At 52.8% G+C, this 69,668-nt stretch overlaps 1 protein-coding gene, 2 long non-coding RNA genes and 1 pseudogene across 6 annotated transcripts; 2 read left to right on the top strand and 2 right to left on the bottom strand.

Annotated features, from left to right (window-relative positions):
• Positions 1-3,587: 3,587 nt before the first annotated feature.
• LOC103344974 (small ribosomal subunit protein eS4-like) lies at positions 3,588-5,440 on the bottom strand (annotated as a pseudogene).
• Positions 5,441-14,153: 8,713 nt separating this feature from the next.
• Positions 14,154-19,032, top strand: LOC127487565 (uncharacterized). The gene is made up of 2 exons (XR_007914504.2): positions 14,154-14,715; positions 18,421-19,032. It is a non-coding gene; the product is annotated as an uncharacterized lncRNA (long non-coding RNA).
• Positions 19,033-21,763: 2,731 nt separating this feature from the next.
• On the bottom strand, positions 21,764-22,545 carry LOC100340350 (uncharacterized). Its single transcript, XR_519865.4, has 2 exons — positions 22,413-22,545; positions 21,764-22,062 (listed from the first exon to the last, which is right to left on the bottom strand). It is a non-coding gene; the product is annotated as an uncharacterized lncRNA (long non-coding RNA).
• Positions 22,541-42,680, top strand: TEX36 (testis expressed 36). Of its 4 annotated transcripts, XM_051833538.2 has the most exons (6): positions 22,559-22,732; positions 27,963-28,212; positions 29,447-29,578; positions 30,128-30,208; positions 33,844-34,092; positions 42,435-42,680. In XM_051833538.2, the coding sequence occupies exons 3-6, from the start codon at positions 29,465-29,467 to the stop codon at positions 42,582-42,584; spliced, it is 594 nt and encodes a 197-aa protein (XP_051689498.2). In that variant the 5' UTR covers positions 22,559-22,732; positions 27,963-28,212; positions 29,447-29,464; the 3' UTR covers positions 42,585-42,680. The 4 variants fall into 4 exon arrangements, with proteins under 4 accessions (XP_008273046.2, XP_008273047.2, XP_002721284.2 ...); XM_008274824.4 differs by lacking the exon at positions 27,963-28,212 and having other exon boundaries at positions 22,541-22,732; XM_008274825.4 differs by lacking the exons at positions 27,963-28,212; positions 30,128-30,208 and having other exon boundaries at positions 22,541-22,732.
• The last annotated feature ends 26,988 nt before the right edge of the window (positions 42,681-69,668 follow it).

Below are 69,668 nucleotides of genomic sequence, written 5' to 3' on the forward strand. Positions count from 1 at the left end.
CGCCGGCCCCTGCTTTTTCACTCCAGCACGCATGTGGACGAGAGGCAGCAAAGTGGGGATGAAGCAGGGCGGGAGGTGGGGGGCAGGCTGCCTGGGCCGGAGCCCTCCCAGCACCTGCGTCTCCTCTTCCTATCGTGAGGAACACAGATGTGACAGGCGTCTTCCTCGTGGTGTTGGCAGGATTCAGGGAGCGCGTGGGCGCTGTATCTAAAGCGTGGCTGGCGCACGGTAAGCACGCTAGAAATGCTAACACCACACTTTTAAATTTTTAAATTAATTAATTGTTTTTTAAGAGACAGAAGGACAGGGGGCAGAGGGGAGAGGTAGCAAGAGGGAGCACTTTCACCTGCTGGGGACGGGTTGGGGCCAAGGCCAGGAGCCAGACGTGTCGAGTTTTCTCCGGAGGGGACAAGAACCCAAATACTCGAGCCGTCACAGCTGCCTGGCAGCATCTGCTGGAGCCAGAAGCCAGAGCTGGGAGTTGAACCCGGGCACTCAGCTATGGGATGGGCATTTTATTTTACTTTTTAAAAAGATGTATTTATTTATTTGAAAGGCAGAATTGCACAGAGAGAAGGAGAGACCAAGAGATCTTCCATCCGCTGATTCACTCCCCAAATGGCCACAACGGCCAGAGCTGGACCAGGCCGAAACCAGGAGCCAGGAGTCAGGAGCCAGGAACTCCATCTGCGTGGGTGCAGGGGCCCAAGCACTTGTGCCGTCCTCCTCTGCTTTCCCAGGCACATTGGCAGGGAACTGGAGTCAGTACCCCTGTGGGAGGCCGGCGCTGCGGGCCGCGACTCAACCCTCTGTGCCACAGCGCCGGCCCCTGGGATGGGCATCGTCACCTCTGGGCTAAAATGCCTGCCCCTCATGCTACACTTTTAAAGTAAAACAGCAGCAAAAAGGGTCTCTTGGAGCAACCACCCCTCTGGTGTCCGAGCACCGTGTGTGTGTGTGTGTGTGTGTGTGTGTGTGTGTGTGTGTGTGAACCACTCCACTCGTCTTGGCTGTTTCTTCCTCATAGTTACCACCATGAATGTAAATCTTGTTCCCCAGCTGTTTCACTGTGGGGAGCAACTAGGAGCAACTCGGACTAGACTAAGTTACTGGAATTAAGACTTATTCTATGCATCTGCTCTCCCACAATATGGCGCTGGGAGAGGAGGAAACAGCTTCTACCCAGCTGCCTCTCACCAACTTGACAAGCTGCAGGACCTGCTCCTGATTGCAGGAGAGCAGCGTACTCGGCGTGTGGGTAGCAGAGTTGGGATTGGTGGAAGAGGACTATAAAGGAGGAGAGAGACAACATGCACCAGGAACATCTATCTGAAGGAACACCTGTGCAGCCCCCGAGAGAGCCGGCCGGCGGTGTGCCGCTCCCCCGTGGAAGTGGGGAAAGTGGCTAGGGGGAACCGCCCTTCCACGGAGGTGGAAGGGTCGGTAGCCAACCCGGGAAGAACCAGCAGCAAACCCAGGGAGGGCCGAGCAGACAGAAGAACAGCACAGGGTCCTGCGAAGACAGGGAGCGACATTTCCCCAGACATTTTAGCTATTTTTAAGTGCTCAGTTCAGGAACATAAGACATCCACGGTGTTATACGGTCATCGCCACGCTGCCCACTCCTGGACATGTTCCGTCTTCCCGGACAGAAACTCTGCTGCCTTAAACACCAGCTGTCCCCTCTTCCCCCAGACCCCGGCTACCACCCGGCTACTACTCCTGCCTCTACGGATTTGCCTACTGCAGGCACCTTCGGTCAGTGGGCTGGTTCAGCATGCGTCCTTTTGTGGCAGGCTGGCTCCTCTTAGCCTTGTGTTTTCAAGGCTTGTCCAAGCTGTTACGTTGTAACGTGCATCAGGAACTTCTCTCCTTTTCAACCTGGGTAATATTCCAAGGCTTGGCAGGCTTTGCAGGATTTACCACATTTTGTTGATTCATTTCTTTGCTAAGGATACTTGGGTTTCATCTGCCTTTGGCTATTTTTTTTTTTTAAGATTTCTTTATTTGCTTGAAAGGCAGAGTTACAGAGAGGCAGAGGCAGAGGAGAGAGAGAGAGAGAGGTTTTCCATCCGCTGGTTCACTCCCCAGATGGCTGCAAAGGCCAGAGCTGTGCTAATCCACAGGCAGGAAACAGGAGCTTCTTCCGGGTCTCCCATGTGGGTGCAGGGGCCCAAGCACTTGGGCCATCTTCCACTGCTTTCCCAGGCCATAGCAGAGAGCTAGATCAGAAGAGGAGCAGCCGGGACTAGAACTGGCTCCATATGGGATGCTGGCACCTCAGGCAGGGGCCCCACCTGCTATGCCACAGGCTGGCCCTTGCCTTTGGCTGTTGAGAACAACACTGCTGTAAGCAATGGGTGCACACACAGTTGACAAAGCCCATGCTGTCAATCCTTCTGGGCAGCTGCGTCTCTAGTTCTCCATTTCTTACAACATCTCCTCACTTCGGGATGTGGTGAATTAGATGAGAACTTCCAGCAGTCAATCTCCACCTTTCTGAATACACCCCCCCCCCAACAGAGCTTTGGTTTTTAAAAATAACACAGTGTTTTCTCTATGATAACTACAGATACAGCCACCTGCTCAGCCATACCCATGTCTTTTTTCTTGAACACTTGTCACTTTTTTTTTTTCTGGGGCTGATGTTCCCGGGGCTGGTGCTGTGCGTAGTGGGTGGGGCTGCTGCCTGCAGTGCTGGCATCCCAAATGGGCACTGGTTCAAGTCTCATCTGCTGTACTCCCAATCCAGCTCTCTGCTGTGGCCTGGAAAAGCAGATGATGGCTCAGGTCCTTGGGCCCCTGCACCCGCGTGGGAGACCCGGAGAAAGCTCCTGGCTCTTTGGGGCCGGCGCTGTGGCGCAGCAGGCATCCCTGAAGCGCCGGCATCCCATATGGATGCCGGTTCTAGTCCCGGCTGCTCCACTTCCGATCCAGCTCTCTGGAAAGCAGTGGAGGGTGGCCCAAGTCCTTGGGCCCCTGCTCTCAAGTGGGAGAACAGGAAGAAACTCCTGGCCCCTGGCTTCGGATTGGCGTAGCTCTGGCCGTTGCGTACATTTGGGGAGTGAACCAACGGAAGGAAGACCTTTCTCTCTCTCTCTCTCACTGTCTGTAAACTCTACCTGTCAAATAAATAAAAATTAAAAAAAAAAAGAAAAGAAAAGAAAGCTTGGCTCCTGGCTCCTGGCCCCTGGCTTTGGATCGGCTCAGCTCCAGCTGTTGCAGCCATCTGAGGGGTGAACCAGCGGATGGAAGACCTCTCTTTCTCACTCTCTACCTCTGCCTCTCTGTAACTCTGCCTTTGAAGTAAGTAAATAAATAAATCTTTAAATAAAAAAAGTTCCCTTTGACCAGACACATAAATCCGTCCTTATTTTGTCCTATTTGGCTCTCTTTCTCCAGAGGTCCAGGGTCCAGCTGCCCCCGTCTGGCTCGGGTGCCCCTGGTACATTGCCATGCTAAGGCCCCCTTTCCCATTCTTCCTCTTGTTTGCTGAAATCCAGCTTGTATTTTTTAACTTTATTTAATCATGCTGCATGTCTTTAATTAAGCGCGGAGACTGTCGCAGTGTGTCATCAGAGAGCATCTCACCCACCGCTCTGGGTAGCAGCCAGTCTCCTGTCTTTGGCAATGGTGAAGTGAGTTTCCTTTCCTCGAGGAGGAGAAAGCCATGGTTTGTTGCCTTTGCCAATAACAAAAATGTTGCAGCGCTGCGTGGCAAAGCTGTTGCCATTGGCGTCTTTTACATGAACCACATCCTAGGAGCCAGGATGTCGCTCTCAGTTGGTGGTCACATCAGTTCTTCCCAGCCTGGCACCTCCAGGCACCATGCACAGGTTACCAGTGTCAAATGATATGACATCGGTAATCTCGCTGATCTCCAAATCAATGTGGATGGTGTCACTCACCTTGCTGAGGGGGTCGGGGTGGCAAACAGGACGGGCATTGCGGGGCTCCAGAAGAGGGGTTCCTTTTGTGCCCACAAAGATCTTCCACACTTTGCACAACTTGTCCTTGGCCTCCTTGGGTGAAATGACAGATAGCAAAGGGACCTTTGGTGTCCCTGTCACAGCTCAATCCGACAGTCTCTCCAGCTCCGTGCAGGCTGATGACATCCATAGAAAGCTTCGGGTATTACGTATCAGTTCAGATTTTGCCATCAATCTTAATGAACTGCTGCATGCAATTTTCTTTACTTCACCTCCTGTCAAGGCATACAGAAGCCTGTTCCTTAGGAAAATAACGAGAGAAAGATGTTCTCGCAGCTTGCGGGGACCGGCGGATGGACATGGAGCAAACACACCGGTCAATTTATCCTGTATCCGGTGCTCTGGGGCTGCTACCGGCCTCAGAGGCTCCTGGGGACCATGGCAGCACTAGGAAAGGAAAGAGCACCATCTTGTTGTTGTTTTTTAAAGATTTTATTTACTTATTTGAGAGGTAGAGTTACAGACAGTGAGAGGGAGAGACAGAGAGAAAGGTATTCCACCCACTGGTTCACTCCCCAATTGGCCACAACAGCCAGAGCTGAGCTGATCTGAAGCCAGGAGACAGGAGCTTCTTCCTGGTCTCCCATGCAGGTGCAGGAGCCCAAGCACTTGGGCCATTTTCTACTGCTTTCCCAGGCCATAGCAGAGAGCTTGTTTGGAAGAGGAGCAGACGGGACTCGAACCAGCGCCCATATGGATACTGGTGCTGCAGTCGGAGGCTTAGCCCACTGTGCCACTGTGCCACAGTGTCAGCCCCTGAGCACGTCTTTCAACAGCATCCTGAGTGCACAGGACATAAATATTTGAGGTCTTGCACGTATTAAAAACATGGCTGTTCTACTTGCTCTGTTTTGGTAGATAGTAGAGCTGGGAATAGAATTCCAGTTTGAAAATGGTTTGTGTTCAGCACCCGACAAGGCGTTCTCATTCACGATTTCAGCTTTCAGTGTGGCTGTCGAGAACTTTTATGCTTCTGTGATTCTTTTCTTTTATTGTATTTTGCAAAAGTCAAACCTACATGAAAAGCTTAAAAAAGAATCACACTGAATAATACATGTTTGATTATTTTTCACATTTTGACACCTTGGCTTCCTCTGTGTGTTTCTTTGTTTCTATCTACCCACATATATATGAGGGTATAAATAAGTTCTCTTTTAATTTTGTTTCTATTTTCCATGAACTTTTCAAATATCATCATATGTATGTGTGCGTGTATATGCGTGTGTGTGTTTCATATAATTTCACTTTTAAAAGATTATTTATTTGAGAAGTAGAGAAATGAGAGAGAGAGAGAGAGAGAGAGAGAGAGAGAGAGAGAGACTGACTCCCATTCACTAGTTTATTCCTCCAAATGCCTGCCAGAGCTGGGGCTGGGCCAGGCTACAATCAGGAGCCTGGAACTCAATGTTCACTTCCCACATGAGGGGCAGGGACCCAAAGACTTGCGCCATCGCTGCTACCTCCGAGGGTCTGCACTGGCAGGAAGCTGGAGTCAGGAGCTGGGCTGGGTAAACTCACATCCCCTACTGGGCTGTGGGAGTCTTAACCACGAGGCTGAACACCCACACCTGCATCACATAATTTCTTGGGTGAACATTTGAAAGGTGTAGATAGCACCATGGTTCCATCTCAAGCACTTCAGCATGGTTTCTCTTCCTCTCTCTCTCTCTTTAAATTGTTTATTTATTTATGAGAGAGAGAGAGCAAGAGAGAGAGAGAAAGAGAGAGAGAGATCTTCCATCTTCTAGTTCACTCTCCAAATACCTGAAATAGCTAAGGCTGGGCCAGGCTGAAGCCAGGAGCCAGAAACCCAGAACCTGCCCATATGGGATTCCGGTATCGCGGGCAGTGGCTTAACCCATGACGCCACAATGCCAGTCCCTCTACTTGTCTGTTTCAACATGCACTCCCCCTGCTCCAGCCCGGCCCTCAGCTGCAGTCCCTAACTTTCAAGGTGTGGTTAGGAAATAAAGCTTGCCCAGGTGGTCTAACACAAGAGTTTTAAGGAAGGAGCTGTCCACAGAGGTGTGGCAGGGTGAAGAGACCAATGCATGGATGGTGAGGCTGTGTCACATGGCGGGGACTAGCATTCCTGAACCCCAAACTGGAAGCAGGGAGGGAGGAGGAGAGCAGAGAGTGCCGGGGAGGCAGCTCCCCTGCAGGGAGGAAGAGTTTCTCTCTCCTGTCTCAGCGACCCTGTCCGAGGGCCTCCCCGTGCCCAGCGGCCAGCCTTCTGGACAGGGCGTGAAAGACGGGTGGACAGAGGAAGCCCCCTGCACACATGGCCTCTGCATGGCCCGCCCCCACCGCCCGCTCCCCGCTGGTGCGCGCTGCCCCTGCTGCTGCTCGCGGTGCCCGCGTTCAGAATGAGCGTAGACGCTTCTCCCAAGGCCAAATGGAAATGGCTTTTGGATTACCCGCCATTTGGCTGGATTATCTGCGCCACTGCTTCTGTCCATTACTGAGGAGAGCCAGGAGGCGTCTGGACCGTCCTTGGAGTTCCGAATGACCTTGTGTGTGGGGGGAGAGAAGTGTTTGACTGTCAGTCTGTCCTTGCCTCTGACGTAGCGCAGCTTGCTCCTTGGCCTGTGGCTGGGCTGCTCCTGCAGAGGCTGTCATAGCGAGTACTGTGTCTTGGCGATTCTAAAGCAGACCGGAGCGAGGCTGCTCACTGGCAGAGCTATGAAGAATCCGTTTCTGCCTTTGAGTGTTCCGGGCTCCTGCTTGGTGTTCAGGACCACTTCTCCGTAGCGCCTCTCCCCACCCTCTATGTGCTGCCTGGCTGTACTCCCCCTGCCCCCACGCTGTAGCAGGAGACCTGGGGTCTGAGCAGGGCGGAGTGGAACCTGTCTGAGGTCAGGACCCGCAGGAGGAGGCAGAGACGCTGGTGACGGGAGCCAAGCTGTCTTCCTGGAGGGCTCCCCATGCCAGCATGGAGAGCGCCTGTCTCCCGCTGCACACTCTGTTGCCTCAAAGCCCTGATTCCAGGACAGACCACCAGGACCGCTCTGATGGCCCAGCCCCTAGCGCTGTCCTGTTTCTGGTTTCCTAGGGCCCTGCTCCTAGGTGCTGTAAGCACGTCCATTTTACAGAGGAGAACACTGAGGCAGGAAGAGGGTGAGCCCCCTGCCCAAGATCGCACGTCCAGCAGGGCAGTGCCAGGCGCAAGGCCAGCTCAGCCTCCAGCAGAGCTGCGCTGTCACCTCCCGGGACAGCCCTGGCCCCAGGGGCCTCCCCAGGGAGGGGACTTGAGGCCGAACCTGCCTCACGTCCAGCTAGAGGCAGGCATCAACCTCCAGCTGGCTTCCAAGTACGACTCCGAGAACAGGCCGCTGGCTACTCTGGATCTGCCTGTTGGGATCGTCTGACTCCACTGGAGATTGGGTTAGAACAGAGGTTGGCAACATTTTTTCGGGACGAAGAATTCAAGTGTATGAAAATTCTGAAAACATGGTCAGCAAAGACGCAGGATGAAAATGCGCACTTGTAACAAAAATTACATCTTTATGCTAATGACATTGATGTTAATAAAGGAATACACGGCATGTGAACCTCATCAACTCTGTTCAGGGAAGAGGGGTTGCTAGAGAGAGAGAGAGAGAGGGAGGGAGAGAGAGAGGGAGAGAGGTCTTCCATCTGCTGGTTGATTTTCCAGATGGCTGCAGGAGCCAAGAGCTTCTTCTGGGTCTCCCACTTGGGTAGCAGAGGCCCAAGTACTTGGGCTACCTCTGCTGCTTTTCCCAAGCCATTAGCAGGGAGCTGGATCAGAAGCAGAGCACCCGGGACTCAAACCGGCACCCATACGGGGTAGCAGTGTCGCAAGTGGCAGCTTTACCTGCTATGCCATGGCACCAGCCCCTAAAATTCTCTTGCCGGGTTTTTGGGAGACACTGGGCTCCAGGCTCACAGATGAGTGCATCTTGTTGATAAGAGGAAACCACAGCCGGGGTCCCCTCGATCCTGGAGGTGAGCGTCCGGGCTGTCTGTGTCACCTGGAGGTGAGCATCCGGGCTGTGTGTGTCATCTGGAGGGAAAGCTGAAATTACGGGATGGGCAATAGGGCTGTCCTGGAGGCCCCAAAAATCTTCCAGGGAGGAGCTGTTGGTGATTTGGGGTGAGGAGGCGGGAGTCAGAGTCAGGTACAGGGAGGCTCCCCAGGGACCAGAGAGCTGGAATTTCTCCCTCCCTCTCTCCAGCCTCCCCTGGGGTTTGGCTTTCTATAGGCATGCTGACCCTGCCTGGCAGAAGATAAGAGTGGCAGGGGACTGAGACCCGCCCAGCAAAGGCAGCCATGCAGGGTCCCGATCGGAGACATCGTGGGCTTGGGGAAGTGGTTCCAGCCTTGAAGGCTCCAGCCACAGCCCTGGTGGGGCTCTCCAACCCAAGAGGGAGCAGAGTGTGTCTTTCCTTCCTCCCACCAGAAATCCCACCTCTTTCTTTCTCCTGCCCTCCTCTTCCCTCCCCACCTCGCCCTCAACTCTTCCCCTTCCATGAGCAGGAAGGATGCTGCATGCCCACACGTGGCCAAGTCCAGGAGGGTCACCAGCCTTCCGCGCTGCTTCAGCCCATGGCACCAAGCCCCGAGTTCCCCGCTGCCCATGGCGGGTCTCCTCTGCGAGTGGGCTGTGCTCTCGAGGCGTGGGGGTGGGAAGGTGGCGCCAGAAATGCCAGCCGTGTGGTTCCAGATTCTGCCAGAGAAGATCAAGTTTATTCCCAGTAACGGGGTTTGATCTGCTCTGATTCAGGCCGTGTGCTCACGATGGGACAGTGTGGGAGCAAAGGGCAGAGCCGGCTCCACCTCGGCTGTCTGGCATGGCCACGTGGGCAGAAGGGAGAGGGCGTAGCTGGAAGGAGGCGCTGGCGTCTCCTGGAGGAGCAAGCACCCAGGCTGCAGGCACCACGTCCCCACGACTGTCCCTCTAAATCAGCACCTGGTTCCCGCGAGCGGAGCCTGGTCTTGATCACTGGGCTCTAACCCCTAGGGAAGAACCGGTCGGGGTCTTTTCCTGTACCAGCGAGCACTGCACACCAAAGAAATCATGCAGCCTTCCCGTTAATGGAGAGCAGATCCATATCCCAAATGGACTCCCCTCCCTCTTTCGGGATCTGAATCCCGAGGGTGGAAGATCTGAAAGTTTCCGGACTGTGTTTAGAGGAACCTATAAAGACATTTCAGCAGGGCCTGTGGTGTTGTAGCGCAGCAGGCTAAACTGTTACCTGTGATGCCCAGCATCCTATGTGACCCCCGGTTCGAGCCCCAGCACCTCCACTTCCAAGTCCAGCTCCCTGCCTGGGAAAACAACAGAAGATGGCCCAAGCGCTTGGGTCCTTGCCACCCACGTGCGGGGAACCAGATGGAGTTCCAGGCTCCTGGTTAAGATCTCTCAATCTCTCCCTTTCACTGTAACTCTACCTTTCAAGTATTTATTTATTCTGCAACACTGGCACCCCATATGGGTGCCGGCTCAAGTCGCGGATGCTCCACTTCTGATCCAGCTCCCTGCTAATATTCTCATATTGTAATAAAAAAATAAGAGTGATTCATAAAGTTCAAGGAGGGGTGTGGGCCTAGCAGTTAGGATGCCCATGTCCTACCTCAGAGGGCCTGAGTTTGATCCCTGACCCCAGCTTCCTGCTACTGCAGACCCTGGGAGGCAGTGTGATGGCTCCAGTGCCTGGTTTTTGGTCACTCACATGGAAGACCCGAACTGTGCTCCTGGCTCCCAGCTCTGATCCTGGCTCAGCCCCAGCCCTAGTTGCAAACATTCAAGGAATGAACCGGAGGGTGGAAGCCCCTGCTCTCTATCTAGGTATCTCTGTCTCTTTGTTTTTCTCTGTGTGTCTCTCAAACAAGTTTTTTAAAAATGTAAAATTGTAAGACATGGAATTAAAAGATTATTTTGGTGCAACATATTTTAAATTAACATATAGCTTTCCACAATATGTGTTTTGCATGAGCCGTTGGAATGTCCCATTACCTAGGCGTAATCTTTTGTGCCATGATTTGGGTATTTTCTGGGGTAACGACTTTGAAACACTAAATGGGGGTATTTTTCAAGCGTTTTGGGAGTTTACTCTTTGCTGGCAGTAGTAACTTCTTTTTATTATTATTATTTATTTATTTATTTATTTTGACAGGCAGAGTGGACAGTGAGAGAGAGAAACAGAGAGAAAGGTCTTCCTTTGCCCTTGGTTCACCCTCCAATGGCTGCCACGGCCAGCGCACCGCGCTGATCCGATGGCAGGAGCCAGGTGCTTCTCCTGGTCTCCCATGAGATGCAGGGCCCAAGTACTTGGGCCATCCTCCACTGCACTCCCGGGCCACAGCAGAGAGCTGGCCTGGAAGAGGGGAAACTGGGAAAGAATCCAGCGCCCCGACTGGGACTAGAACCCGGTGTGCCGGCGCCGCAAGACGGAGGATTAGCCTAGTGAGCCACGGCGCCGGCCAGTAGTAAATTCTTGATTCCTGGTCCCACGGCCTGTCCCGGCAGCAGCACTGGGCAGTGAGTGTCTCATGGGCTCTGCCACTCCGGGAGCATCTGTCGTCAGGAGCTGATCTCGCAGAAGGGACTTCGGCTACCACAGACTCTGTTCTGATGGACGAGCTCAGGTTTCAGGCTTCCTTCCTGCTGCCCTTGCTCTAACCTCTCCTAAAGGCAAGGTGAACGCCGTCTCCCACTTGACACCTGCTGAGTAGGGCTGTGTCCGCTGCAGCCTCTGTCTGCCCTCATTCAAGGAGCTTTCCCAAGAAGGACCTGTAGCAAGACCTGCCTAGTGGCCTGGGCGTTGGAAACGATTCGGAACTACCCGGACGATGGCCTGATCTCTGGGCTACAGGGAAGGGAGCCGGGGTGGTGGTTCAGCAAGGCAGTTTTAAAAGCTGACCAGTCTTCGTGGCCTTTTTCAATGCCAGTAGCAAGTCACCAAAGTGGGAGTTGCTGGCGGGATTGTCCCAGGGTCAGTCATGCAGAAGTGGCAGCGGCTCTGGCCAATGGGAAGGAGAGCTGACTTGCTGGAGGGGCCCTAATTGGCTGCTGGCGCAGCTGCGTGCCGCCCGTGTCAAGGCTGTGCTGGCAGCCCCAGCCCGGCAGGCTTTCGGGAGAATCTGGCAGCAAGGACCCTAGCACCTCTCTCTCGAAGGAGGCTCCCGGTCGATTCAGCTGCGGGCCCAAAGGACAGGTTCGTTTAGCGGAGCCAACATGTTTCAAAGAAAAGTATATTTTCATTAACTAGCCTCAAAGCCGTAATTATATGTTCAGAGAGCACAGTAAAAATTTATTTCTAAATATTTGGCAGGGAAAGGTTGAAGGCGGGGTGTGTGTGTGTCCAACATGTTGCATGTGTTTTAAATAAACCAGCATCTTCCCCTCTAAAAAGGAAGCAGGAAATACAATCGGAGACTTTGAAATTTAATTTTTAGCAACAGGATGTGTTTCTAAATACCGCTAACATATCAAAAGGGGAATGTGTAGTTAAAGGCTTTAAAATTGTTATCAAAGCAATTGCAAAGCAAATGAGGTGGCTTTTTTTTTTTTTTAATGGAGGGTGGTGTCTGAACACAGGAAACCAAATCCCCATCAAAGATCAAAAGCAACGGTGGCGTCTTTGTATGAGATTCAGCTGAACTTGGATGCTTCCCCCCACCCCCCATCTGATTCACAGTTTATAATCACAGTTATCACAGAACCATTAAAAGCCTATTAACTCGAATTCCCACAATTCCTTGAGGGCAAGGGCAGAGAGAGAGCAAAATAACTTTGGATGTAAATGGAATACAACATTCGACAGGAGAGAGTCTTTTAATTATGCCAGCGACGGAAGATGTCTCACGGATGTGTCTACCCTAGCAGATGGTTGAGGAAGTGTTAGGTGCTCGTGCTGCTCCGGGAAGGATTTCTCTGCGGAGAGGTGGGCGGAGGGTAGGGGGGCAGTGGGGAGGGTAGGGGGGCAGTGGGGAGGTGAGGGGGCGTCCAGACCCTTCTGGGTGGGGAAGGGCAGAGGACTTGTTAAAATGTAGCCGCTGGTTAGGCTGCCTGGATACACTCTGTGTCCTGGTGGATCGAATCAGCCCGGGCAGAACCCTCAGCCGCAGTCCGTGGAGGCAGAAGCCGGGCAGATACTTGGGCCATTGTCATGTGAGAAATGTGATGTCGTGTTTTTCCACCCTTCAGTGCCTCCGCTGACATCTCCCCTAACAACGCTATTATGTGCTCGAGCCGGGGGACAGTGCAGTCAATAAGCTGTCTTGTGGCTTCAGATAAAACAGAGGGTTCTTATCTTGCCGCAGAACAATTAGATGCATCCAATTACTTTTAAAAAATCATACAGCTGTGAGCTGTGTGCATTCCAAAGGCACAGCCTGTCCCCAAATCGCAGAGCCCAGCACCATGAGGCAAACACCCCTGCACTGGGACGTGGGCCCTCAGTGCACCCCCCGTTTCTCTCTCTCTCTCTCTCACGCGCGCACACACACACACACACACACACTCCTGCCGACTGTACCCAGACCTCACCTTGCTGTTGGTAAAACAATACCCGAGTCGCCTTAGGAGAAAAGCACTTTCTCCCTGTTGTCTGAAATAACTAATTCCAATCAATCCACCCTCACCGTAAGTGAGTTCTTCCTGCATGAATTACCCACATTCACTGCCCAGCATGATCTCATTCCCGCCGTGGATAAAGCAAATGACGGAGTCCGGAGGGAGTGGGTTATTGACTAAGTGCTTAATTAGGCGCACAGCCCTTATGCGGTCATTCTGGAGCAGTCAAGACAACTGGACTGTGGCGTGGCAAAGCCATGCATTGCGTCTGCGCTTATTTGCCTGAGCCACAGCGATCGGTGTTAAAGCTGGAGACAAGTACACTGTGCGCACTGATGTAGCTGCACAAAGCAGCAGCCGGTGCCGAGGCATCCGTTCCGGGGTAGCATTATCCACACCCGAGGGTGGGCGTGGCGCCGTCTAGAAACGTCCATGCTCCAGAGAGAAGCCCTTCTGCATCCCAGAGTGCAAACCCACTCACTCTCTGAGCCTGACTTCGGCTTATGCAGCCGTGAGCCCTGGCGGTACAGGGACCACTGTCCAATCAGAGGTCAGAGGTTAAGGCTTCTGCACTCATCGTGACCGGGTGGCGCCCTCCGTCCACTGCCCTTTCCTGAGAACGGAGGGCGTGGGGGGTGCAGGCAGCAAAGGTGTGCCTCAGGCATCTCGAACGCAGGCTCCTCAAACGCTCCTGCGCACACAGATCGCCCAGGAATGCGGCTGAAACGCCGATTTGGGTTGAGCAGGTCTGGAGAGAGTCCTAGGAGCCTGCATTTCTGGAAGGTGTGGCTGGACAAGGTGGAAGCAGTGAGGTCTTAGTGGGAGGGGGGCTCCCACCCTCACAGCCAACTCACATGGGGCTGGGACGGGACAAAAAAAAATGAGGCAGGTGACGTTCCGGTGACAAGATTCACTGGCAGCCGGAGAAGAGCCGGAGAGGAGGCGGAGAACAAGACAGTTGTCCCCTGAGCCAAGCGGCCTGTCTAGGCCGGCTTCCCTGCCGGGCCTGCTCTTCACTGGACCGAATAAGCAGGTGACCCGAGGGTGGAAGCCAACGCGGTCAGCCCTGACGCCCTGTGTGCTTCTTCCGCCTTTTCAAGACAAACCCCAGGGGCCAGAGTGCCCTGGAACGTGCAGAAAAAGCAAGGGCGAGGAAGGACAAAAGCGCGCTCAGCCACACGATTAACCGAGTCAATGAACCCCGGGTCCCCGCAGAGCTGGAGAAAGGGAGGCCCAGAGCCAGAGCCCGGCCCAAGTCTGTCTTTTACGACTTTGTCTTCTTATTATCTTGGTAACAGGGCTCTTTTATTAGCTTGCCGTCTCCTGCCAACTTGATGAAATCTCCATTATGTTTTATAGCTCAAAATAAGAGGATAAGAGAAGGTTTTAACCAGCAGACCGATCTCGTCTTCGTTTTGGGAGCCTGTCTCCCTGCCCCCTCTCTCTCCGTGCGGGGTGGAGATGGACTCTTTGGCGTGTCCCAGGTCACTGTGCATTTTCTCTTTGCCAGGAAGAGGGGCATTTATCTTGTGCTTCGCGATTCTGCATGCTGGGTCTCGCACGTGGGCACCCTCTGTTTGGAAGCCCACCCATGACTACTGCTGCCTTGTGCTGTGTTTTCCAGGGCTGTGCCAATGAAGCCGTGTGAGAGGCCAGGGGCAGTCGTGTCTCTGCAGATGAGAACAATCCCAGACACGCAGACAGTCACGTGCGGAGGACTCCAAGTATTTCCACCTGTCTTTGCAGAATTTAGAGAAAGAGCAAATAAGCATGACCCCCCTGGCTGCATTTTCGGACATCTTACTGCTAAGGAGCTGTTGGGCAAATGGCCGAAGCTCTCCACTGGTGACGTTTGCTGCTGTTGTCTGCTCCCATGTCTCTGCCGCCCCCTGACATTGACTGGCCGGTCAGGGTCGCAGAAGGAGGTCCGCAGCTGCCCGCACCGCCTGCGCCGCCCGCCTCCCTGCGCTCTCCCCCCAGCCCCTGCTCCAGCTGCACCCTCCTCTCTGGCATGGAAGCTCCCCCACCCCCAGCCTCCTTTGGGTTCTCCTCCCAACATCAGCCTCTGACAGGCGGTCCCCCTGCCGGGAATCTCTCTTCTTCATTTCTTCATCACTTTTCGGATCCATGTAGGCCTCCCTGCCACACGCAACTGGAGCACCCCAGGCCTCTCGTTTCCTAATGTGGTAAGGCTTGGCCCCCACGGACAGTGGGCTTCATGGGACAGTGGCCATCTGGCTGTGGCTGTTGCTGTATTCTGCCACTTTGCTGGGTCACGGCACTTTGAGCAGCCAATTCTCCAAATTATCAATTTATCCAAAGGTTTCCTAGAAATGAGTTGAAAAGTTAGTGGTAACTTGTGTTTCAGCAAAGACACAAACAATTCAGTCATTACAATGACAGTGTCTTAGGGAGTTTGAATCTGGGGTGTCATGTGGGTTGGCAGAGTCACCAGTGGCTTAGAGATGTCAGAGTGGGGGCTGGCGCTGTGGCGCAGAGGTTAAGCCTCTGCCTACAGTGCAGGCATCCCATATGGGTGCTGGTTCGAGTCCCGGCTGCTCCACTTCTGATCTAGCTCTCTGCTATGGCTTGGGAAACCAGTAGAAGATGGTCCAGGTGCTTGGGCCCCTGCACCTGCGTGGGAGACCTGGAAGAAGCTCCTGGCTCCTGGCTTTGGATTAGCACAGCTCCAGCCATTGCAGCCATTTGGGGGAGTGAACCAGTGGATGGAAGACTTTTCTCTCTGTCTTTCCCTCTCACTGTCTGTAACTCTATCTCTCAAATAAATAAGTAAAATCTATAAAAAAAAAAAAAAGAAATGTCAGAGTGGTTTGTAACTTGAGTTTGAACACATTTCTACTTGGTCAACTTGCCCTTCTTGTCTTTCTATTAGTCTTAATTGTCTTCATCCAGGGAGGTTTTTAAAAAAATTATTTTTATTTATTTGCGAGAGAGAGAGAGATCGATCTTCTATCCATTGGTTCAACCCCAAATGACCAAAATGGCCAGATCTTGGCCAGGCTGAACCCAGGACCTTGGAACTCCATCCTGGTCTCCCACATGGGTGCAGGGGCTCAAGCACTTGGGCCATCTTCCGCTGATTCCCCAGATGCATTAGCAGGGAGCAGGATTGGAAGTAGAGCAGCAGGGACTCGAACCTGTGCTTTGTTATGGGATGCTGGCATTGTGAGCGGCAGCTTAACCCACTGCACCCCAACACTGGCCCCGAATTATTGTTCTTGAGGATGAGAGAGAGAGAGAGAGAGAGAGAAGTTGATTTTCCAGATAGTTTGCAACACCGGGTCAAACAACAATGTGCATGACGTGACAGACACCTGAGTGCTGTTCACAATGGTACACAAACGTGCAGCTCACCCGCACAGCATCAGGCTTCCACGTGACTCACACGTTGCAATGAAAGAGAGCAGTGGAGTCACCTCGAGCTGCTGGCTATTTGCAGAAAGAATCCAGACTTGCCCTTGTCGGGCGAAATACAAACGTGCTTTGTGGTTCAGACGCCTGGGGATTTCTCAGAGGGTCAGTGTTTTACATGCAAGTGGATCGGCTTTTCCTAAGTGCATGTTTAGTTGTCCAGGATTTGAGGGCATGAACATGAGGGAACTTTCATTTGGTGGAAGGACTCAGGTCCTGCACTGGGAGCCTGAGGGTGCAGCACCCATGGGTGCACTGTCAGGGTGGAGGAGCGCAGACACTGGTGTAAACTTCCCTGTGTAGCACCTGCAGTTCTGCCACTCTCTCTCCTGCAAGGGACAGTGGATGAATTAAAACAAGGAGTGGCATCGTGTACTGGAAATGCGTGGAAGAGACGGGCACGTGTGCCTTCCACGAAGTCCTTAACACTTTGGAGTAAAATACCTAACATTCAAAGTACACAAAAGCTATTGTGTTAAAACGTATATTAGGTGAGACAACTTGTTAATATGTGTTGTAGATAGCTCAACGAAAATAATTTGTGGTCAAAGATTTGCGGTACTGGTCATTAGAAGTATTTCTAAATTCATGATTTCCTATTTAGAAAGCACTGATGTGGGCTGATTGCCTTAGCTTTGGCACCAGTGGTTGAGACGCCACGACGCCACGTGGGATGCCCGTGCCCCACACCAGAGTGCCTGGTTCCAGTCCCAGCTGCTCAGCTTCCCATCCAGCTCTCTGCTAATGGACACTCTATGAGATAGCAGGTGGTGGCTCAAGTATGTGGGTCCCTGCCTCCCACGTGGGAAACCCCTAACCTCAGCTGTTGTGGACATTTTGGAGAAGTGAACCAGAGGATGGAGTACCTCTCTCTGTCCTTGTCTCTGCCTTTCAAATAACAATTTTTAAAAAATAAAGCCAGCGCTGGCATGTGGCAGATGGGTGGCAGTGTTTGTTGAGTAAATGATTAAACTCTACTGTGAGGTCAGTATTGGCCTTGTACACCGCCCTCACAAGCTAATTTGTGCACTACATTCTGGGCAGGGACCAACAAGGGCAAAGGACCCAAACAAGACTGCGCGGCATCCTCGGGTGTCCTCAGTCCCAGAGGTGTGAGTCCACAGAGGTGTGAGTACCCTCAGAGGTGTGAGACCACAGAGGTGAGAGTCCACAGAGGTGTGAGTCCACAGAGGTGTGAGTCCACAGAGGTGTGAGTACCAGAGAGGTGAGAGTACCAGAGAGGTGAGAGTCCCCTCAGAGGTGTGAGTCCCCTCAGAGGTGAGAGTCCACAGAGGTGTGAGTCCACAGAGGTGTGAGTACCAGAGAGGTGAGAGTCCCCTCAGAGGTGTGAGTCCCCTCAGAGGTGAGAATCCACAGAGGTGAGAGTCCACAGAGGTGTGAGACCACAGAGGTGTGAGACCACAGAGGTGTGAGTCCCCTCAGAGGTGAGAGTCCACAGAGGTGAGAGTCCACAGAGGTGTGAGTCCACAGAGGTGTGAGTCCCCTCAGAGGTGTGAGTCCCCTCAGAGGTGTGAGACCACAGAGGTGTGAGTCCACAGAGGTGTGAGTCCCCTCAGAGGTGTGAGTCCCCTCAGAGGTGTGAGTCCACAGAGGTGTGAGTCCACAGAGGTGTGAGTCCCCTCAGAGGTGTGAGTCCCCTCAGAGGTGTGAGCCACAGAGGTGTGAGACCACAGAGGTGGGTGTCCCCTCAGAGGTGTGAGTCACCTCAGAGGTGTGAGTACCACAGAGGTGTGAGTCCACAGAGGTGTGAGACCACAGAGGTGTGAGTCCACAGAGGCGTGAGTCCCCGAGGGCTGCAGGACTTGTTTTCAAGATGGTGGAGAACAAACTGCAGTCCTGTAACTCAAACCCCAGCATCGTCAGCAATGAGCAGCCCTACCCCAGCCTGCTGCCAAGGCGTGCTAGCTGAATATCAGTGCCATTCCTCACGGCCAGGTTTTCTTTTTTCTTCCCTCCCTCCCTGCCTCCCTTCTTCCCTCCACTCCCCTTCCCTCCCTTTCCTTCTTTTTTTAATGATTTATTTATTTATTTATTTATTTGAAAGTCAGAGTTAGAGAGAGAGAGAGAGAGAGAGAGAGAGAGATCTTCCATTTCCTGGCTCACTCCCCAGATGCTCCTAACAGTTGGGGCTGGACCAGGCTGAAGCCAGGAGGCAGGGACTTCCTCCCTGTCTCCCACGTGGGTGCAGGGCCCCAACTAGTTGAGCCACCTGCTGCTGCTTTCCCAGGCCGTTAGCAGGGAGCTGGATCGGAAGCGGAGCAGCCGGAACTGGCACCACAGGGGATGTTGACGTTGCAGGTTGTGGCTTCACCGATTATACCACGATACCGGTCCCAGCTTTGATTTTCTTGGACAATTTTGGTAAGAGATTTTAACCATTATTCAAAGGGGAAGATTGGACCACGCCTTAATCCGTGTTCATAATCCTTGTTTTACAGAACCTGAGAGCACATGCGGAAGAGGTGCGAGTGTCTTTTTAAAAAGATTCCTTCATTCATCATCCATTTGAAAGGCAGAGCAACAGAGAGGGAGGGAGGGACAGAGATCTTCCATCCGTTGGTCCATTCCCCAAACGGCTGGCGACCCAGGCAGTGGCTTAACCGCTGTGCCAGAAGGCCAGACCCACAAAATGCCATTTAAGATGCGGCTTCAGTTCCGGTGGCGGTGACCAAGTGAATGCACACGACCAGCTGTGCTGGAGGCGGCGCTGAATTCAGGCTCCTAAATGCTAAGTCTTTGGCATCCTCTGTCCTTTCCAAGCCTGTCTCAGATGCAGAAGCAGCATCCTGCACCGGCCCGTCACTGACACCTGGCGGCGTGGTCCTGCTGCGCTCCCACGGGGAAGGCCACGGATCGGCATGGAATGACAGCCCCTGGTTCCCGGCCTACCAGGGCCCACCTTAGAGAAGAGGTGTGGCTAAGGCACTCACAGGCCCTGTTTGCTGCAGATCACAGAGAAAGCATGAAAAGAAACCCTCTTGTAAGAGCACTACCTGGCAGTGTCTCAAGGTTGGGGAGTGTAATAAAATGAACCATGTTTGATGCTGGCATTGAGCTTGGCCTGGGTACATCCGGGTTCCAGTGTGGGCTCTGCTGTTTGTGGATCTCATGTCTGTTTCCTCATCTGTAAGTGGAGATAACTGCTAACACGTGCTGCTGTGAACTGATGGCACACTCTGGAACAGTTTCCGGAAGGGTCCAGGATCTGCAGAGGGAGGGGCAGCTCCCGGGGGCCACAGGAGCAGGAAGCCTTGTCCATTATGGGCCGAGAGAGGGAACCGTCAGTGAGAGGCACGCTGCGGGGGAGGGGCTCCAGTAGGAGGTGGGGATGTTGGGGGTGGAACACGGCCCCTTCTAAACAATGGTCTCAGAGGGACAGAGCCTAGGAGAGCAGTGCTTTGACCCAGTGGTCGACTAGGGGAGCCTACGTGTGCGTCTCCGACCAGCTCCACGTCGGTGACGCCTGAAGCCCCTGTGTGCAGGTATTTTTACCGTGGGACCGATGAGCATCATGGATCAGGCTGTGTTTGTCCTGGAGAGCTGGCTGCTGACCGTCGGCCAGGGCACTGCTGCCTTGACCTGTGCCCTGTTCTTCCCCTTCCCACTGGTTAAGTCCAAGCAGAGGCACAGGGCAAGAGAAGAGGGGACGCGGTCTCACGGCTCAGACTGCAGGGTGCAGCACGGGGTGGGGGCAGAGTGGAGAAGGGTGGGGGGAGGGCAGACCCCCAGCACACGTCCATGGAGCCGTGGCATTCTGTGCAGCAGCGGTGCAAGGGCGCCCAGCAAGCACTGGTGTGCTTCCGCACGCGTTTGCTCGGGGTCTGTGCCGCCGCGGAGTGGGCGGAGCGCTCCGTTCTCGTCTGGTCCCCGGGCCACCGGAGTGAAGCGCGGCTCATCCCGGTCAGAGCCCAGCGAGGCTCTGGTGACAGATCCGAGAGCAGCCCTCAGGGCGGCAGGGGCTCTGTGCTGTGCGCGCCTGTCTCTCTCCCGGAGGAGGAACTTCCAGCTGGGACTTCCACAGTGACCTGGTTCGCAGCCGCCATTGCAGCAAGGCCTGGTCACGCGGCTTAAGCTGTGGCCCAGGAGAGGAGGCGCTGGGTGGCATCTGCTGTGCCAATGACAAGAGCGTGCCGGGATTGGTCCAGCAGAATGCATCAGGCCCCGCCCTTGCCCCGCCCCTGCTACCTGGACTGCAGGGCACCACGTCTGGGTACCCGGGGGCTGGCAGCATGTTGACATGTTGGGGGAGCCTCCTCTCTGAGGGTCCTGTACAGCAGAGACACCGGGGGAGCCTGCACCACCCCCACGGCACTTGCTTTCCACAGAAAGAATAGAGGACTACCAATCCTAGGCTTTAATTTTTTAAAAAAATTTATTCTAGTGGAAGAGAGACAGAGAGAGGGAGAGCAAGACAGAGGACTGTCTTGCCATCTGCTGGTTCACTCCCAAATGCCTGCAGCAGCGGCAGGTGCCAGGTGGAAATCGAGAGCCGGGACCCCCAGGTCTCCTGCATGGGTGGCAGGGACCCAACTACGTGGGCCATCGCGGATGCCACCCATGGTGCACACTAGCAGGAAGCCGGAATTTGGACTCCAGTGCAGGAGCTCAGATAACGATGTGGGCATCCCAAACTGTGAACCACTGCACCAAATGCCTGCCCCTTAACCCTGGTATTTGGGCTATCCCAGCCAAACTTGATCCCAGTTCATATACCAAATCTTGGCAAGACTGTGGCACAACAGGGCTCTTGGGAGGCTGGCAGGAGTACCCATCTGTGCTGCAGAATTGGAGAACAGACAGAAATACCTGGTAAAACTGAAGAGACACTGTGTCAGGTGCACTAAGTCTATCAGCAGGTAGAAGCCACCCTAGGAGGGTTTATTACTCACATAATAGATCGCTTGTTGAGAGCTGGCATAGTGGCTCCCCAGCGCCGAGATGGGCTGCTGCCATCCTCCCTCCTCCCTCATCACCATGTGGCTTAAAACAAAACAAGACAAACATCTACTTTATTTATTTGAAAAACTGCTGTTTCACTCCCTGGAACCAGGTTGAAGTCAGGAGTCAGCAGCTTCTTCTGGGTCTCCCATGTGGGTACAAGGGTCCAGGGACTTGGGCCATCCTCCACTGCTTTCCTAGGCATATTAGCAGGAAGTGGAGCAGCTAGGACTCGAACCAACACCCATGTGGGATGCTGGTGCTGCAGGTGGCAGCTTAACCCACTATGCCACAGTGTCGGCCCCACCATGTGGCTTTTTTTTTTTTTAAGATTTATTTATTTATTTGAAAGTCAGAGTTACACACACAGAGAGAAGGAGAGGCAGAGAGAGAGGTCTTCCATCTGATGGTCCACTCCCCAAATGGCTGCAAAGGCCGGAGCTGTGCTGATCCAAAGCCAGGAGCCAGGTGCTTCTTCCTGGTCTCCCATGCGGGTACAGGGGCCAAAGGACTTAGGCCATCCTCTACTGCTTTCCCAGGCCATAGCAGAGAGCTGGATCTGAAGTAGAGCAGCTGGATCTCGAACCAGTGCCCATATGGGATGCCAGCACTGCAGGCCAGGGCTTTAACCTACTGCGCCACAGCACCAGCCCCCTCTGTAGCTTTTGACATCACAGCTGCAAGAGGATGTACTTCTAGCATCACGTCCAGGAGCCTCTTTCTGGGGACCGGAGAAGGGCCATATGATTACCATAGCAACTCTGGCTAGAACATCCAAGGAGCTGAGTGGGAGATGATGGGGTTGAAGACACAATTTGTTAGCAAAAGAGAGTCAGACAGATCCTGTAGAAATGTGCTCTTATCTTTATAGGGAATCGCCAAGGGCATGGTTGAGCCAGTGCATTTAAAAGGAGGAGGAGGCAGAGAGTGCATTAGTGAGCAGAAGTGAGGCAGGACCGGCGTCCAGGCTCAGGGAGAGAGGCCAGATTCCAGGAGCAGCCTCGGGGAGGCCAGGTGGCCCTGGGAAAGACTCAGGAGTCTGGAGTTGTCCCACGACCTTGGCTTCAGTGCTGGTGCCCCACCCGTCGGCCGTGGGATCCTTGCTTCCTCGTTTGTCCTTGTTGCAGGTTGTCATGGAGAACCTGTAAGAGAAAAACACGTGGAAGTGCTCAGCACAGCACCTGCGCACAACGATGATTTCTGCATGTCTCTTCCTTGTGGCCTCTGTGCAGTACCAGGAAGAGGGAGCACCTGTGAGTCCCACAGTGGGGTCTGAGCTGGGACCGAGAAGCTGCCGCGTGAGGAGGTGGTAGGAGGTGTGGCTCCCGGACAAGATCAAGGTCATCCCCAGCCAGGGATGCAATTTACTTTTCTGAAAACAAAGGGGTTGGGACAGATGGTTGCCATGGGAACATCCACTCCAGTATTACTGGTTCAAGGGTTTAGAGGGTACAAAAAGGTTTGTCATTGCTCAACATAATCTTGTTCTCACCTGTCAGTCCTGATCCTGGGCTTGCTCGGCTGGGATGGAGGGGCCTCTGCCCCATGCCTTGGGACCATGCATGGACTCCCAGGAGGACTTGGAAGAGGCCCCACCCATTGTGATGTGCGCTCCCATTCCGTCAGCACAGTGGGCACTTGGCTTCCCCGCCTGGTGGGGGCTGAGACCTGGAGATCAGGGGCTCCCCAGGTGTGTAGAGCTTCTGACGCCTCGGAGAGGAGAGCGAGCCCACCCCAGCCCCCTGCGGCTTCCTGGAGACAATGGCCAAGGGGAGACGCTTCAACCCGCCCCTGGACGAGGACGGGAGATGGGTAAGAAAGATGGTGCCTGTTGGTGCTTTTCGGTCCACAGGCTTGAGGGCACAGAACTGAGTTCGGATGCTGCTGCCGGGCTTCTGCAGCGTGGCCTTGAGCAAACCCCTTCCAGGGCCTCCTCTGTGGGGCGGGACCCCCTGCATTCCTGGAGGACGGAAGGAAGCAGTGCTAGGGGCGTGTTCCGCGCACCGGAGCCATGTGGACGCTGGCCGGGGTGGTCGCTGCCTGCCCTCCTTTAGCTCTTGTTTCTCTGCCGACGCCTGGTGTTACTGGGGTGCTGTGGGCACCCCGTCTCCCCTGCTGGAGGGCTAGGCTCTTGGTCTTTTCTGTTCATGGGGGGATTCCCAGTGCCCGGAATTGGGTGGGGCACACAGGAGGCACTCCGTAAGTAGCTGTTGGAGGAATGAGTGCGTGAGGAACCCTAAACAGATCCCTGCTGCCTCACAATCTGACGTCCTCTGCCCAGCAGCCTGGGGAGGGCAGCGGCTGAGAAAGCTTCCCGCTCGTCTCCGTCTTTCAGGAACTTTCCCTTTCCAGCTCGAGGCTCTTCGCCACGCCTCTGTCTTTGGGTGTTGCCTTCCAAGCCCGGCAGGGTGTGTCCCGCGCGTGGCTGTGTGGCCAGGCACTTCCCTTTGCTTGCTCTCGTGCACATCCCACAGGCTGACAAGTCCTTTCCCTTCCTGAATTTCCACAGTTCATTCACACAAGGAAGGTCAAGGGGGACTCCCCCGGGGCAGACTGTAGCCTGCATCCTCCCTGACGCTCAGCGCGAGAGGCGAACGCAGACAGGCTGCCGGTGGCCTGTGCTGGGGCAGCAAGACGCAGAAAACTGCAACAATTTTTGTCTAGGGAGTGGACGTTTGGCCTACTGGTTAAGATGCTGATTAAGCCCTCAGGTCCCACCTGCGAATCTACCTGGGTTTGAGTCCCACTCCAGCTCCTAGCTTCGGCTTCCTGTTAACAGAGCTCCTGGGAGGCAGCGGCGATGGCTCAGGTCCTTGGTCCCTGCCACCCATGTGGGAGACCTGGGTTGAGTGCCCAGTTCCAGGCTTTAGCCCCGTCCAGTCCTGGCTGTTGCAAATATTTGGAGTGAGCCAGCAGATGGGATCTCTCTCTCTCTCTCTCTCTCCTTCTTCAAATAAGTAAATGAAAAATATTTTTTTTTTTCCACAGGCAGAGTGGACAGTGAGAGAGAGAGACAGAGAGAAAGGTCTTCCTTTGTCGTTGGTTCACCCTCCAATGGCCGCTGTGGCCGGCGCGCTGCGGCCAGCGCACCGCGCTGATCTGATGGCAGGAGCCAGGAGCCAGGTGCTTCTCCTGGTCTCCCATGGGGTGCAGGGCCCAAGCACTTGGGCCATTCTCCACTGCACTCCCTGGCCATAGCAGAGAGCTGGCCTGGAAGAGGGGCAACCAGGACAGAATCCGGCGCCCCGACTGGGACTAGAACCTGGTGTGCCGGTGCCGCAAGGCAGAGGATTAGCCTAGTGAGCCACGGTGCCGGCCAAAAAATATTTTTAAAATTGTGTAAAGCAAGCACAGAAAGACCTTAGAAAATTTGGATTTGAAGATTTTAAAAAACTGAATATATTCACTTTAACAAAACCTCAGCTAAATAGCTTAGCCTTTCTAAGTCTCAGTTTCTTTACCTGTAAAATGGGGACACGGGGTACCAAGTTTAGAGTACCAGGGTAGGGATTAAGGAGATCATTCATTCAAAAGTGCTCAGAGTAAAGCAAGAGCTCACAGGACCCGTGCAGTACTTACAAAGTAAAACATACGTACACAAAGATTTTTAGCATACAAAGGTTTTCATTACTCAAAGATTTAAAGTAGTAGGTGGGAAATTAAACTAAAATATAGACACTAAATAAATAACATGTCTACACTGAAGTAGACATAAAATAAGAATTTGTAGCCAGTTGAAATGTACTTTGGAATAAGCGGGTAAGACTGGGAAATGAAGAGCACAAACTTGTATGCCACAGTGGCCCACGTGGTAGATACAGGGGCATCAGAGTTGAGTCCGAGTTCCCCGGCAGCCAAAGTAAAATGGGAAACAGGGTCAGATACGCACTGGAAATCGTCTGCAAATAGAAAAACATAAGCTTCTCAGACCAAGTGGCTTCCTGTCTTTCTATCACCTGTGTGTCACAATTGCATTTGACTGAGCCCCTGCGCCTTTGTGGGAGACCCGGAGGAAGCTCCTGGCTCCTGGCTTCAGATTGGCTCAGCTCTGGCCGTTGCGGCCATTTGGGGAGTGAACAGCAGATGGAAGACCTCTCTCTCTGTTTCTTCCTCTCTCTGTCTGTATTGCTACCTCTCAAATAAATAAATAAAATGTATATTTTTTAAAGCTAGCTGTCGCATCTTAATCATCTTATTTCTAAGATAAGAAACCAAGAGACTGGCATGGCTGCTCATAGAAGGCATCGGGGGTCCAGCCTCAGTCCAGCCTTGTGTTCTGCTAAGCTTAGTGTAGAGCCATGCCCCCAGCCCAGGCTGGACCGTGAGAGGAGTGCTGCCTCCACCCTGAGGGTTCCCTGGAATAAGACCCCTGTCTGGTCCGTGTACCCCTTTTCATTGAGCAAACAAAGCTTCCCCAGGAGCCCAGCCCCATCTGCTTCCGTCTCATTGGGCCACACGGCCAATTCAGCTGCAAGGGAGTCGGGGGGGGGGTATATTTTAAGCACCCCCACTGCCACTCCAAATGAAGTCGGGGTTGTCCTGAGGGGAAGGACAATGAGCATTTCGCGATGCGGCCAGCACGGGGCTTAGGTGGAGAGGAAGAGTCCCCGAGACGGGATGCGAGCCTAGGGCTGCAGCCTCCTGCGTCACCTGGAAGCAGATAGGTGCTGCTGGTGAGGTTTCCTAGGGTAACTTGCGGAGGAGTTGGGGAATTAAAGAGATCGCTGGCTTTGGGTCAGGGGAGGCCGCGTGGGAGGACGCGGTAGACTGCCGGTCGTTACAACCTTTACCTGGTAGAAGTGCCCGTCGTTACACCCTTGCTGCTTGGGACCCGGCTGCGGCCAGATGGGAAAAAGGCTTTTCCCACACATCTTCACCTTCCTGTTTAATATTTCAGTCACTGAGTGATGGAGCGCAGCAAAAATTTCATCGCCAACTAGTTAAAAAGCTATATTTCACGGTTACAATATCTAACAGAAGGGTTTATTTCACAGCTATCATGTTATAGCCATTAAATATATATTTTAAAGGAGTGAAATTAAAATGCTAGAGCCATTTTTTTTTTACAGCAATCTAGCCCATAGACTGGCAGAATACAAATGAGCTCAAGCTGGTTGTCCCCGAGCCGGGGAGAGCACCTCTCCTGGGGTCAGAGCGCCTCCCCACCCCGGCCTGCCTCCTCCAGGGAGCCGGATTGACCCAACGGCGCTGGGAGAAGGGCAAAGGGAGAAGTGTAGAGCCTGGGGCCCTCTGTGTTGTTCACATTTACCTTCAAAACATGACTGTGTAGGGGCAAGTGCTTGGCTCAGAGGCTGTCGGACACCAGCCCCATCAGAGTCCTCTGCTTCCGATCCAGCTTCCTGCTCACGCGCACCCTGAGAGGCACCAGGGATGGCTCAGGCAGCCTGGTCTCTGCCGCCCGCATGGAACGAGTTTTGGTTCTTGCCTTTGGCCTGGTCCAGTCCTGGCTGTTGAGGGAAATTGCGGAGGGAACCGGGGGATTGGATGGAAGATCTCTCTCTCTCTCTCTCTCCCTCTCTCTCTCTCTCTGTCTTTCATATAAAATTAAAATTAATAAATAGAAAATCTAAAATGTGTTTAAAAACTTATTTTAAAGGTTTATTTTATTTTTTATTAGAGACAGAGATCCATTTTCCATCTGCCAGTTCACTCCCCAGCCGAAGCCAGGAGCCAGGAACTCCATCCTCGTCTCCCACATGGGTGCAGAGGCCAAAGCACCTGGACCATCTTCTGTTGCTTTGCCAAGAGCCTCAGCAGGGAGCTGGGGTCAGAAGTGCGGCAGCAGCTGGGGCTCCAACCGCAGCCCATATGGGATGCTGGTGTGACAGGTGGTGGTTTAATCTGCTGCACCACAATGCTGGCCCCTGTTTAAACACGTTTTAAAAATAGAATGCAGAGTGGCTTAGAAATATATAGGCAGACCTTGACAGCTTCCCAGGGTGTGTCATTAAGTGAGGAATGATCCAGTGCTGGTGATGTACTGGGAATGCCCTGAGGAGTCATGCAAATTGATCACAAGGGCTTGGTGGTTCACATTTTTTAAAAAGATCTATTTTATTTTATTTGAAAGTCAGAGTGAGAGGGAGAGACAGAAAGAGAGAGAGAGAGAGAGAGAGAGAGCGCTCTTCCATCCACTGGTTCACTCCCTAAATGGCTGCAACGGCAGGGGCTGGGCCAGGCCAAAAGCCAGGAGCCAGGAGCCTCATCTGGGCCTCCCACGTGGGTGGAGGGGCCCAAGGACTTAGGCCATCTTCCATTGCTTTCCCAGGCGCATTTGCAGGAAGCTGGATTGGAAGTGGAGCAGCCGGGACGTGAACCGGTGCCCAGTGGGATGCTGGCACTGCGGCACTCAGCCCGTTACACAACAACGTCGGCCCCAGTGGCTCACATTGTCAGCTGGGGTGGCAGTTGGGGGATAACAAGAAGGGGAGGGAGAAGACAACCAGAGTTACTATTAAATTTCTAGAAGTCAGTTCATAAAAATGATCTTATCCATGCACAATCACAGGGACGCAGCAGGGTGCACATTCGTGCAGCGAGGACGGCCACCCAGGGGTTAAGGAGAAAGAGGGCTGAGACTCTGGGGGAGTTTTACTTCCTTCCCCAAGTTTTCCTCTGTGGTTTGAGTTTTTAAAAGCGGGAATATGTATTACAGCTCTAACAAGAAACAAACACTTATTTTTTTTTATTGTGGAAGAAAAGACAACATGGCAAACACACTCCAAATGGCGCAAAGCCGCGGGGGATGGTCTTCCTCCGTCCAGGCCCCCTCCCTGGAGGCCGGGGCCGCTTCCTGCCGCCCTTGCAGGGTCCACGCCACAAAGCCTGGAGGTTTCCTTCCCCCAGCTCCGTTCCACCCTCCCCGTTCCCAGGCAGCCCTTCAAACGCCTTTAACGGGAGCGCCGCCACTTGAATGCGTGCCTGTAAATTATGTATTATTTTATGTGCATGGATTACTTATTTACATGAATACCACTGGGCTATAGATCTTACTCTCTTTCTTCCTCTTTTTCCCACTCAGCGCTGCACTGAAAAGATGCACCCGTGGCCATGTGGCTTCCAGCCCGCTGACTCTCCCGGCTACAGGGAATGCCTCCCCCAGCCCCCATGTGTATAGCATGAGCGCCTCACCTTGTCACAGGCATGGTAACTGGCTAGTGCCACTTAGGAGGACATTACTCAAAGGCCACCTGAGTATACAGCTCCACTGTGGCTGGAGGAGGAATGGAGAGAGAGAGGATTGAAACGCGGGCCAAGGTCAAAGACTCCAAGTGAGAAGGAAGGGGACCGGCCTGAGGCCTGGCCGTAGGTTTAGGGGTGAGGGAGGAGACGGCTGTGAACAGCAGCTTTGCACACTCTCTGGGGGCCTGCGGTTTCTCCTCGAATCAGGTCTTCCTCATCAGGGAGAGTTATCATTTCCCTTTTACAGCTAAAGAGACCGAGGTAGGCTTTCCAGATGAGGCTCACCCAGTGGGAGAGGAGGCTGGCGCTGGGCTCGGGAGCTCTGAATTGAAAGCTTGGATCCCAACCACTGTGTGATGCCTCTCTCCCTGTCCCCTTGTGGGAATGTTCTCCCAGGGACAGTCAGGCCTTGTCTTGCTTGTCTATGCCTGGAGATCCCTGTTTCCAAGGCCATTTTGTTGGGGTGTCTTTTGAGAGGTGCCATTCAATACAGTTGGGGTGAGCTGCGGAGGCCATGCAGGGCCAGCCATCGCTCCCTGCAGGAGGGGAGGGCTCAGGCCGGGCTGCTCGCTGTCCCCTGAGGGGACTCCTCGGTGAGCACAGCTGCTCCTCCAAGCCTCGCCTCTCTGGGGGAATCCCAGGTACCCATCCCATGACGAATCGGTTTGTGTGCACACAGCCGGCTCCCTCGCCCCAGCGCATGTCCAGAGCGCCTGTGGGGTGGGCTGAGGCCCTGGTCTGGACTACCTCGCTCTGCCCAGTCCTTTTTCCTTGTGTAGCGAGAACCCAGGGCACCCCCGAATAATCTCTCTTGGTCCCACTTTCCCCCTCCATACCTTTCTGCCCTCTCCTTCCCCCTCCTAGGCCTCTCCCTTTCCCCACCTTTCCTTTCCGGTGGGCCCCCCTCCTCCCCTGCCCCTGTGTACTCACAGTCTGACCCTGTGACCCGGGCTGGATCCTCGGCCTGGACCCCGAGGTCCCTGAGCAGAAGGAAGCCATCAGACGTCACCTCTGCCGTCTCCGTCTGTCCACGCACGCACTCTCCGATGGCCTTGTCTTCCTCCCCAGGCCTTGAACCGTTTCCAGCTCCAGGCTGCGGGGGTGGGCCCCGTAACTGGAAACAACCGGCCGTGGTGGCTCTGGGCCATGACGGGGGTTTCTGCCTTGGAAGGAATATTCGAAAATTACAAAAAATTATGCCATTTCCATTGCATGCCAGAAGCACCCAAATTGCATTTTAATCCCTTTATGGAGGAAGCCCTGATACTTGGCTTATAGACGCACGTGCGTCTGGTTTTAATCAAGGCCGGTGCTGTTTTCCAGTTCCCTCACGTCGGACTCATGCAGAAGACCCCGGAATCCATCACACGAGCTACGTTAAAGGAGCCCCTTTGTGCCCAGGCGGCTCGGCAGGTGGAGGGGAGGCTGCCGCCCATCTACAAGGTCCGGGAGAAGGTGAGTCCCGGGCTCTGCCCGAGTTCCCTGCCCCTCTGCACTCTGCAGGTGGCACTCTCAGCATTTCCAGCCAATTCTCCCCACCAGGACCTGTTCGTCTTCCAGCCCTGGACCCTGCAGGCCAGTGCTGTCCCCAGCTCAAGCCCCCAGCTCTGCACAGCGGAGCTGCTCCTGGTCAGACTCCTTTGTAAATGGCACCATGCGCAGCCCCCTCCCCGGCCCCTCCAGGGGTGTGCCAGGGAAACCGGCGTTGACCGCACACCTGCCAGGCTGAGCCTGCGGCCCTGGCCTTGGGCTTCTGGGGTCCTGTTGGTTGGATGAAGAAGCAGGCTGACCCGGCCCAGCAGTCCTCTCCAGCATCTGGGTTATGAGGCTGTTTACTGTTCCGTCCTCGCCTCCAAACGGGGCATTTTGAAAGGCGGCGCGGCTGACTTTCAGACAGTTGGCGTGGCCACCTGCGTGGTCACGTCCTGCGCTGTGTGCTCCAGCACTGGGCTGCATGTGGCGGCTTCCTCTGGGCTCCTGACGTAGCCTTTTCATCTCTTCCAGCAAGCAACAAACAACAGCTTCCCCTTCTCCATGCACGACAACCGGCACATTTTTGAGAATTCCGGAAACTACCTTGACTCCGTGAGTGTTTCTCTCTGAATAAAGTGGGGGTGGGGGAGCAGCATCAGGGCCTTGGCTTTCTGAGATGGGGTGAAGACAGAGGGCTGACCCCAAAACTGGATCAAGGTCAAAACAGAGCGAAGTCTGGGACAAGACTCCTAACAGTTTCCAGAGAAAGCACTCCAAGCTCCGGAAGTCCTGTGCAGCTCTCCAAGTCTGCCCAGCCTCCGTGTGGGTTTGCGTGGATGTCAGGGGCCTTTCTATGACTTTCTCTTCTGTGAGCTTTCTTGTGAAGACCTGTTGTGGAGGAAGGGTCTCTGGATGGCAGAGCCAGGACCTCGGAGGAAGGGCTAGGCTGGGGGGATTTTAGGTAGGACAGGAATTCTGAAAAACTGCCTTTGTCTGGAGGCGGCAAGTTCCCTGTCACTGGAGAATATCAACTCTGCTGGCTCTCGTTAGCATGCACAGCATTGTGCAGTAGGAACCTAATGCAAGCTGCAAAAGGGATTTAAAATGTTCTAGTGGCCACACTAAGTAAAACTAATCTAGCAATCAAATAGTCACCCAAATTATCAATTCAACAAGTAATCAATATAAAAATTATCAATGAGATCTTCTGTGTTCCTCTTTCCAAACTAAATCTTCAAAATTCAGTCTGGAGTCTGCTTTTTGCCAAAGTAGCTAACACACCACCCAGGATACCGCATCCCATACCAGCGCCTGGGCCAGGCTCCAGCTGTGCCCTGGATTCCAGCTTCCTGCTAACCTGCACCCCGGGCAGCAGCAGGTGGTAGCTCAGGTAGTTGAGTCCCTGCTCCCCGTGTGGGAGACTTGGATAGAGTTCTTGGCTCCTGAATTTGGCTTTGCCCAGCCCTAACTCTAGATGAGAAATCTCTTTAAATACTTTTTTTTTTTTTTTTGGACAGGCAGAGTGGACAGTGAGAGAGAGAGACAGGGAGAAAGGTCTTCCTTTACCGTTGGTTCACCCTCCAATGGCCGCTGCGGCAGGCACACCACGCTGATCAGAAGCCAGGAGCCAGGTGGTTCTCCTGGTCTCCCATGCGGGTGCAGGGCCCAAGCACTTGGGCCATCCTCCACTGCACTCCTGGGCCACAGCAGAGAGATGGCCTGGAAGAGGGGCAACCGGGACAGAATCCAGCACCCTGACTGGGACTAGAACCCGGTATGCCAGCCACAGGCGGAGGATTAGCCTATTGAGCTGCGGCGCCGGCCTAAATACTTTTTTAAAGAAAATCCAGTTTGTATTTTACTCTCATATCCATCTCAATTTGAATGACCCCTATATCCAGTGTTCAATAACTGTGGGCAAATCAGCTATGGGGTGGCCTCTCTCGGGGTGAGGGGCAACCAGCAGAGCTCTGAGGATCCGGAAGCCTGGAAGTCTGTGGTTATGACGATGATGATGATAGCAGTAACCCCCATCAATCAGGAAGTGTTTGCTCTTGACCAATATTTTGTGCTATTATCTCATTTAATCCTACAACAACCCATGGGTGAATTGCTCCTATCACCCCCACTTCAGAGAAGAGGAAGCTGAGAATTAGTAAAATCCAACACCTGGCCCCTGCTGCCCTTTCCAACAGGCTGCAAGGCCGTAACGAAATCAAAGAGGCTCCCCCTGAAAACCAGTTTGCCTCCGACGAGTGTTGAATATAGAACCACAGTGTCCGCCCAGCCTGTCTCTCAAATGCAAGGTGCAGTGCTGGTTTCTAAGCGACCAAAGTAACCTACGTCCTTTAAGAGGCTCAAATGACACAGAATTACGTAAAATGAAACATAAGATTCGCACCCTCGTTTTCCGTCCTTGCGATCTCACATTGGCGAGTCGTTCCTGAGGATGGCCGGGTGAGTGCCGCCCGAGAAGTTCCGCCACTCACACGCACATGTAAATGTGTATCATGATGGCGACACAAGCGGGACCATGCCACGCCTCTTTGACCAGGGTCATGGCAGTGTCCTAGGAAGCACGGGAGGCTGGCTCAGCAATAGTTGAGCTAACACTTGTATTTCCAGTTTAGCAAAGGTTAGATAACGTTTCCCGGGAAATGTCCTGGGTTTGGTGTCTACGTTAGAGGCATTTTTGTACACCTTTCTTAGTTCTCTCTCAATTAATCCATATAAAATTTCTGCCTCTTTTGGGGTAGATTTACCTCATATGTGTTTGCCCCAAATTTGTCTAATTCTTTTCAAATTTACTGGCATGGTATCTCTCAGAATACTTTATCTTGTTTTCCTTTAGCTCTTTTTTTCTTTTTTCAATTGAATGCTTAGTTCATATCCTTGCAATTGTTTTTGTTAATGAACTCATTAAAACCATATTCTTCAGATTGGTTTTCTTTCCCAAAGGTATCTCTAATTAAGGTCTTATTATTTGCTTCCAAATAGTATATGATTTAATTTTTAATTTCCTTTTTTTAAACAAAAAGTTTAAAATGTTTTGAACTTCCTATACTGTTAGAAGTTGTAAAGATCATCTATCTGTCCTAATATCTAGTTTTATGGGTTATAGTAACTTTTATTTCTTTCTTTCTCTTTTTCTCTTTCTTTTTCTTTTTAAAGAGTTATCTATTTATTTCAAAAGCCATAGCGACAGAGAGAGGGAGGGACACCCACAGAGAGAGCTCTTCCATCCCCTGTTTCATTCCCCGGATGGCTACAACAGCAAGTGCTGGGCCAGGCTGAAACCAGGAGCCAGGAGCTTCATCTGGGCCTCCTACATGGGGGGCGGGCCCAGACCCTTGAGCTGTCCTCCTCTGCTTTTCCCAGGTCATTAGCAGGGAGCTGGATGGGACTTGGAGCAGTGGGGATGCCGGCGATGCAGGTGGCGGCTTTGCCCGCTAGGCCACAGTGCCAGCTCCCTAGAGTAACTTTTTTGAATGTGATCTGTGAGTTCTACTTCTTGAATTGTAAAGATTTGTTGTCCTTTTATACGAATAGTTTTAACACTGTTTCATGAATCTTTAAAAAGGTTATGGGGTCATGGTTCTGGCCTGGCAGTTGAGTCCACATCCCACATCAGAACACCCGGATTAGAACCTGGCTGCTGCTCTTGCCTCTGGCTTCCTGCTGACGCAGACGCTGGGGGGCAGTGGCGATGGCTAAAGTGATTGGCTTCCTGCCACCCACATGAGAGACCTGGATTGAGTTCCTGGCCGGGAGACAGGACTTTGTTCCGAGTCTCCCACGTGGGTGCAGAGCCCCAAGCACTTGAACCATCTTCCACTGCTTTCCCAGGCCATTAGCAGGGAGCCGGAATGGAAATGGAGCAACTGGGACTTGAACAGGCACTGATTTGGGATGTTGGTACCGTAGACAGCAGCTTGACCCTCTGCACGGTAGAGCCGGCCCCTAATGCCATATCTTTCTGCATACAATCCATGGCTGTTTTATTTTCTCGGTGGTGTTTGCCATTTGTCGGCATGGAATGGCTGCCTTGGTGTGCTCACTGCTCTCGGCCTCTGAGCTGGCCCCCAGCACGCTGTGAGCATCAAGTTCGAGCCTTCAGCAACTTGTCACTAGAGATCCTGGAAGGGAGCATTAAAACGTGTCCGTGTCGTGTCACTGGTTTCCATAAAGACCTCGGAACTTGGGATGTTGACCATTTCCCCTCTAACCTCCTCCCTGTTCTTCCCCAGGGCCTGGGACGGAAGAAGATCTCCCCAGATAAAAGGCAACATGTTTCTAGAAATTTCAATCTTTGGGCGAGCGACTACGTTCCATCTTGTCTCGATGGCTTTTCAAACAACCAGATATCCTACGTGTACAAGGAGGCCAGGGTGGACCCGCGGTTCAGGCGCTTTCCCAGATGTTACGCAGAGGTCTGGAGCACCTGCCGATTTATTCCTGAGCACAGCTACCCAAAGGTTTTGAGAAAGAAACCAAAAGTAAGGTTTGCTGTCCACCAAAATATTGTTCTCCTGGAGCCATGATCCTCCCAAAAGACTCTTCTGGGTTTTGTAGCACTGGAATTTCTCCAGACACTAAGAGCGTTTACTTCCTGGCCCAGCACTGCCATTTAATCTCTGAAATACTTTTATGATTTTAGTAAGGTCGAAAAATCTCTCAAATCCTTATAAAATAAATATGTGTGCAATGACACATGTGTGTAAATGCACCTTTAAGATTGCTATATTTGCTTTTGGGGGACTTTTAAAAACCTCATATTTCATATATGGAGATATTTTTATTTTGAAGTTTCAAATACAGGAAAGCAAAAGTTCCTCATCTCCTACCCTTATCCTGTCCGCTCACTACTTGTTTTTGTTCTCAGTGTTTACAGTCATGTATGTGTGCATAAATACAGAAAGTTTTGAATAAGAATTATGTCACACAGTAACAACATTCTATAACTTCCTCTTGATGTTTAATAATGTATCTTTTAGTTTTACATTGTCAGAATGAATAGACTGATTAAAAAAAAAAAACTGTTAAATCGTGTTTCCAGATACAGATACATCTTACTTCAAAGACTAGCTGCTGGGACAGCGTTGTGGTGCGGTGGGTTAGACTGATTGTGGTGCAGTGGGCTAGACCGCGGCCTGTGACTCTGGCACCCCAATGCTGGCGTTCCACATCTGAGCGCTGGTTCCAGTCCTGACTGCTCCCCTTCTAGTCCGGCCGTGTTCCAGTGCTCCTGAGAAGGCGGTGGAGGATGGTCCGGGTGCTTGGGCTCCTGCCACCCATGTGGGAGACCTTGATGGAATCTTGGCTCCTGGCTTCAGCCTGGGCCTGCCCTGGATATTGTGGCCATTTGGGGGAGTGAATCTCTCTCTCTCTCTCTCTCTCTCTCTCTCAACTTCTCTCTTTGTTGCTTTGTTTTTCAAATAAATAAGTAAATTTTTAAAGAAAATCATCTTCTTCTAAGGGGCATTTGTTTCTAATTTCTAAAAAAGATTTATTTATTTATTTGAGAGGTAGAGTTTCAGACAGTAAGAGGGAGAGACAAAGAAAGAAGTCTTCCACCCACTGGTTCACTCCCCAAATGGCTGCAACAGCCAGAGCTAGGCTGATAGGAAGCCAGGAGCCGGGAGCTTCTTCCAGGTCTCCTATGTGGGTGCAGGGGCCCAAGGACCTGGGCCATCTTCCACTGTTTTCCCAGGCCATAGCAGAGAGCTGGATTGGAAGTGGAGCAGCCGGGACTTGAACCAGTGCCCATATGGGATGTCAACACTGCAGGTGGAGGCTATACCCACTTCTAATTTTTTGCTGTCCAGCCTGGTGCTGTACAGTGAGTCCGATCGGCCTCTCCGGGCGTGTGTTTGCGTGCGGCTCTGGCGCACACTGGAAAGGCAGCTGGTTAGTGCTGGGTTGGGCAGCGTGTTCCGCTCCAGTATTAATGACTGACCCTCCTGTGTCACTCTTGGACACTTAAGGCCAGGAAAGGACAAAAAAAGGTGTCCTGTTATTCTCTTCCCTGGCGTTTCTCTAAGTACTGGCGAGCTTGGCTATCTTTTCATTCCATTTCCCATGACCTTTTGGAAGTACCCATGTATGTGGTCACCTGGCTACATTTCTAATAAATAAATAAATATTCTAATAAAAATAAAGTTTCAATAAGCTTTCAGTGAGTCTCTTCTGGATTTCTGTGCAAATAACCATTAGCGAATGGAGAACTCTACGTCATTTCTAAGACTTGTATCCCCTGGTCCTCTGTGCACTGGCCAGATCTGCAGGTATAAAGGCGTAGTCCAGGAATCCAGATGCTGGTGCAGGTGTCAGACAAATGAGCTCACACTCTGTTACCCAGGGGCTTTGTCTTAAGCCCCTACTATATTTTTCTGATATGTATGTACATGGGGACATTTTTAAAGAAGACAAAATTCAGTGAAAAAGGATTTTCCTCACTTCCCTGATTCTGTCTTCATTTTCTCTCCCCTGAATAACTGTCTTGACACATTTTGTGCGTGTCCTTCTTCAGGTAGCTGGGCACAGAACACGTAGAATCCCTCTCTCTCTCCCTCTCTCTCTCCCTCTCCCGTTCTCCTCTCTCTCTCCCTCTCTCTCTGTCCCTCTCCTGTTCCTCTCTCCCTCTCTGTCCCCCACCCCTTCCTCCCCGCCCCCATGTCCCTCTCTCCGCCCCCAATTCCTTCCCCACAGAGGACACTTACAAATGTGTCTGGGGAGTGATTCTGCGTGGGCCCTCACTGTCCCAGTTCCTTGTTTAAGAGCGTGGCTCCTGGTGTTTTATCACATGGGTGTGCCACACAGTTTCTGGAGTCCTTTGAGGGTCATTTGTCAGGCCCTTTCCTATTACAAACAGTCTGAAATAAACATCTTTAATGATAAATATTCACACTGAGCTATGAGCACTTCTATGTGGCCAGCTCAAGAAAACAAACCTGTCCAATTAAAGAGGATGTGGATTTTAAATTCACTTTGTTATTTTTTCTGAAAGAGGCTGTGCCCGCGCTCATACTCTCACTAATACTTCAGGTACAGACACACCTGCTCACTCATGCCCTTGCATTATCGAACTTCACATTTTCCAAGAAGTCCGAAAATGCCATTCTGTTGGAATTTGCGATGCTTCCATTGTGCGTGTCTGCATAGCTATTGGAAAGCCATTTGTACCTTTTTTTTTTTTTCAGCTGTGAACTGTCTCTTTCACTAATTTTTCTATTGGTTTGTTTGTGGTATTTAATCATTTGCACTGTTTTGTATATGTGAAGGTATATTTCAGCTAATGGACTATTTCACAGAGAGATTTTAAGTTTACAGAAACGCAAAGTGACAAGTAGAATTCTCATATGCCTACTCTCCCATAATTTCCCCCATAACTGACATCTTGCTTTGGTTATTGGAGTGATTCTTACCATCTTTCAGCCCTGCATATGTTTCTGGAGTAAAAGGAACAAATCTTTTATTCAGTGGCTTCTGGCTTCCATGCCTTGCTCAAGCCTTCCTTTGTTTGAGATTCGCGAGTAGTTCTAAGACTTCATGTTGTAATCCTTGCTTTTTATGTATGTTAGGAGGCTGCATGACAGCTGTCAATGTGTTGGCATTTATCGAAAGGATCTTACACATTCTCTACGTGAATCTGTTAATGCAATAAGTATATTAATGAATTTTCCACTCTTTTAGATTTAACAATTTTCAAATTTTACCATGTTTGCTTCGTATGTAAAATTACATGCATGCACACACATAGCCTTTTTAAAAAAGCAGGGTGGGTGTGTTAATATCACACAACGTGGAGTTCGTGACAAGGATCATAAAATGAGAAGAGGGGTCTGCTGTTACATAGAGGGCCCCGCAGAGAACTTCTGGTGTCCTGGGACAAACTGGAGGTGGCTGCGGCGTCTCCTGACAGATTCCATCTTCTGACAGATTCCAGACTTGATATGCAAATGTGGTACCTCTGCCTGTTTGTTTCTGAACTTTCGCTTCCCGGCCCAGCTTCGACTGGAGGCAGCTTTTTTCTTCCCTCCACTCACCACAAAAGCTCCCGGAGCAGGTGCGTTCTCAGGGGCAGATCCTGGAACAGCTTCTTCTTTTTCTTCTCTTTCAGTCCTGCACAGCGTTGACTTATGGCAATGGTCACGTGCTCATCGTCCATATTCGTAGAGTTCAGTGCAGTTTCCATACACAGGCGCGTGGTGTAATAAGCAAGCCAGGGAGAGCAGCTGGTCCAGCCCCAGACGTTTATCTTCTCTTTGTGGTGAGGACATTAAAAGCCTCTTCCGCCTCCGCTGAACCCGGGAACGCACGGCTGGGAGCCGCGCAGGACACCGGGTGGGATCCTTCCTCTGCAGCCGCACCTTGCACCTGCACACTAGTGTCTGCCCTTCCCGCTTCCCCTCATTTGAAAATCTTTTCTATTTCCTTTATGGATCTTGGGGGCTGAAAGGTACTTGTCTTTCTCTTTTTTCTACTCTTGTTCATTTTTATCTTTAGAGGAAAATATTTGTTTTATATAGGGTTTTTTTTTTCATGTTTAATATCATTATTCCCTTCGAGGCTGTGGACTCCTGCCTCGTCCCACCCTCTGACATGCCCATGTGGTCCTCGGGCTGCTGCTGTCTCCAGCACTCCACAATATTGTTGCTCTTCTTTCGATCTCATCAATTTATGCGTCACGTTTGCCGATTCCATTCTTGGGCTTACAGAGATTTTCTTTTTCTAGCTACTCAAGGTTGAAAGTGTAACTCAATTACTTTCCGTCTTTCCTGTTTACTTTGTAAATGGAATTAAGCCTACTTCTTGCCGATAGCACTTTGTGTATATATACACATCCCAGGCTGGTGCTTACTTTTAAACAGCTTGTTTTCTTTGCTGGCGCAAGAACTGTTAAGAAGTGCATTTTAAAATTCATTCTTTCCTTGTCATTTTTTGTTGCCAATGTTTTCTGCATTGTGGTCAGTGATTAAAAAAAAAAGATTTGCTTGAATCCTGGTTACTGAAAATTTGAAAATATTCTTTTGGTTTAATACCCAGTCAATTTCCTTGGCTGATCTATGTATATTTGTGAAGGATGTGCAATCTCCCTTCTAAATCACTTAGTTTTTTTCCCGAAAATATCTACAGGGTCGTAGAAAGTTGTAAAAAAAATTACACAGAGGGCATAACGGCAGGGAAACCGCACACCCGCGTGCTATTGCTGTTTAACAAGCGACTGCAAATGGGGTGACCCAGAGCCGCGCTGTTTTTAGCTGACTACAGGTCTGATGTCGGGGTGCAGCCTCTGCTCGGGGCCTCACGGGCTGACAGCAGCGTGTTCAGCTGGCTTCATGCTCACCTGGGCCTGCTGTCCACTTCCAGCCTTGCTGGTTGTGGCAGAGTCCAGGTCCTTGTGGCTGGAGGACAGCCAGATGGCCGCATTCCAGGCGTGCGGCCCCTGTGCCTCCAGGGCCAGCAGGGGTTGGGGTTGGGGCCCCTCTCATATTTTGCAGTCTCTCTCCCCAGCATGTGTTCAGTCCCTTTTATAAGGGGTCACATGCTGAGGGCTGACCCACCCAGTGTAATCTGCATATGATAAGAGCTATGGATTTGGGGCCTGAATACATCTGGACAGTGGACTTCGCTGAGCAGTGCAGCAGTGTGACGCAGGTCCGGCCCACCGTGAACATCGCCACCAGGGAACGTGCAGTGGCTCTGCACAGGCCTTGTTCGGATTTTACCCATTCTACACGCACTGTGTGTGTGGGGTTTGCTCCTCTGGCCACAGACTTATCCTGGAGTCCTTCTGGTCTGTGAATCTGCTAATCAAGGCTGACATTTCCAAGATATGAAAACGCATGAACTGCGTGGGGTGTCACTGTCAGGATCTGTGTCTTGTAATTTCCAATTTTGTGTTTTTGCTGTGGAAATTTTTCTCCAATTACTTTTTTGATTACTTTCTGCCCTTCATTCTTTCCTTTTCTTCTAGAAGTCTCCTTGCATGGAGACCGACACGTCTGGCCTTCCGTCTTCCTTTATGTTTCCATCAGCTCGTCTGCTCGCGCTGGTTTCCTAGGGGGAATCCCTGGACTTCAGCGTCCAGCACACCACATGACCATCGATGGTCCATTCTGCTTTCTCAGTCTACCGAGGTCTTCCTGTCTCCAAACATCACTTTCATGTCCAAGGTCACCATCTGGCTTTTGTTTGGGGGTGCAATGATCAGTTCTGTCTGACACCAACTTTGCTTGCTCCCATGCCTTGCTACTCTCCTCCATCACCCTGCTTCCCGAGACACTGCCAAGTCTGTCTGGCCTTGCGGCAGAGTGCGAGCAGCGCGCGGCTCTGGGCTCGATGCTCCTGTGGCCTCCCGAGGGTGGCTGGTAACTCCCCTGCGAGCCGTGTGTGTGGGACGGGGGGTTGGGAGGCTGGGTGAGAGGCAGGAGGGGCTGCCCAGTGTGGGCACCAGCTCCTTCTTCAGGGAGGGGCTCCCAGGCTGCCTGTTGCTACTTTCCTGGCACCCGGTCCTGCCGCCGCCTTCCAACAATCGCTCTGCCACTGCCTTGGACCCAGCTCACTGCTTGACACTGGGGATGAGAGGAGGACCCACCCTGGCAGGGAACGTCTCTAAATAACCCAACCAGATACCCTGGGCTCCCTCTCTTCCCAAATTCACTCCCTCCACTCAACACCCTGGGAGCAAACCTGAACACATTTGCCACACATCTGACCTGTGCGTCACGGGCCCCTACCTGTCACCTGTCACTTGGAACATCAGGATCACTCAGTGTAGACAGAGGGGATCCGCAAGTCCACACAGTGGGAAACGCACAAGCCAGGGGGTTCAGTTCCCGCCGCACCTCACCACCTCCCAAGGACTTCTTGTCCGAGGTCTGCCTGGGTTTGTGAAATCAGAGATCCCCGCATGTTTGCGAGCGGCCACTCGTCCACTCGTCCACTCGTCCACTCGTCGCCTCAGCCAGCCCCAGTTTTTCTCCTCAATCTCAGCAGAGCTTCAGCGTAGAACAGGGAAGGAATAGCTTTATGTTTTAAAGTATTTACTTATTTATTTTGAAAGTCAGGGCTAGAGAGACAGGGAGATCTCCCATCCTCTACTCCATCCTCTGCTTCCCCTGATGGCCGCAATGGTCAGTGCTGGGCCAGGCTGAAGCCAGGAGCCAGAAACTCCAACTGGGTGTCCCTTGTGGGTGCAGGGGTCCAAGCACTTGGACCATCTTCCACTGCTTTTTCAGGACACTAGCAGAGAGCCAGGTCGGAAGTGAAGCAGCCAGGACTTGAATCAGCATCCGGCATTGCAGATGGCAGCCTAACCCACTGCACCACAACGCCGCCCCAGGACTGGGCACTTTAATGGAGGTGTAGGTCTGGGGACACCAGCGTAGAAGCCCCAAATATAAGCAATCATTTTATGAAAATAAAATCTTTAACAGGTTGGCACCCTGTCAATGAGTTGCCCTTGTTGGCTCTCTGTTTGAGCATGTTGCTTTGAACAGAGGAGTAAACAAGCCGCCAGTGCAAGTGACCCCCACTTACTAATCAATTACATGCAGGTGTTTATAGATTTTGTCTTCTGTTGTAATGAATTCGACTTGGACTTTTGCCATCCTGGAAAGAAATGACTTAGAGCAGCTGACGGCTTAGTAATGAGGTTTTGGAGAGGCGCTGCCTAGTGTCCCTTCTAGAATAACACCGGGAAGCGTTGGTTGCTTACTGTACATGTAGGAGGTCCCTGCCTAACTACTGAGTCGCTAATACACGTTTGCAGAAATCGTATCCAAAGGCTCCCAGAAACACGGTTGAAAGAGCAGAGTGATGATTTCCGAGAGGGAACCAGCTCCTAAATGCTGTCTATTTTTAGACAGAGAAGCAGCTTCCATGTGGTCTGTTTTGACATTCACGACTGTGATTTAGATTGCCTTGCGCCTTCTTTTTGTTTGGAGCATCTCGTGGCTGTCTTTAGTTCTGGGGACGCATCTCCTGCCACTGCTGACCCGACAGCCGTTCCAGGACAATGTCCACGCTGCAGTTTGCTGGCCGGTGGTGACTCCCAAGTTCGGAACTGGGACATTTCACCCCATTCAACTTGGTTTTTTCAACCCCAGAATTGATCCCATATTGAGGATTCGTGGGGGGAGGGGGGAGATGGCTATGGGGGAGGAAGGCCTTGAAATGATAATCTAAGTATAGGCTTCCCATATGTTCTGCAGAGTTCGGGAAGAATCCATGCTGTTATGGTAACACCCCAAGAACCATAAAACAAGCAAGCAGAATCAATTTTCTTCTCTGGGCTCTTTGCTGCCACCCACAATCTTTGGTGCTAGCATGGTGGTGGGAGCCAGGGATGTGAGGGGAACCCCCTTAGCTCTGCACTGGGCTTTGAGGCTTGGTGGAGACCCTGCCTTCCAGGCCTGCTCTCGGGGCAGCCACTGTGCTCCTTCACACTGTGCGTGACACGTCGTATGCTGCCTTTATGAGTACCCATCGCAACAAATGAAACCTCTCATGTACCACACAGTGTTGAAGAAAACAGGTTACAGATGCACCGACACGAAACCCCAATTACTTCACGACCAATCAGTGCCGTCAGAGCTTGACTCGCTGGGTCAACGCCATGACCACGACTGTAACTCAGATGCTTGATGACGGTGCTAGGAAGTTGTTGGATTACTTGGGTGCAGCGTGTGAGTTCTGCAGAGTAACCAAAAGAGCCCCAAATGCTACACTGTCTCCTAACAGAAGTCCCACTGATTTGCAAGTCCTTACGTTGGGTCATACAGGCGCAAGAGCGCCAATCCTATCTTCTTCCCTTCTCCTCTTCCTGCCCAAACAGGAGCTCATGCCTGAATGGCCAGCCCCAAGGACGACGGTTTCTACACACCTGCTCACTGACGGGCCAGCCTCGTTGGCAGAGGAACGCCTCTGCTCCCAGCAGAGAGAACAGCTCTGCTCATGGTCCACACTCCACGCTGCCGTGCTGTGAGTGATCCCAGCCGAGTTCAGCCTTCTCCGCTGGGGAACACATCTTAAATATTCTCTCTGCTGTTGATGATTTTACAATAAAGCCATCCTACGTGCTCTTCTGCTATTGATGATTTTTGTCTGGGATTCCATGACTGGTATCAGCCGTGAGTGGCATGGCCAGTCCACCTCTAACAAATACCACTGGGGCTTCAAAAGAGGGTGCAGAGGCCTCGGCGTAATCCTACAGGAGTCTCCCTGTTCCTCAGGAGGAAATGTTCTACTGCAAGCAAGGCCTGGTATCCGAGACCTCCCAGGTCTTAAAGAGAAGCAGTTGCGGAGGAGGGCACTTTGCGTAGCGATTACGACACCGCTTTGGATGCCTGCATCCCATATCACGTGCCTGGGTTCAAGCCCTGGTCCTGCGTCCAATTCCAGTTTTCTGCCAACGCCCGGGAGGCAGTGGTGATGGCTCAAGCAGCTGGGTCCCTGCCGCCCCACGTGGCAGGTCCTGAGTTCCAGACTGCCAGCTCTGGTCTGGCCTGGCCCTGCGGATGGAAGGTCTCTCTGGGTCTGTCTCTGTCTCTCACCTTTCAAACACATAGTAATAAATAAAGAAACAGATTTTAAAGAACAAAAAATGTTTTAAAAACAGCTACTGTTATTAAAAAAAAAAAAAAAAAGAAAGGAAGAGGGCTTGGCCTTTGTCAGCCATCAGAGGGCTCCACGTCTCTGATCACAATCATTCGCTCTGAAGCGGATAATGTTCGCTGCTGGAACCTGCACTAGTTCCAGCTCAGTCCCTGATAGGCCTAGCCCTCCCCGGCCAGCACCTGCACCACACACTCTCCCTCCTGATTGGCCCAGCCCGTCGGGACCAGCAGAGTAGCCACACCACCCAGGGCCCAGCCTGCCTGAGGAAGGCCCAACTGCCCCATGTGTTTCCTCATTGTTCGATGACCCTGGGCCCTGGTTCAGCAGTGAGCAGCCAGGTGAGCAGCCATGAGCCCCAGCCTTGCTCCCGGTGCATCCGGGCTGGCATATCTGTCAGACAGCAAACCCAGCCGGCGGCGGCAATAGCCGTGATTTTCAGCTAAGGATGCCGAGTAGGTGGATCAAGCGATGATACTTTGAAAGGTCATAATTATAATTTTATTAAGCTGTGATCAGGGAGAGAAGATAAATGTCATGGCAATATGCTTAATACTGGATACATATTAGATCATAGAACAATTGTGCATTTGTGCTTGTGTACGTTAAAATTTGGATATGTGTCAGGGCGAGAGTGGAGTCTATTTTTTATCTGCTGGATAAAGAATTGATTTTAATTCTTTCTATGCTAATTAAAGGGAAATTAGAAAAACAAACTACTAAAGCACTAAATACATTTTGATTACTTATGGATATCCACAGTTATTTTGGCTTCATTTACTTATTTACTGGCAGCCTAATGATAGGTAAAATGAAGAATTAATAGCTCAGTAGAGATGATAATAGGTTTGCTCAGCTGACAGAATGAGGGCTCCGGCTTCTCCCATCTCACAGTTGGGAACGTGAAGTCCCAGTGCTTGCTCTTGGGTGGTGTCAGGCAGCAGGTGGCCCCGTTTGGATGGAGCAAGCTAAGCAGGGACGCGGTGGGGGAGCAGGTGAGTGTGGCTGCAGCTCAAAGTGTCGGGAGGTGGGGGTGAGCGCACAGCTGGGCACGGCGGCTTCGCTCCCACAGGGCGGGAGGAGCAGCTCCGCGCGAGGGCGGACACGCGGGAAGACAGGCGCCGACGGCTTGACGGAGAAACTATCGTTGTTGTTGTGCTTAGAACAGCACAGATTTATTATCCTGTGTCCTGGAGCGCGGAAGTCCACAGCGGGCCTCGATGGGGGAAACACTGGCTCACCGGGCTGCGCTCCTTGCTGGAGGCGCGGGGAGTCGTCACATGTCCCTGTCAGCTTCGGCTTTGTGGCTCCTTGGCTCCTTCCTCTGTCTTCAACACCAGGAACGTTGAGTCCACGCTGCCTCTCTCTGGCTCTGCCCTCTGACTCCGCTCAGCTCCGCAACAGCCCCCGCCTCCGCCACCCCCACAGCCCCAGCCCCTTTTCTTTAACACAAGAAAGAGTGGTCCTTCCAGACCAAGTGGAAATTGACAGGCTGAGCCCGCCCCGAGTCGGGGAAGGCAGAGGTGAGGCAGAGGCAGGTGTGTTGTGGACTTGGAGAGGCACAGGTGCACCTGGCAGGCTGACCATCCCCTTTCACTGTCAGCTGATCACAGAGCACAGCTCTCTCGACCCTATAGGTCATTGGGTACTAATGAACCACTGAGTGGTTTTATTTTTGAAAAAGATCTATTTTATTTTTGAAAGGCTAACAGAGAGGGGAGAGAGAAATATCTTCCATCTGTAGGTTCACTCCCCAAATGGCCACAATAGCCAGGGCTGGGCCACGGAGCTCCATCCAGGTCTCCCACATGGGTGCAGAGGCCCAAGCACTTGGGCCACCTTCCACTGCCTTCCCAGGCACATTAGCAGGGAGCTGTGTCAGAAGCAGAGCAGCCAGGATTTGGACCAGCACTGCAACGTGGGATGCTGGCATTGCAGCCGGTGGCGTAACCCGCTGCGCCACAGCGCCGGCCCCATAAATGCACATTTTTAAAACAGCCAACTGTGAAGCCAGTGTTTGCAGATCCGGTTGTTCCCGACTTCTGATTTTTAATGAAATGGACGTCATCCTGTCTCCCAGGCTGCTGGCGGTGAGTCACGATATGTCTGTGAAGATGACAACGTTTACTGAGCTTGTGTTTGTGAACCCTCCTGAAGACAGATTCCCTTTAGAGACTTACTTAATAGCTGTGATCGCAGGTAGAGAAGATAACAATTTTATTCCAGAGGAAGTGTATGCAGAGATACTTTTCACTAGGGAAGGCGCTCAAGGCAAAACCGCATCCTTCCAGGTCTCTGGTCAAGATAACAACCCCAGCGGGCTGGCAGAGGGACCTGTCACCACTGCACACCCTCTCTGGGATGTCACAAAACCTGTGGTGGCAGGCGAGGTCAGGTCACTGCCTTGGCTTGGTGTCCAGGAGAGAAGCCCCCAGGCGGGGACCCGGCTTCCACTGGCTCTGCAGAACACATCATTTTATGTCCCCAAGCCCTCACAGGAGACAGAAGATTAATCAGACTCGGGGAAGGGTTTTTAAAAACCGTCTATGCAGCCAAGATCCTTTAGCGTTTCCCTTGAGCTACTGTACAAACACCAGTTCATTGTTTTAGAACATTTGGACAAAAAAAAGTATGATTTTTTTTTAAACCAAAGGAACTAAAGGAATCTGACACCCGCGGAACAGACTGGCACCTTCAAGGCAGCGGGTGGGTAGAAACGACCCCATACAGTGCTGCCGGCCGCCCGAGGACTAATTACTCATCGGCTCGCCTTTGCCTCTGCTTTTACAATGTAGTCAAACAAGGTAGAACTGTGTCCATTTATGGGAAAGCCAAAGACCAATAAATACAAAGTTTCATTTCCTGATTCCCTGAACCCGATGGGGCTTAGCGAGTACTCCCCAACCCTTCCAACAATGGACTTTCAAAACACCCTGTGAGCAGCACCTCGGATCACATTTCATTGCTCATAAAAAAAGAATCAGATAATGTTAAGTGAGGAAAACCAGGACACAGGGCACGCTGTGTTTACAACCAGAAAGGGACGGGCTCTGTGCTGTGGGCAGGACAGGGGGATCATTTGCCCTCTGTTTTCTGAATTTTTATGCTGCTACCAGGAAACGTTTTTTAAAAATCGATAGGCAGGCCGGCGCCGCGGCTCACTAGGCTAATCCTCCACCTTGCGGTGCTGGCACACCGGGTTCTAGTCCCGGTCGGGGCGCCGGATTCTGTCCCAGTAGCTCCTCTTCCAGGCCAGCTCTCTGCTGTGGCCCTGGAAGGCAGTGGAGGATGGCCCAAGTGCTTGGGCCCTGCACCCCATGGGAGACCAGGAGAAGTACCTGGCTCCTGCCATCGGATCAGCGCGGTGTGCCAGCCGCAGCGTGCTGACCGCGGCGGCCATTGGAGGGTGAACCAACGGCAAAGGAAGACCTTTTTCTCTGTCTCTCTCTCTCACTGTCCACTCTGCCTGTCAAAAAAAAAAAAATCAATAGGCAAAACCACGAGTTAGTTGTTTCGCAGGTGCTGGGATTTAGGACGAGGAGCCTGTGGTGCGCTTCCACGATGAAGCAGATCAGCTCAAGGTTGGAGAATCCCAGGAACCGCCTGACCTTGCTTTCTCCCTCTTCCACTGCGCCTGAAGAGGCCCGCTGTGGCTACCAGTAATTAAAAAAAAGAATCCCTCATCATCTTGTCCACCTATTGAATTCTTCCAGGTAATTCACAACATTCAGGACACTTTCCCTCTGGGGAGACCAAGTGGCAGGAGAGGCAGTGGACTGCGAACTGTGCCAGTCACTCTAATGTGCAGTGAGGAATGGCTGGGAGACATGGCTGGACTGCCCACGGGGCCGTGCATCCTGCAGTCCCGCCCTCCTCCTCCCCTGCCCATCGGAGAGCCCGGAAGGCTCCTCTTCCTCCCTCTCCTGTCCTACTGGGCTCTCTCTTTCCAGGCACTTCCCAAGGGCAGTCCTCAGTTACACTCTTGCCCTCCTCCTCCCTGTCCCTTTCTTGCACCTTGTGGGCCCATCACGTCTGGAGAAGCCGTTATTTTGCCAGGTCTGGCAAACCTTTCCAAGGTGGGCAGCCTGCTGAGGCACAGGAGACACAAGTCAAACAGGGGGCAGCCTGGGCTGGCGTTGTGGCACCACAGATATGCTGAATGGCTGGAGTCCTGACTGCTCCAGGACTTCTAAGCCAGCTCCCTGCTAATGCTCCTGGGAAAGCAGTGAAAGACAGCACAGTGCTTGGATCCCTGCCCCCACGGGGAGACCTGCATGGAGTTCCCGGCTCTTGATTTCAGCCTGGCTCAGCCCTGATCATGGTGGCCATTTGGGGAGTAAACCAACTGATGGAAGATCTTTCTCTCTGCCTCTCTCTGTGTCAGGATAGGAGAGCAAGACAAAGAGGAGGCAGAACACGGAGTCGCCGCTACAACGAGTTTAGTCAGAGACAAACCTGAGAAGAGCTCACCAGGTGAACGCATGGCAGAGCCGCTGGCCAGCACACAGCAGAGAGAGGACCTTCCCGCACACACTGGTGGCTTGTAGAGTATAAAGTAGTTGGGAGCGTCTGGGCCAAGGCTGAGCTTCTGAGAGAGTGGGGAGCGAGAGCCTGGGCAAGCGGCTGATCCCTCAAGATGGCGGTGTGGCCAGTGGTCGAGGCAGCGCAGGGCTGAGCTAGCAGAAGGAAAATTCAAGGAGTCGGGGCTGTTCCCAGCCATGCAGGTAAGAGGCCAGCACAGGTCAAAGGCTTTAGTCCTCGCTCCATCTCTGTCGCTCTGCCTTTCTAATAAATGAAACAAATCTTCAAAAAAAAAAAAAAAAGGGGGGGGGAGAGCATCTGTCCCCCACTGGGTTTCAAGAGATCAAGGCCTTGGGTTGGTTTCTCTGGAACCTGACTCCTGGTTGTCTCACGAGCGCCAAAGCTCCTTCAGGCTCAACCGTGGGCTCAAACTCTCCCAGACCGGCGCTGCCTCCTCCTACGAGGCCACAGTTTGGTTAAAGACAGCATCACTGCTGGAGACACCAAAGCCAAAAGCCAGAGGGTTCTAGACCCCTCCCCATCTCCTGCCATTCTGTCTGAGCAATGTCTCTGATCACTCCCTTCCTCCCACCCCCCTGCCACTGCGTCTGTCTGCCGGCCCCAGCGTCCCACTGTCATCGCCTGGCAGGTCTGCTTGCTCCTTCACACAGCACCACGCTCACAGCAACGCTCCTCAAAGCCCCACCAACGGCATGGTGCCCCGGTTCCCTGCCAGTGGGCCAAGTCCAGCCTCGCTGTGTGGCCCTTAGCCACCCACTAGGTACCAGGCTCCATGAGCAGCCTGGCCTCCCTCTAAGCACCCCCTTCCTCTGTCACCAGCCAGGGCCCGGAGCCCCTGCCACTTCCCAAAGGGAACTCATGACACTTCTGGGCCTTGGCTCTTGCTGTTCCTTCTACTGAGAATGCTTTCCCCACCCCCCACTGGAAGGGGAGATCCCGGGGAAAATCCATCCATCTGCCTGTCACTCAAGGCGCAGGTGCAATCCTCACATACCCCCCCATCCTGGCCCCCGGGTGGTCTTTCTTCCCCCAAACCCAAGGAGGAGGAGTCCACCCTCCCCTGGGCTCTCTGTTTCCTCATGCGCACTTGCGAGCTCCTTGGGAAAATGCACTCAGGCAACATTCAATGTTTCGGGATCTCTCTCTCTCTCTCTCTCTCTCTCTCTCTCTCTCTCATTCTGTGTTTGCCTAGGCCACCACACCCCCAGGGTGCAGGCTGTAGTGCTGGCTCCTGAATCAGCTTGTGGGTAGAAGTTGTATCAGTGTCTGGTTTTCCTAAACATCTCAGGTTTCGTTCTTTTTCTTTTTTTTTTTTTTAAAGAATAACAATTCTTACTTTTTTTTTTTAAATAAGAAGACATCTGAATTAGGGCTGAGCAGCAGTGAGTGTTCTGATCAACTGTGGTTCACTCATTGGAGAAAGCGTCCACCCACACTTCTCCTCCCTTAACTGATCCTTGCAGGGGGTCTGGTTGTCAGTGTCTGTTTCCAGGGTTACTCAGGAGGCTGAGGATTTCACAGAAATGTTATCAGTCATCCACACTTGGGTTCCCCCCGAAGTCTGAGATGGAGTTCTGGTAAAATGCAGATGGGGGGGGGGGTCTGGGAGGGAGGGGCTCGCAGATGATGGTTGGGAGAGGTCTTCATTCCCACCTGGCCCTGCAGTCCTCTTTCTCCAAGAGCTAAGTCCTCCAGCTCCGGCCTTGTCTCTGGGGTGACTTTTGCTGTAACAACTCCTGCCCCCATCACCTCCTGAGCTAAGTCCTCCAGCTCTGACCTTGTCTCTGGGGTGACTTTTGCTGTAACAACTCCTCTCCCATCACCTCCTGAGCTAAGTCCTCCAGCTCCGGCCTTGTCTCTGGGGTGACTTTTGCTGTAACAGCTCCTCCCCCATCACCTCCTGTGATGCTCAACCAGGGAGGATGTGTTGCTGCCGCCTGCAAGCCACAGTTAGATGGAGAACGTAGCATACCTCCAGGATCCTGGCTCACCATTGCTGTGTGTGGCGGCCAGTCTTCCAGACACCCTCATGACGCATGCCTCCCAGCATTCCTGCTCTCAAGAGGTCCCTCCCACATCCAAAAAGGGCTGGCCCTCTGTGACCACTAGCACCGTGGAGCTGGCCATTCTAACTTCAGAGATGAGGTGACAGAACAGGTGGAGCTGGCATTCTCCCTTTCTCCAGTGACACTCACCCTTGAACACAGACACTCCTGGGAAGAAGCCCCCCCTGGCCTCCAAGGAGAAGCCCCACGCCTGAGAGAAGCTGAGGCCACCAACCTACAGCCAATGTCAACCAGCAGCCCCTGGTGAGCAAACCTTGGGCGGTACCAGCTCCCTGCCTATGAATCTTCTGTCCAAAGCCCCAGATAAACCATCTTCCGTCTGAATATCTGATTCATGGAATGACTGTTTTGCACCATTAAGTTCCGGTGCTCTGTAGGCAGCCCTAGTACCTGGAACGAAATAAACATGACACACCAGTGAGGAATTTTGCTCCGGTGTTGCCAGCACCATGGGAGCGTCATACAGGTGCTGAGGCCTGGCAGGGCAGCTGCCTGGCGGATGCTTATTGAGAAGAATCCGAAATGTTCGTTGACAAGTCTCCGTAGTCAGACACGTGGGTAGCCATTTGGAAATTTGGTTGGGATACCCCACTTCTTAGTCTTTAAAATTCATGGGCAGTGATGGAACAGACACATACCACAAGAGGGCAGGTGTACACGCTGGAATAGGGCTTCCCTGACTTAACCCTAGCCTCTCATTGACTTTTTGAAAAATGTCATCGATGGTTCTCTTTCCTATTGAGAACTGCCATACAGAGGCTATGGCTTTGGAGAAGTGGAGCCACATTTCAAAACCAGACCAGCTGGGACAGCTGCCAATGGGGACAGTCGCCAGGGGAAGACGGTCCCGAACAGTTAATTTAACAATGCCGTTTTTGTATTTATTGTACAATGTATCTTTATAATGAAAATACCTACTATTTCATTACTAACAAAAATTGAGCTGCTGTTTTGAAATGTCAGTGGGACAAACAATGTCTGACTCGACCTCATGGCGTGAATGCAGACGTGCCACTGACTCAACCACTCTGATTTCATCACAGGATTCAATAATGCTTCATTATTTCATAGCAAACAAAGCAATAGGTAGTTTTGAAAAAGAAAGTGACTGGGGCTGGCGCAGGAGGTTAAGCCTCTGTCTATATGGTCAGAATCCCCTGTGGGTGCCAGTTCCAGTCCTGGCTGCTCCATTTCTGATCCAGCTCCCTGCTAATGGCCTGGGAAAGCAGTGGAGGATGGCCCAAGTGCTTGGGCCCCTACCAGTCACATGGGGAAGACGCTCCTGGCTCCTGGCTCCGGCTCTGCCCAGGTCTGGCCATTGTGGCCATTTGGGAGTGAACCGGCGGATGGAAGACTTCGCTCTGTCTCTCTCTCCCTCCCTCCATCTGTAACTGTGCCTCTCAAATAAATAACTTTTTTTTTTGACAGGCAGAGTGGATAGTGAGAGAGAGAGACAGAGAGAAAGGTCTTCCTTTTTCCGTTGGTTCACCCTCCAATGGCCGCCGCGGCCCGCGCGCTGCGGCCGGCACACCGCGCTGATCTGCTGATCCAAAGGCAGGAGCCAGGTACTTCTCCTGGTCTCCCATGGGGTGCAGGGCCCAAGCACTTGGGCCATCCTCCACTGTCTTCCCGGGCCACAGCAGAGAGCTGGCCTGGAAGAGGGGCAACCGGGAAAGAATCCGGCGCCCCGACCAGGACTAGAACCCGGTGTGCCGGCACCGCTAGGTAGAGGATTAGCCTAGTGAGCCGTGGCGCCGGCCTCATAACTTTTTTTTTTAAGAAATGATGACCATCTGTCTCTTTCACCTCAGCGTCCCCTCCCCCTTCCTTTCTGGCGTTGGAATGAGCTCATCCGTTGAGAGCCGCCTTGACTTCTCCAAGACATTGAGAGGACCAGCTTCTCAGAACCTGGGCTTTCTGGTCCCGGGTTGTTCTCTCCGGGTTTCTCCCTCTCAGGGGCGCCTTCAGTGCACCCCACACTCGGGGCCTTGGGTGACGCGGGGTGCGGCGCGGGCACGCAATGGCTCTGACGACAGCTGCTTAGGCCTGGCCACGTCCCAGTCCAGACGGCGCCCACTGGGTTGAAGGGAGCCCACACTTGGCGTTTCCTTCAGGAGGAGGTTGTGAGGGTCGAAGGAGACCGGGGGGAGCACTAAAGCCTGGGCCAGTCGGCGCCCAGGCCCTGCTCTCCCTTCACTACCGTGCACCTGCTGTCATCAAATCTTGAAAAAATGGTGGGGAAAGCGAAGATGCTCGGTAAACGCCGGTTTCCTGTCAGTGGCTGTGGTCACGTCCACGCCCCCCCCCCCAACATCTTCTAGAAGATTCCTTCTTTCCCTGCTTCCTCACTGCTCCCCAAGGTCTGTTACCATGGAGGCAAAACCGGAGAGGAGTTCCCTTTCCCAGGTGCCCAGTGCCTTTGGAGACGGACTGCCAAAGCCACAGTTTCTGAAGCATTGTTGCAACGCGTTTCTAGAAGATTCTGCCTGGCTGCAGCGCCTGCGCCACAGACCACAGTGAGACATAGGATGGAGAGGGACGCCTACTGTGTCTCCGTGGCGGAGGAACTGGGCTGGAAGTCTCTCCGGGGGAACGCGCCCTGCTCTGCAGCCTGTTTGCATGGAGCAGGCTCTGCAGGACTCCAAGAGGAGCTGCCTGAAGCTTTGCCCCTCCCAGACGAGCTTGCGCCTCAGGTGCTCTTGTAGGGAGAAAGCCACGGCGGGCAGCACATGGGCCCCTGCGTCTCCGAGAACGGCCGAATGTTTCTTGTCATTACGTCGTTCCAAGTACATCTTGCTATTAGTTGATTGCTAAAGGCACCAACAACGTGCGTAGCATCCAACCCGTGAATGCAGTCTTGCTAAATTTGCACGGGCAGTGAATTGTGACTCCAGTCTTAAAGGCACCGGGCTCCACCTGGACAAGTCTTTTAACTTGCAGAATCTTTGAGGGGATCTCTGTGACTTTCACAACCTGGAGTCCCCACCTGGCCCCTCCCCAAATCTCACGGTGAGGTCAGTTCTCCTCTGGGCTCTGCAGTGCCTGGGTCTACTCAGCTATTTATTTCTTTGAAAGTCAGAGTTGCACAGAGAGAGAGAGAGAGAGAGAGAGAGAGAGGTCTTCCATCCACTGGTTCACTCCTCAAATGGCTGCAGCAGTCAGAGCTACGCTGATCCGAAGCCAGGAGCCAGGAGCTTCTTCTGGGTCTCCCACTTGGGTGCAGGGGTTCAAGGACTTGGGCCATCTTCCACTGCTTTCCCAGGCCACAGCAGAGAGCTGCATTGGAAGTGGAGCAGCTGGGACTCAAACCAGTGCCCATGTGGCATGCAGGCACTGCAGCCGATGACGTTTACCCACTACGCCACAGCACCAGCCCCCGGGTTTACTCTTATGGACTCCAAAGACTGAGTTCTGTATGTTGGCATCTCAACAGCCTCACCGACTCTCTCTTCAAAGTTTATTTCTTTATTTGAAAGGCAGAGTGACGGAAGCACATACATTCATTGGCTCACTCTCCAAATGGCTGCAATAGCTGTGGTGGACCAGCCTGAAGCCAGGAGTCAGGAACTCCATCTGGATCTCCCACATGGGTGGCAGGACCATTTGCTGCCCCCCCCCACCAGGGTGCACATTAGCAGGAAGCTGGATTGGAAGCGGAGGCAGAACTTGATGCCAGGCCCCCAAACTGTGGCTTGACCCACTGCCCTGCCACATCCACCCTGGACAGTTTCTTGAGACCACAACACGAAGGGTGCCTCCTGGAGGTAGACAGGGTGTCGGCACGTGGTGTAGGGACTCGGGTATGTGTTGAGCAAAAGACAATACACTGTGGCATATTTCTGATCTGAAATATTTGTTGTAATCTTTTTAAAAATAAAATTAAGATCAAGGGTATTTTAGGATAGTATAAAATGTGATGCTTAAATAGAAAATGACATTTTAAATTAAAGACAGGCCTTCAAAGAACTTAAGCTAATAGATTTTTTTTGAATGACTTTAAGCATGACTTAAATATTCTAACAGGCCAATGGTTTATTGATCAGAAAAACTTGGGTATTAAATTACCAGCCAAATATTGCCCTAGGAATCCCATTTGTCTTTAGATTATAGGGTGATTAATCTGATAAATAGCCAAGATGTATATTCGTCTTCACAACATCCTGCAGTATAAACTGACGCCCACTGTTCTCCGACCCAGGTAGGTTCTGCGGTCGGGCGCCAGACCCCACAGCTGAGCAGGTTTCGAGTGTCAGCGTGGCCACGCTCAATCAGTGGAGACGTCTCACTTACATTTGTTTTCTTCATCTTGCTCACTCCAAGTCCTTCCCCTACTGGAGCCGCAAAATTCAGCAAATCCTGTTGACTCTGGAAAGTAGCAAAGAAGGATTTAAAATAATCCAGCGCTTGAAGTGGGACCTGGGGCGGCTTGCCAAGACCCCGCTATTCTTTCCTGTGGAATCCCACCGCCCACAGCCGGGAACGCCCGCCGGCCTTCTCACTTTCCTCTTTTCTTTCTGTCCCGCTCTGTTGCCTGGGCCCCCACCAGCAGCATGGGAGAGCCCCTCGGGGGTGCACTAGATGGAAGCCGGGCTCACCAGGGCTGTCTGGGTTCAACCAGCAAAGCCTCAGAGCTTTGGTCTGGGTGCGAGTTTGCACCACGGTGGCGGGCGTGCTGTGTTGTCCAGGATGCCACTGCCCACCCCTGCTGCTGCCTCCATGCTCGGCTGGGCAGCTCTACTTTCCTGGGACACCCTCCCTGACGGTCCCCCATTTCCCCATGTTGTGACTCCTGAACCTGCCCCTTCACGGCCTCTAGCGCCTGGGACAATTCTCCGGCTCCGTGTCAGCTGCTCTGCGCTGTGAGGTCCTCGAGGCAGGAAGAGGCCCCTTTCTCCATTCTGTCTCCCCCCCTGCACACGGCAGGTGCCTCACCCTGCCTGTTGGGTAAAGGAGTGAATGAATGAATGGATGCATGAATGAATGAATGGGCACTGGTGGGCACCCTGCCTGGAGGGGTCTGGACAGCACACTGACTCCTCATCAAGTCTTGCAGCTTCCACGCCACAGGAAGCCTGCGCAGGGCCGAGCACACCCTGTACGCACCGTGGAGGGGGCTGCAGCCTCGCCCGGGTATGAGGGAGGGTCTTGACTTTGAGGACATCAATGCTCAGGATCTGGGTCTGGGGCCCCTGGCGGTGTGGGGCCGGCTGGCCACGCCCTGCTTCCTGCTCTGAGTGCGAGATGACATCAGCAACACACTCAGGACACATTTTCTTCTCTGTCTATACATGATGTAAATTAAGTATTTGCAGCAGCCTGCTCCTGGCTCTCCTTTCGAGAGAGAAAGCCTCATTGCTGGGGTTTTGCTACACACAGTCTGCCGCCCCCGGATCAAAACAAACACTGTGGATCTCAGCTAGGAAGCGAGCCAGGACGTCAGACCATCCGGTGATCAAATAGGAATGCAACTTTAAATTTGGACAACTCACCATTCTTGGACCCTTTTAGAGCCTCCCATCTTGCAAAAAATCAAATCAAATCAAAGGAACACATTGGAGGAAGGCGGAAGTTTCCCGTTCCTCCCTGCAGAGTCGAAGTCTGCCTCGCCTTTGTGCTGGGCACCACAGCTGGCTCTGGGCTTGGCAGGAGGGCAGGACCGCACGGTCCCCACCCCAAGGGCTGCTCACCATCTGCTGGGAGACTCAGACGTGCACACGAGGCCCCTTGTGTCATGAAAGAGCTAGATGGTGGCTTAGCCGGGCACACCCCCACCCCACCCAGGGTCTAGGGAGGGGCGGGGGTCAGCACGGACTTTCTGGAAAAGGTGCTGCCCGGGCAGATTTGGGGAGATTGCTGCCTGGGCTCTCTGGCTCGTCTCCTGGAAACTACATTTGTTCCCCTCCGACCACCAAGGTCACCCTGACCTCTGCAGTTATGGCTCCCAGGGCCCCTCCACTCCCGTCTTCGTGCCCTTTCCTTATCTTTCTCTGCAGAGAGGTGGCTTATCTCCGCCCCCTGTGCTTGCTTCTTGCAGGACTGTAGCTTCGCCTGGAACTCTTGGCCCAGGGCGGGGTGGGGGGGCTCTCACCAAACCCCCGTGTCTTTTTCCCGAGTTTGCTGGAGGCTGCTCTGTTGAAACTCACAGGGTCACAGCTGCTGCTTTCTTGCCTTTTGCTCTTGTAGCTGGGCCAGGGAGAAGCCAGGAGCCAGGAGCTTCTTCTGGGTCTTAGATGGGTGCAGGGGCCCGAGCACTTGGGCCATCCTCCACTGCTTTCCCAGGTGCATTTGCAGGAAACTGGATCGGAAGCAGAGCAACTGGGACTCCAACTAATGGTCATATAGGATGCCAGTGCTGCAGGCCAGGGATTTAACATGCTGCACCACAGTGCCAGCCCCAGGAAAATAAGTCTTAAACACACACACACACACACACACACACACACACACACATACACAGAGAGAGAGAGAGAGAGAGAGAAGGTATTAGCCCACAAGAAGCTGGATGGGAGCATGGGGGATCTTGGGGCCAAGGGGCACCTTCTGACTGCCAATGCCCCAGCGGGACCAGCCGCGGTGTCCACCACATTCTCCAGCCCCACTGATGACGTCAGCAGGCCACCGATGAGAAGCAAATCCTCGGGTCCAGCTCCGACGGCACACGGCCTCAGGCCCACAGGTTCCTCACGCTGTTCTCCATCACAGCCCACTCCTGACACCCACGAGTGCCAAGGCACTACCCCTCAGCTCGGGAGAGGAGCACCCTGCCCCGGCTCCCAGGTGCCTCAGCGTGTGTCACTGTCACCTGGGCAGTTCTGGGCGATCATGGAGCACAGGGGGTTTGGGAGAAGAACGGGAGGCTTGGCAGCCAGAATGGGTTTTGCTTCTGGTAACAGTGACGTGCACTTGCTGTCCAAGCCTGGACGTATTCACGGCTGGGAGAAGGCATACAGTGCTGAGAATCTAAATGTTATTACAGAATTTCTAAAAGGGGAGACTTTTTTTTAAAATTTTTTGACAGGCAGAGTGGACAGTGAGAGAGAGAGACAGAGAGAAAGGTCTTCCTTTGCCATTGGTTCACCCTCCAATGGCCGCCGCGGTCAGCACGCTGCGGCTGGCGCACCGCGCTGATCCGATGGCAGGAGCCAGGTGCTTTTCCTGGTCTCCCATGGGGTACAGGGCCCAAGCACTTGGGCCATCCTCCACTGCACTTCCTGGCCACAGCAGAGAGCTGGCCTGGAAGAGGGGCAACCGGGACAGACTCCAGTGCCCCGACCGGGACTAGAACCCGGTGTGCTGGCGCCGCAAGGCGGAGGATTAGCCTAGTGAGCTGCGGCGCCGTCCTTAAAAGGGGAGACTTAAGACTTGATGACACCAAGGAGGAAAAAGAAAACCAGTGACTTGGAAGCCCTTCCAGCCTGTCCCGCCGATTCTCACGTGTGTGTCACCCTGAGATGAGCCCCCAAATGGGCTCCTATGTCCCCTCTCCAGAGCCAAAGCAGAGGGCCAGCTGATGTCTGTAGACTCCAACTGCATGGACAGTTGCAGACCCAGTGCTCTCTTTAATGCTGGATGGACTCCCTGGGCACCTGTTGCTGATGCAGCATTCCCAGTGGGGCTGCGGAGGGCGGCGAGGAGGGGAAGTGCTCTTAGCCTTGCAGGATCACGTGAGACCCACCTGGCAGATCCCTGCACGGCCTCACCCCTAATGTCCCGGAGGCTGCAGAAGATCGGGCTGATCAGGGTTGCATGCAAGCCCTGTCTCTCACTTTGAAAGCGGTGGATCTCGGGGATGTTTCAAGCCAGCGTCATGTGGCAGATGTTACTACGAAGGCACACGCTAATGCGGAATGACAGATTCCTCCCGGTCCTGCTGTGCTCCATGTAACTGGAGCAAAGGGAAGTTCAAAGTCACCCACGGAGAGGCGACACACACGGCCAAGAAGCACATGAAAAGACGCTCAGTGTCATGACCCCATTAGGGAAACGCAAGTCAAAACCACGTCAACGGGGCCAGCGTTGTGGCGTAGCAGGTAGAGCCGCTGCCTGCGCTGCCGGAATCCCATATGGGGGACAGTTCCTGTCCCTGCTGTGCCATGTATGACCCAGCTTCTGCTAATGGCCTGGGAAAAGCAGCGGAAGATGGCCCAAGTCCTTGGGTCCCTCTCACCCACGTGAGAGGCCTGGATGAAGCTCCTGGCTCCTGGCTCCAGTCTGGCTTAGCCTTGGCCACTGAGGCCACTTGGTGAGTGAACCAGCAGATGAAAGACCTCTCTCTGTGTCAGTCCCCCTCTCGCTGACTTTCAGATGAACAAATAAGAACTTTTTAAGAAATAAAACCAGAATGAGAGAGCTACCTCGCATCCCTCGGTGTGGCTGCTATAAGAGGAAAAACAAAAACAGCAAATGTCGAGTGGGGTGAGGATCTGGAGACACGGGAGCCCATGTGCACTGCTGGTGCAGCTGTTGTGTAACGGATGGCGGAGTCTCAAAAAATTAAAGATAGAGTTAGCATGACTCAGCAATTCCACTTCTGGGTGTAACTTCCAGAAGCTTCTTGGAGATTTCCGGGCGCCCATTTTCACAGTCGCATTGGTCAAGGGAGCCAGACTGTGGAAGCAACCCCAGTATCTGCTGATGGAGGAATGGATAAGCAAACTGTGATGGATCTGTGATGGAATATTATTCAGTCTTCAAGGCCAGGGAGTGCAGTGGAGGATGGCCCAAGTGCTTGGGCCCTGTACCCCATGGGAGACCAGGAGAAGTACCTGGCTCCTGCCATCGGATCAGCGCGGTGTGCCGGCCGCAGCGCGCCGGCCGCGGCGGCCATTGGAGAGTGAGCCAATGGCAAAGGAAGACTTTTCTCTCTGTCTCTCTCTCTCACTGTCCACTCTGCCTGTCAAAAATTAAAAAAAAAAAAAAGAGGAAGGAAAATCTGACACCTGTCGTGATGTGGATAAACCTTGAGGACATGCCAAATGAAGTAAGCCAGCCCCCAAAGAAAATACCTGTGAGGCCTGGGTGAACACTCTAGAGCCATCGAGTTCATAGGGACGGACACGAGGACGGTGGTGGTCAGCTCCTGGGGGCAGGAGGTATAAGGAGCTGCGGGTCATGGTACTGAGTTTCAGTTTGCAACAAGAAAGTTCTCGGGATTGGCTACAAGGCAATGTGAATATGCTGAAGTAGACAGTAAAGATGCTTAATGTGATGGATTTTGGTGGCTGGTGTTGTGGCACAACAGCTTAAGCCACCGTTTGCCATGCCAGCATCCCATAATCAGAGCACCAATTGGAGTCCCAGCTGCTCCACTTCCAATCCAGCTCCCTGCTAATGCACCCGGGAAAGCAGCAGCAGATGGCCCACGTGGCACCTGTGTGCAAACCCGGATGGAATTCCAGGCTCCTGGCTGCAGCCTGGCCCAGCCCCAGCCCTGGTGGCCATTTGGGGAGTGAGCCAGTGGATGGAGTCCTTCTCTCTTTCTCTCTTCTCTCTCTGTCACTTACTCTGCCTTCCAAATAAACAAATCTTTAAAAAAGATGGTGAATTTTGTGTTGGGTGTATTTTCCCAGAATTCAGAGTCGACTCTTGGTTGCTGCATTGCAGGAGCTGTCGCTGCCTGCTGTGCCGCTGGGGTGTGTGGCAAGGCCTGGCCTCTCCCTGGCCTGTGTCCACCACGGCCAGCACGGGCCTGGCAAGTAGATGCTCCATGCTCTTTCACTCCCTGGCACAGGGGGAAAGGCAGAGAGAAGGAGAAGGGAGGAAGAAACAAATGGAAACCCACCAAAGCTCGATTACAAATGGACAGTAACCCATGGAGAGAGTGCGCGGCTTCCCTGAAAATCAAAGAAGAGGCATTAAGGCAGCCGTGAGTCTCCATCTCTCACTGTGAAATGAGCGAAGGTTTTTATCAGTACAATTTAAATACCCAGTGCTGGCAAGGATTTGTTGAGATGGATAACTTCAGACAGAATTGGTATGTTGGAATGTAGTTACACATATCAGCAGGCTTATAAAATTCGTATCTTTTATCCTAAAGGGACCGACAAGATACTTGGACACAAATTCAGGGGCAAAGATGCTTATTCTGGAGTTATTTATGACAGTACCAAGGTCAGAGCTGCAGGCTTAGCGTTGTAGCTCGCAGGTTGAACTGCCCCCCGGGACCCCCACACCCGCTGTCTGAGTGCTGGTTCAAGTCCTGCCTACTCCTCTTCAGATCGAACTCCCTGCTGATGTCCCTGGGGGACAGCAGATATCGGCTTAAGTACTTGAGGTCCTTCCACCCGAATGGGAGACCAAGACAGAGTTCCTGGCTTTAGTCTGGCCTACCCCCAGCTGTTGTGGCATTTAGGAGTAAAACAGCAGCTAGATGATCTCTCTTTTTCAAATACGTAAATCTTTTTTTTTTTTTAAAGATTTATTTATTTATTTGAAAGGCAGAATTACAGAGAGACAGAGGCAGAGAGAGAGAGAGCGAGGTCTTTCATCTACTGGTTTGCTCCCCATTTGGCCTCAATGGCCAGAGCTGGGCCAATCTGAAGCCAGGAGCCAGGAGCTTCCTCCAGGTCTCCACATGTGTGCAGGGGATCAAGGGCTTGGGCCATCTTCTACTGCTTTCCCAGCCCACAGCAGAGAGCTGGATGGGAAATGGAGCAGCCAGGACTTGAACTGGAGCCCATATGGGATGCCGGCACTGCAGGGGGCAGCTTTACCCCCACTACATCACAGCACCGGCCCCATCACATAAATAAATCTTTAAAAAAGATCAGAGGCTAAATATCCGGGAAAAACAGAGAATGTTTAGGTACAAGACAAAAAATTGTGTAGCTACTAAAAAATAAAAATGCAAAGGAAAATTTTATCATGTGGGAAATGTTACATGATATGTACTTACAGACTGTGCAACATTTAAATCATGTTTTATTTTAAAATCATAGAAAGCAGAGAGGAAATACACATCAAAATCTAATCTGTGATTTCCAGATGAGGCGACTGGGATAGATCCTCCTGTGCTTTTCTGTAGCTTCCAGAATTTCCTAAAACAAGCATTTTGTCCGTTCTGTAATTTAAGAAACTTTGAGACTTGAAAAGAGTAAGAAATGATGTCATCGTATGAGCCTGTAAATAGGGCTTGGCGACGCCAAGTGGAGAGGCCAGGAGCAGGGAGCACGGCCATGGGGCCTCCCGCATGATGCCGGGGTGCTGGCGAGGAGGCGGGGACCGGGACAGGGGTGGAGCCTTGCAGTGCCTCCCGCTAACTTTATTCTCGCCGTCTATTCTGCTCCTGTGATAGGCTCATGGGGCCTTAGTGTTAGTTCTCTCTTGTGATCTGTGCAGGCTCCACTCAGCTGACAGAGTCTGCCCTCCGCGGAGTGACCGCTCAGTCCCCTTGTTGCACTGCAACAGCTCCCAAGTCATTACGTGCTTGCATCCACTCCAGCTGGGAGACCCAGAGCCACGCGGTCTGAGGGTCTGTGCGGCAGAAGCTGCAGCGCTGGGAAGGCAGGCACCTGCCCTGCAGAGGGACGGTAACTCGTCAGGACAGGGTGCCAGTCTTGGGCTCCCGTCAAGAATGGTCCTAGCTTTCTGGACAAGCACACGGTGCACCTGTTCACAGCACCTGTGGCTGCCCGGTGCTTACACTGGACCCTCACCTCCAGCTTGGACAGTGGAGTCACTGCAGGGATACAAGAAAAAGACCAGAACAGGTTTCTGGAGAGGTGGATGGCGGCTGCCATTAGTATTGATTTAAGAATGAGGAAAATTTTTCACTGATAAAAATTTTGGCACTGTGGTGTAGAAGGTTAAGCCTCCTCCTGCCGTGCCAGCATCCTACCTGGGCAGCAGTTTAAGTCCTGGCTGCTCCACTTGCAATCCAGCTCCTGGCTAACGGAAAAAATGCAGTGGAAGATGACCCAAGTCCTTGGGTCCCTGCACCCAGCGTTGGAAACCCGGAAGTTCCTGGCTCCTGGCTTCGGCTTGGCACAACCCCAGCCATTGCAACCATTTGGGTAGTAAACCAGCGATGGAAGATCTCTTTCTCTCTCTCCATCTCTCTTGTATCTCTGCCTTTCAAATAAATAAATAAATCTTTAAAAAAAGACAATTATCTTTCTGTGTACATCAGGGGACCAATCAGAGATCTTTTGAAATTTATAATTGACAGAGTTATTTCTGATTATAAAAGAACTACCTCTTCAGGAAATAGTAGCCAATGCAATAAACAAATCAAAGGTGCAAACTGCAATGTAGAAATACCATCTAAGTTACGTTTACATATTACGTTTGCTGGTTTATAAAGTCAGGGGTGATTACAGAAGAACACTACCACACGGCAACGAACCAAGGCAGACGCGTCTGGCTGTAAATTCACGACAAAGCGGTATAGGATGCAACTGGGCACCCGTAATCCACACGCATGGTGTGTGTATATAAAATCGTAATCCACACGCATGGTGAGTGTGTATAAGTGCTTACACGTATGCGTAGGACCATACTCGCTGAGCTGAACAGACTTAGGTGAGGACTGATAGGCAGAGGCAGGTCTCCAGGTGCCCTGAGAGAAGACACACAGCAGCTGCTTGGCCCCTGGGTGGGTGTCAGGCACAGCAGAGTGGAAGGCAGAACTTCTGCCTCCCTGGGCTGGCATGCTGGAGCAGGACAGACACTACCCATGGAGGAGCACACCACGGATGCTGCCATCAGGTGAGGGAGTGCGTCCCAGCAGGGGACCTGGCCGTGGACTCGGGAATGACACTGCTCCTGAGTGATGTGGGAATGACACCAGTCTCACTGGAGGTGGAAGTGTAACTAGAAAGTGAATTAAACAGTCAAGACCAAAGCTGAAAAGAGCAGAAAAAACACACAGAGAGGCAATTTGTAGGTAGGACTTACTCCTCTGCGCATAATACTAGAGAAATGCTGACAGATGGCACCCTGGCAGCATTTACAGTGGTAAATCACCGTATGCAGACAAAAGGCAAAGTGCAAAAAACTGCAATACACATAAGGGAGACTTAGGGCCGGAGCTGTCGCGTAGCAGTAAAGCCCCTGCCTGCGACACCCGCATCCCATGTAGGCGCAGGTTTGTGTCCTGGCTGCCATACTTCGGATCCACTTCCTTGTTGATGGCCTGGAAAAGCAGTGGAGGATGGCCCAAGTCCTTGGGCTCTTGCACCTATATGGGAGACCCAGAAGAAGCTCCTGGCTCCTGGCTTCAGCCTGGCTCAGCCCTGGCCATTGCAGCCACCTGGGGAGTGAACCAGAGGATGGAAGACCTCTCTCTCTCTTTCTCTCTCTCTCTGTAGCTCTTTCAAGTAAATAAATCTTTGAAAAATAAGCAAGTTATAGTTTTTCATAGATCAGGAATTTTATCAATCAATAAGAAACAGACACCTGCACCTAAAACAAGATGGGTTTAGAACAGTATAGTCTCACACAAGGTTAAAGAAGTGAATACAAAAGGTCAATAAACATAACAAATGTTTGCCTTCAGCTGTAATCAAAGGCTCATGAATTACAGCAATAGTATACGTTGTCTATGAAATGGGAGGGCATTTAAATGCTGAGGTATTAAAATGTTGAGGAAAGTGGCAGGAAACAGGTGGGAATATAAATTGGTACAATTTTTCTGGAAGGCAATTTGGCAGTATCTGTCAAATGCGTTAAGAATGTGCCTACTTGGTAATTTCACTCAAAGAATTTATCTTGCAGAAATCAATATGCCTGTGTGCAGAGCCTGTGTGCAGGATATTAGCCCCAGTTTTATTACAATAGAGTAAAGCCCAGGACAACAGAACTGCCTAACAAAACAAAGGGTGACCGAACGCCAGGCAGCCATTACAATCCGCACTGTGCCGGAACATCGCACGGTGCGGGAAGATGTTCACGACGTGGTTAAATGCAGAAAGCGCCTAACAGTAACACGGAAACTTGATATCCTCCTCCGGCTGGGGTCACGGGACACATCAGTAGAGAATGGATGTTCAATTCAATGAATGACACCGGGATAACTGATTAGCCATACTCGCACGAACAAAACAAGAGCGTCATAGCACACAAACGTGAATTCCAGACAGAAGATTGATCTGAAAAGGAAAACTAAAACTTTGAGAAGAAATAGAACAAAATATCTGTGTGACCTCAAGAAAGGAAGAACTTCTTAGGTGACAAAGAGGGCAAACCAGAAAAGAATTTATAGGTAAAAACTCCAGTGTCAAAAAAAAAAAAAAAAAAGTCTGTTATCAGAAGATAGAGCCAGAAAACACAACGGCAGCTACAGACTGGCCGGAGACAAACAAAGAATTTGTTCTGGCGGACGCAGAGCCGTGCTTCTTAAACTTGGATGTGCTTCAGGAGAGATTCTGACTTGGCACGGCTCGGTGCGGCCTGGGATTCTGCATTCTCAACAAGGGCTCAGGTGCAGCTGCTGCTGCCAGTCCACAGCCTGCGACTCTCCACAGCCTGCACTTGGAGTCGCGTGTGCACTTGGAGTCGCGTGGACACGAAGCTCTCCTGCGGATGAAGACGGAGCAACCCCACGCTGCGGCAGGCGGAGGTTCTGGGCGCGGAAACCACCTGCGAGGGAGCTCAGACCAGCAGCTACTTCCTGCTCCCGTCAACAGGGCAAGTGTGCTAGCCACCCCCCGCCCCCCGCCCGCAGGGCTGGGGGCTGCTGCAGGCTCCGCCCTCCTCAGTCTGCACCCAGGAACGGGGCCGTGATGGTGCTCAGAGCCTGCGCCTGTGAGCAGGGATCAGGCTGGGCCAGGTTGCTGGGGTGCAGCCCCCCAAGTCTCTCCTGCGGGCACGTCTGCTCCCTGTCCCTGGGCTGCCAGCAAGGACGACATCGCGAGATGAGACTCCTAGACGCGGCACCTGCCCAGTGAGGTCAAAGCAGGCCTCGAGCCTTTACGGTTCTGCTGCCCAGGGGTTTCATGACCAGCACACACAGCTTGAATACGGAGATGGAGAAACCACCTCCATTACTGACAGAGGGCACCGCCGCTGCCCGACGGAGTCCCTCCCAGGCCCAAGTCCTGGGCCGCTCGCCACACAGCAAGACCAGGAGGGGCTGCATTTCATCCTTCCCCTGCTCTGGAATCGCCTTCCTGTGAGGGTTTTTTTTTTTTTTTTTTTTTTTTTAACAGGCAGAGTGGACAGTGAGAGAGAGAGACAGAGAGAAAGGTCTTCCTTTACCTTTGGTTCACCTCCAATGGCCGCCGCGGCCGGCGCGCTGCAGCTGGCGCACCACACTGATCTGAAGGCAGGAGCCAGGTGCTTTTCCTGGTCTCCCATGGGGTGCAGGGACCAAGCACCTGGGCCATCCTCCACTGCACTCCCGGGCCACAGCAGAGAGCTGGCCTGGAAGAGGGGCAACCGGGACAGAATCTGGCGGCCCGACCGGGACTAGAACCCGGTGTGCCGGCGCCACAAGGCGGAGGATTAGCCTAGTGAGCTGCGGCGCCGGCTTTCCTGTGAGCTCTTGAGAGAGGTGTTTCCCCATTAGACATCAAGCTCTGTGCCAGGGCCCATCCATGTGGCCTGCTCACCACGCTGCTCCTGTCAAGTCCTTGTTCAAGGGCAGAGGACAGTGACAGCACCAGGTGGGCCCGCAGACCCCGCCTCTCACTTGGGCATGGGTCTTACCCGAGGGACTCACAGGACTCTCAGGCTCAGAGGTCAAACGGGAGACGGGGTTACAGCACCACCACACCGAAGTAAAGGCGAAAGGTTATGCCGCTGATTCAGAAAATTCCTGTCGCTGACTCACCCAGGAGGCACTTAACTGAGCACCTACTGTGTGCCGACACTGCCCCGGGTGCCAGGGATCCACAAGCTCACAGAGTTTGAGCCTGTGGGGCGTCGTGTACAAATCCATGAGCCCCAGGAGCGATGTGCCCCAGGAAACGCGGGCAGGTGTGCGCTGTCAGCTTCCCCGTGCTGTGCGCAAAGGTTCCGTGATGTCGTTTGGCACAAGAACCATCCTCGTTTTCTCTTGGAGTTACTGCCCAGTTGGGGGAACCACTCTGATTTGCTTTCTACATTAGAGATGTTCTGAGAATCAACTGTGTTTATAATCACAGCAGGCGCCTTGGAGATAATTTGGGGCGGCAGCAACCAGAAAGCCACCAGGCTGTTCCCCTGGTAATCCCTGACTTTGAAACAAGCAAGACACACCTTTCAGCTAGGCCGTGTCCAGGCGGCCTTGTGGGGCCCCGCCTGGGAGCAGTGGGAATTACTGACGCTGCACTTACCCCTCTGAGATCAGCGTGGTTTGGAAGGAAAGGAACTGCCTGGTAAACACTCGCCATTACGGAACGTCCTGGTAAGCTTCTCAAGTAATTTCAGGTCTCAGCTAGGCTTCTTCTCCCTGCTGCCCAGCACAATGTCTTCCAGGACGGCGGCACCGGAGTGATCTCGAGAAAAGCGAAATGAAGACAATTTCCCAGCCTTCGGCAAGCATTTGCCTGTGAATGCAGGCCGTCCCGCTGCTTGATAAATCTGATACGTAAGGAATCCATGAGAATCAAAGATCACAGCCAGTGGGCGCTTTGTGTGTACTTGTGCAGGCTGCTACCAAAAAATGCGATAATATCCTTGCAAGTACGTGACTAATGAGGATACGGATAGCACGTCCGAGACAGCGCCAGTGTGTAATGACCGTGAGAATTTCACAGGCATAAATATAACGATCTTCAACTAAGTACATTGCTAGCTACCAATGAAACAAATAGGGTCCCTTCAGGATTGGAGATAATTTGGCATGGGAGCTAGTGGGAACGGATTCACCTTCGCCGTTATCTCTGGGACAGGAACAGAGACACACATCTGCCCACCACGGGGCACTTGCATTGTCCTGCCCGTCCTGCAGAGTTTGTCAGCACAGCCCTGTCCCTCCTGTCTCATTCCAAACAGCCCCAGCACAGCACGGCTCAGCACTGAGTGGGAGCAGCTAATACTGTTTACCGCAGGAGGCAGCCCGGCCATAATATTTTCCCAAGAAACACTGATGTGTTTAAAGGTCAGGTTGCTACTGATTTGACGGAATAACACAAATTCATCTTTCTAGGAGTAAAACGGTGTACATGACTTGGTTTAAAGGTTAAACTGTTTTTTGTGCACTGGCTAGATCAGAGATAGAAGACTTTAATTCACCAAGTGTAATTACCTGTGTGGACAGGTTGGGTCTGCGTTTTCCTGGAGACATTTGAAGACTTAGCCACCTACTGACGTCGTGTCCACCTTAAATATACTTCATTATAGGGGAAAAAATCCTACTGGGGTGCTCAGTTAGAAGCTCTCTTGTCTGCTTCCCACTGCCAGGGGCGTGCAGCTGCCAGGAATCCATTCGTAAAACGCCCATGGGTGCTGAGAATGTTCCCAGACTCAGGGCCAGCCCGTGCCCGGGACAGCGGGCGCAAGCAGGAGCTCGCCGCCAGCTCCGCGTGGAGGGCCGGGTGCTGTGGGCGCAGAGCGGCTGGCGCCCCGCGTGCTCCTCTGCTCCCCGCGTCTCACTGCAAGCAGAGTCTTCCTCCTTCCCGCTCTGGAGGCTGACGCGGGTTGCGCCTTCTCAGGACGCCAGCTGGGCGCAGCCCCACCCCAACGCCCAGCTCCCCGCGGGGCGCCGACCCCTCCCCCGCGCCCACCGGACGCCCCCCGCTCTCTGACCCCCAGCGCGCGTGCTCTCGGGGGTCACGCATGAGGCCGTGACTCGCAGTCCGCTGAAGTCAAGGGGTTGCGCAGTTGTTCGCGGCACCTCAGCGAGCCCCCAGCTTTCCGGACAAAGAAGCACCAGGGGTCCCCAGGGCTCCTTGGCGCCCATTGTACAGCCAGAAGTGTCAATCAACAGGCGTGGGGTCGTGTTGGGCGAGAAAAGTGCTGGAGGGGCAGTCGTGGGGGGCGGTGGGGAGGTGGCAAGGGGAAGCCATGGGGCACCCAGGGCAGGGGGTGGGGCGGGGTCCAGTGGCACCTTTGCAGCCCCCAGAGGCCTCCCCGGAGAACTGGACGCCCTCCGGTGTTCACGGGTCTTTGGTGGGCTCCTAGCAGACCTTCCGTGGAAAGGCTACAAATGGGATTTTTAGAAGGGAGGAAAATGCGGCAGAGCAGGGACAGGGCCGTCTGGGGAGTGTCCAGGCCCTGCTTCCTTCAGCCTTGTCGCTGCCTCGCCCTGGGTGCCCTCTGCTGCAGGGAGTCCCGAGGGCCAGCTTGTTTGTTGAATGAATGAATGAATGAAAGTATCCAGTCTGAGTAGCACTGCATGTTGGGTGCTCAGCAGGAGGAAGGAGGGATTCCAGGTGGGGGGGAGAGGGGGCCCCAGATCTCCAGGGCGGTGCAGAGGGTGGGAGGGGCCGCGGGACGACTGAGATGCCTTCCTGGCTTGAATTTGCCCGGCAGGGGCTACACTGGGAGGTGAGGATTCTTCTGTGCACATACGGGAATGCTCTCCCTCCTGTTTTTAAGCACAGGATGCCAACTTTTCACTGCATATTTCATGGTGTAAGTGAAGGCCTTGGGCATTTCTCGGTGCACCTGCCGGAGGGAGTGAACCAGTGGCGTCCGCCTGGCCCAGTCCCAGCTGATCCCTGCCTCCCCCGGGGCACCCTTGCTCCTCTGAGGCACAGGGAGGGCAGGGACTGGCCCAGCCCTGGGGGGCAGTGCCCACACCATTTTCTGGGTCTTTCCAGGGATCAGGTCCCCTCCCAGTTGGGGGCATGGGCGTGGCTCGTGGGTGTGGGCTCTGGGCTCTCCTAGAGCAGCAACAGCGGGGGTAAGGGAGGCTGTGCGTGGGGCTCCGTCCCAGAAGAGGCCCAAGGGTGCCCCCCGTCAGGGCTTGCAGAGTGTCTGTGTGAGCCACACCCTGCCTTCCAGGGGCTGGGCAGTGCAGAGTTCTCAGAGGGTGTCCGAGCGCTCAGACTGCGGCCCATCAACACCCCTGAAAGTGCCCCAGGGACACAGCTCATCTGCAGGTGCAGAACTGAGGCCAGGGACTGCCACGAATGGTGCGGGGTGAGCAGGGTCCCTGGAGTCCTGGTAGAGCCATCAGCAGTATCAACAGAAGCAGTGCGCTCCGTCTTCTTCCAGCATTTTCTGAACCAAGCTGGCAAGCTGGCGAGCGCTGTGGTGCACGGGCAATAACTCAGCCAGAAACGAGTGCCATGATTCACATGTTACAGCTAATGTCTAGCTAATGTTCCCCAGCAGGGAGGAGCAATTGCAGGTTCCAGAATAATCTTCCCTGTCTGAGCCTCGAACAAACAAGCAAGCGGCTGTTTCCTTAGCTAACTAAACCTCTTTGGGGTGATAGGGCTAAAGGTCGGGGGAGTGTGGGCCTCTAGCTGGCAACCTGGTGTTGTGGCCAATGTCAAGGAAGTCCCCCTTTGATAATTAACACGGTTCCTATGATACACTTGTCTCATAGGGTTACTGTGAAGATTAAATGTGACGATTAATTAAAAGTTGCTTGCACAGAGTAAGCATACAATAAATGCTAGCTATTGTTATTCATTGCAAATCAAACCAAAACATTGGGATGTGGGCATTAATAGATAAATGCATGGTTGGAGGTCACAAATAGGTTTCGTTTTCCCAAGTCTTCTGCTTCAACCAGAGAGCCAAATCGGTTGGACACCAACTTCTTTGGCCAAACAAGAAAGCCAAAACAAAGTTGCTTCTGGACTCAGCAAATACAGTGTGTTCTTTAGCAATTGCTCTGGCTGGCTACGGCCATCAGCTTGGCTCTTGCTATTCCTGCAGTTCCAGGTGGGACCCAAGTAGAAACGGACCGGGGAACGCAGCGTCTCACATCTGCAGGATCAGGGCTTCGTATTGTCTCCTAGGCAGGCCTCCAT

The sequence above is a fragment of the Oryctolagus cuniculus genome, chromosome 15 (assembly GCF_964237555.1).
Source record: "Oryctolagus cuniculus chromosome 15, mOryCun1.1, whole genome shotgun sequence".
NCBI lineage: Eukaryota > Metazoa > Chordata > Mammalia > Lagomorpha > Leporidae > Oryctolagus > Oryctolagus cuniculus.

Coding starts and splice junctions, on each gene's coding strand:
- TEX36 (XM_008274824.4), top strand. CDS start 22,682: ATGGCCAAGGGGAGACGCTTCAACCCGCCCCTGGACGAGGACGGGAGA. Junction 22,733..29,446: donor TGGACGAGGACGGGAGATGG/GTAAGAAAGATG, acceptor GCTGTTTTCCAG/TTCCCTCACGTCGGACTCAT. Junction 29,579..30,127: donor TCTACAAGGTCCGGGAGAAG/GTGAGTCCCGGG, acceptor CATCTCTTCCAG/CAAGCAACAAACAACAGCTT.